Source organism: Tasmannia lanceolata, unplaced genomic scaffold, assembly GCF_043159265.1.
Source record: "Tasmannia lanceolata isolate RefF3 unplaced genomic scaffold, GAP_Taslan_0.1 ptg000018l, whole genome shotgun sequence".
Classification (NCBI taxonomy): Eukaryota; Viridiplantae; Streptophyta; class Magnoliopsida; order Canellales; family Winteraceae; genus Tasmannia; species Tasmannia lanceolata.
In genome coordinates this window covers 24,016,281-24,088,369 of record NW_027518695.1, presented here as the reverse complement: position 1 = coordinate 24,088,369, position 72,089 = coordinate 24,016,281, and the positions used below count along the sequence as shown (strand labels likewise).

Here is a 72,089-nt window from a genome sequence, read left to right as displayed (position 1 = left end):
GCTAAAACTAGGGTACTCGCCACCTGGAAACGCAGTTCACTAAAACTAGGGTACTCGCAACTTGGAAACCCAGTTCACTAGAACTAGGGTACTCGCTGTTTGGTTCGCCACGGCTCGTCTCCGCAAAGACCGGGAGCGCACTCTTAGTCAGGAACGGGCCCGGGCAGAAAACCAAACCTTTGCAAAAACTTGGTCATCCTAAGCTTTTCAGAACATCTCCAGCCAGACTGGATATAACGCGTGGGTAAAACTTAACCTGAAGAAGGTTCATCCGTGGCCCAAGCCGGACAGGATATAGCGCAACTCGCTACGCGACAAAAACCAGTCTAGCCCAAGCCGGACAGAATATGGCGTGTCTGCTACATGACAAAACCACTCCGGCCCAAGCCGGACAGGATATGGCGCGTCTGTCCGGCGGCTTGGCCGCACTGCTTTTCCAGGCCAAACTGATGGCTTGGCCGCACTGTTTTTCCAGGCCGAACTGATGGCTTGGCCGCACTGCTTTTCCAGGCCGAACTGACGGCTTGGCCGCACTGCTTTTCCAGGCCGGACTGACGGCTTGGCCGCACTGAATATGACGCGTCCACTAGATGACGAAAATTAGATTTTCCAGGCCGAACTGACGGCTTGGCCGCACTGCTTTTCCGGGCTGAACTGACGGCTTGGCCGCACTGCTTTTCCAAGCCGAACTGACGGCTTGGCCGCATTGATTTTCCACGCCGAACTGACGGCTTGGCCGCACTGATTTTTCAGGCCGGACTGACGACTTGGCCGCACTGAATATGACGCGTCCGCCAGATGACAAAAATTAGATTTTCCAAGCCGAACGGACGGCTTGGCCGCACTGCTTTTCCAGGCCGGACTGACGGCTTGGCTGCACTGCTTTTCCAGGCCGGACTGATGGCTTGGCCACACTAAATATGACGCGTCCGCTAGATGACAAAAATCAGATTTTCCAGGTCGAACTGACGGCTTGGCCGCACTGCTTTTCTAGGCCGGACTGATGGCTTGGCCGCATTGTATATGACGCGTCCGCTAGATGACAAAAATCAGATTTTCCAGGCCGAACTGACGGCTTGGCCGCACTGATTTTCCAAGCCGAACTGACGGCTTGGCCGCACTGATTTTCCAGGCCAGACTGACGGCTTGGCCGCACTGCTTTTCCAGGCCGAACTGACGGCTTGGCCGCACTGAATATGACGCGTCCGCTAGATGACAAAAATCAGATTTTCCAAGCCGAACTGACGGCTTGGCCGCACTGCTTTTCCAGGCCGAACTGACGGCTTGGCCGCACTGATTTTCCAGGCCGGACTGACGGCTTGGCCGCACTGATTTTCCAGACCGGACTGACGGCTTGGCCGCACTGAATATGACGCGTCCGCTAGATGACAAAAATTAGATTTTTCAGGCCGAACTGACGGCTTGGCTGTAATAACCGGTAATATATATATATATATATATATACAAATAAATAAAAATGGCCTCATAGGTGGGTAATCATCGGCCATTACTCATTTTTCCCCGAGTTAATCGGGCATAAGGACATCTGGCATAATGGGGCGTACGTGATTCGAACCCAACGTTGAGCGAGGATTGAATGGCTTCCTACCACTAAACCACCGCCCCAGATGTCAACTAAAAATGAGTAGATACTTATACATATTAAAAATTACCAATAGTCACTATTCATAATTACTATTCACAATAGTCACTATGCAAGATTACTATGCAGAAATACTACGTAAGATTACTATGCAGAAATACTACGTAAGATTACTATGGAGAAATACTATGCAAGTTCACTATTGAGATAAACTATTCAAAATTACTATTCACAGTAGGACCCACCGAGTACTATTCACAAGCGGGTCCCACATTAGCGAGCCCCACACAAGCGGGTCCTACCACCAGTGGGACCCACAACAAGCAGGACCCACAAATAGCGGGACCCAACGCCAGCGGGACCCATCACTAGTGGGAACCACTACCAGAAGGACACACCGCAACCACTTTCATTAACTCATTGGTTAAGCGGGTCACTCCACAACCACTATCATTAATGAGTAGTTGCGCTTCACCGACGAAAATAATAATTAAATAATATTAATCATCCTGTTACTATTCAAGCAGCCTTTACTATTCATTTATTTATACCTTTACTATTCCTATATTTTTGTAAAAGCATTTAAGAGAGTAGTTGTGAATTTAAGACTGTAGTTGAAAAAAAATACCTATAAATAGAGGAAGAGAAGAAGAAGAAAAATAATAAAAAAATAGAGAGAGAAAAGAGAACGAGAGAGAAGAAAGAGTAAGAGAGAGAGGGAAAAAGAGAGAAAGAAAAAGGAAAAGGAAATCCACTTCATCACTACCAAAGTAAGTCTTTCATATAGATAGTTAAAGTATTTATTATGGGTAATATGGTTGGTTCTACCACCTATGTAAATATTAGGATAAAGCATGCATAAGAGGCGATAACTCGCTATAGATTATGCAAGTTTTACCATCTTATTTGAACGGTGAAATGCTAGCATAGTAACTGTAAAGTAAACTTTAATCAAAGAAAGGCGAACTGCTGAGCATAGTAGCCCATCTTATTTGAACGGTGAAATGCTAGCATAGTAACCGTAAAGTAAACTTTAATCAAAGAAAGGCGAACTGCTGAGCATAGTAGCCAAGAAATAAACTAAATCAAAGAATGGTGAACTGCTGAGCATAGTAACCTGTGGGGTCCACATGAATAGTAACATGTGTGGTCCATATGAATAGTGCATGCTGGGCCCCATGATCTTAAAAATTTAATAGAAAGAACACTGAACACAGGGAACATTATTTTGGACATAGATGGACATTACCTGGACAGAAATGACACTGCCTTAAAACATGAATTTGATTAAATTAGAATATATTTACAGGTTATCCACTCCAAGGTGTAAGCTCAAACAAACTTGTGACCGGAAAATTATATGTAAGGGTTTTCTTCCATTGATTCTCTTTTGCTATATGTAAGGGTTTTCTTCCATTGATTCTCTTTTGCTATATGTAAGAGTTTTCTCCATTGATTCTCTTTTGATATACTGGATGTGAATATTTCATATTCTTTGATTCTCTTTATACGCAATTGCTATAAGAGTTTCTATCCTTCTAAGATCCACAACTGATGAGAATCCAAGGGGGATCCTTTCTTTCAGACCCCATTCCTTTCAGATAAATAATTTTACTGATAAAGCTATAATTCTATTTTGTATCCTCGAAACTTGTTTCCGTGAGATATGTTTATGTTTAGAGTTTATCTTGTGATACCCTAATTCTGAATATGTACTGAGTTATGATATGATGACGGGTGGACGCGTTATAGTCCTCCATGTGCACGTGGGTAAAGACGACTCTAGAGAGTGTAAATCTAGAGGATTATGAGCCGAAGTATGGCTATGAATGGGCCGAGATATGGCTATGAATGAAAGCATCTATGCTTAATGAAGTCTATATATATAATTCTTGATATCAAGTTCTGTAAGTTTTCTCTATACGTTTGGAAAGTATGTTGTGCTTATTCTTTCTTTCCATGTTTATAATGTGAGATATCATATCTGCAAAATATCATGTTCTTATGAGCTTGACAATTCTACATCACTTGTTGTTTATACCCTACTGGGCTATTTGAGCTCACCCCTTTTTTTTCTTGTTTTATTGTTCCAACCCCCAGGTGAAGTATAGATGAAAGATGAGGAATGCTAGAGTTAAATGTAGAACTGTTCTAAAGGACAAATATGTTTTAAATTTGTATCAACTATGTCTTGAATTAAGATGTAATAAGTTAGACCTAATTTCTGTAAACCCTCTAAACGTAGTTGTTGTATTTGAGATCTTAGGAATAATGAAAGTTTTTGAGAAAGATGATGTAATATTCTTCTATGCACCGAGTTGGTATTTCCAAAAATCCGGGGCGTTACATTGGCTGCCCTGCTTTTCCAGGCCGAACTGACGGCTTGGCCGCACTGCTTTTCCAGGCCGAACTGACGGCTTGGCCGCACTGATTTTCCAGGCCGAACTGACGGCTTGGCCGCACTGCTTTTCCAGGCCGAACTGACGGCTTGGCCGCACTAATTTTCCAGGCCGGACTGACGGCTTGGTCGCACTGATTTTCCAGGCCAAACTGACAAATTTCTGGACTGACAAATTTTCGGACTGATTCCCAGGCCGGACTGACAAAGGTCCGGGCTGATTCCCAGGCCAGACTGACGGCTTTACCGGACAGACTCCCACCGATCAGGAATGTAACTCACCACACTTCCCCAAATCACTACAATGACTTGGAGAACTGGGGGGCAACTGATGGGGTATAAAAACAGCAGCCTATTAGCTGTCGACACGTGGCCCAAGTGTGGCCCACCACAGATCCCACGTCAGCAGGGGTAGTTTGGTAATTACAGCTGAGTAGGTGAGCTTGAACCTATAGCTGGCTGACACCTGTCCTGGAGTAATAACTCCCCAACTACCCCAAGCTTCCTTCTATAAAATGGCTTCCAAAGCTCATAAACAAGGGTAATAACTTCTCACCCACCACTCTTAAACTCGCCCTGCACTCCTGCTCATACTGACTTGAGTGTCGAAGGGCCTGTCCGGAGTAACACTCCGGGTTGGTCTTCTGACCTCGTTTGCTCATTGTGCAGGACTCAGCTCCTTCACTTCAGTTTCACAGAACTTGACCTCTTCACTTCGGCTCCTCGGGTCCTCCAGCTCAGCTCTTACGTCACTGTCGTATCTGTTACCGATTTTAGGCCTAACATGCATGATCTGTAATTAAGAGGATAAGCTAAGACTAGAGAAATGAATGAAAAAAAAGGGAAATGTTATCAGCACTATTGTATTTTGATGAGGGCACTCCTCACTCTATTAAAAGAATGGTATGGTCCGCACCATAGGATGATCCAAACCGTCCATTAGATGGGCCACAGCCTAAATAGGTTGTGCACCAAAAATTATTTCCATAGGTTGATCCTAACCCTCCGATCTATAGAGGGTTAGGATCAACCTTCTAACATTCAAATCTGAGGGTTATGATGAACCTATAGAAATGATTTTTGGGACCCAACCTATTTAGGCTGTGGCCCATCTAATGGACGGTTTGGATCATCATATGGTGTGGACCATACCGTACTTCTAATACAGTGAGAAGTGCCCTCATCAAAATACATAACATTTCCCCAAAAAAATACTAAAAATAGGAATCATTCAAAAAGGCGAATGAGTTCCCCTCCTTTGACGGATAAAATTCCTCCCCCCCCCCCCGCCCCCGTGCCTCATAACATTTTCTGTGAGAATGGTTCACTACTTTGGATAAAATTCACCCCCTTTAACATTTTTTCCTTACCTTCTCCAACGTGGATCGTTGGTGAGGAACATTATGAAAATGTACAAAAGGGGGATTTTATTTCCCTTCAAAAATTGCATATGGTTATTTTTACTACATAACCCTTGAAATAATATTTAAAAGCTGTTAAAATTACTGGGTATTTTTCATAAATTAGTATATAAGGTCGGATTTAGGACAGTCCCACACGGCATTTTTTAGTTGTTTGGATTCGATTGGTAATAATTTCATATCTTATTATAGGATCCTGAAATGTGTCCATGGTAATAACGCGTCTAGACTAGTCCATTTAAGCTCGGATTCGGATGGTCCATCGGACTGTTTGGGTCCATTGACACCCTCTAGTTTAGGGGTGCAACTTGAGGCAGGTTCAACCAAAAAAAAAATCACGAGTTGGGTTATGTTTGAGTCGGGTCGGGCTTGGGCTAAGGAAGTTGAACCCGAGTCCTGTCAGACTCGAGTTGAGGTATAGGCTTGACCCGAACCGCATCAAAACCCGACATTTAAAAAAAAAAATTACCATTTTTTTGGTTTTTACCTATAGGGGAAGATATCTCCACAATCGGGCCAACCCAACTCAACCCGATTCAAATTGGGAAATCAAGTCGGGTTCGGGTTGAGATATTAATTTTTCAGGTTGGATTGGGTTAGCCTTCATCGGGTTGAGAGTTGGGTTTAGGTTCGAGTTGACGGTTTAGAGTGGGGGATTGGGTTCGGGTTGTCTCTAACCTGACCCAGCCTGACCCGAGTTGCACCCGTGGGCATTGGCTCATATGTATTCTTAATTCTTATATATCAACGGCCTTGATTTCAGATATATTTCCCTCTTTTACAACCCAAAGTGTCTCTCTGCTGCTGCTACGGCTTCTTGGCAGAACTCTCCTCCGGAGACCACATCAAGGTATGTATCATTAGGGTTTTTTTTTCATTTCTCTGCTGCTGCTACAACTTACAATTGTGCTTATTGATACTGGGTGAGTGATAGGTTTCTTTACTTTCTATTGCTTCTATGGGAGGGATATGATTTTTTTGGAACCCACTGATAATCTCAATTAGGTTATAGTTCCTTCTGCTTTTCCTTGAATGGCAGTCCATTAATAGGTTTTGGACTCACAATCGGTTGTCATAATCTAAAATGAACTGGCCTTAGTCATTTAGCAAGTAATAGGGGTGTTTTGTCTTTTGCATTGTAAGGGCTCTATAAATAGCCCATTTCCCACCAGATTTTGAAATTGAAAATTGGAATTTGAATTTGATAGCTAGATCTAAGCTCTACCCTATTTTCATTGTGGAGGAGGGAATCCTCTTCCAAAAGAGGTTTTTTTTTTTCGGAAATGAATTGCAAAAGAGGATTATCAAGCTAAATTCGTCCATGATAGGGGAAATTGAATCTTGACAAGGTTTTTTCCCTTTGATCTTCATCTCACCTTGTTGAATGCAAGGTCCTATGCAACTTACCCGATGCATGTGGTTTACGGGTGATTGCGCGCATTCATAGGGAATGGTCCCACCCTAAAAATTGCGGTGGGGATACCCTATGTCATAAAAAAAGGCCCTATACAATATCTCTGAACATCTTCCATCCCAATGCAAGAATCAAGATCAATTTCATGAAGAATGGTGAATGAAACCTCCAAGAAAGTGAATTAGCCTAGTTCTGTTGATTTCTCTAAGGTTTTCTGATCTTTTAAGCATTTGTAAAAGATAAGTGGCCTTTTCATCTTTCAGTCCTTAGAGCCTCATTGACCAAAATCATCATTTCCAGGCTTCACCATTTAAAGACATTTTGATATTAATTGGATGCTTGGTTAGCTCTAGTTACTGGAGTCTTTGAGCTTACTGTTGGTTAGCTGACAATTGGTGAATGCTCTTTATGATGCTGGAATTGGTTGCAAGAACCGACTAGACGTCTCCTGTAAAAGTTTTTTCAGAGATCTGGACGGGTAATGAATCGACTCGCATGGTCTGATTTCGTTCATTGCTAGGTGATAGTTTTCAGAATACTAGTTAAATTCTAAACCTAATGCTTACATGGTCTGGAACACTATTTCCAGATTCATTCTCTGTAACCATTGAGGCGAGGTTTGATAATTCCTTTTGATTACAAGTAGTAAAACAGAGCAGATTTACGATCAGAAGATTCAGAACCATGATTGAAATTAACAAGGATTGGTTTAATGACTTATTTGGGTGCTGATTCATAACCCTAGAAGGAAATTGATTTCCATTCTTTGTGGATGCTAATTACCAAAGTATTAACAGCTCTCAGACAGTTATTGGATGTGAAATTTCCCAACTGCTGACTTTGCAGGACTATATTTTTCAGTTGGCAGCACCAGTGTTAAAAAATGTGGATGTGGGTCAAAATACGGACCAAGAAAAATCCTTGTCGACTAGGCACGGATGCGGCCAAGAACGCAGTTGATGCAGCTGAGTACTCAGTTGACGCTGTCATAACTCGGGAGAGTCAAATGAGTTTTTATTGACTCTGTGGGGCAAAACGTGGAACACGGTGGAAAAACACGGAATGTGGACAGGGGAAAAGGGAGTCGACTCGGGGGAATCCATGACGATGCAAGAGAGTTTTAAAACTATAGGCGGCGCCATAGTTCTCACTACCTGTCAACCATAGTAGCCTGATTTGGTTGTTCAGAAGTTCAACTTCACTAAGCAATCCCATATTTTTTTTTTGAAAAATGACAAATATATTCATACTAGCAAACTTACAATGGGGACCAGTAGTCCCACCAGATTTACATAGTATGAGATGCCTAGGAACAATCTCCTTGGCTAAAACTAAAGTCCATTACCCCTTACAACGCCCAGAAATCAACTCCAGCAAAAGGTGCCACATCGAAACTATGCCTTTCTACTCCAATCTATGTGTAGATTATACGCCCCATTCTAGCGTAAGACTCAAGTCTTTCTCAAAACCCATAGAGTACTCTACTCCCTGCGTTAGCCCCTTGTAAAGCCTTTAGGATGCCTCACCAAAATCCTTTATTTCTTGAGGTCCCGTTCCCATTTCTACAAATCCTGAGGGAGGCAAAGCCTTCAAAAAACAGACTTGTCATCATCATCTAGATAGTCATTCAGTTTGTACTTTTAGACAAGTCACCTAAGCGGGACGCTTTACAACACCTCCATGATATGTTGGATTTGCAGATTCGGCAAATCAAGGAGAAGATCATCCGGGATCTGATCCAAGAATCCAGGATCTTTTCTGCTCGCGATCCTTTCTTCCACTATCCGGAAGCCCACCGTCTTAGAAGCTTCCCATATTTGTCTCCTTTCCACCCTTCCTTCTATTGCGAGTAACGGTAAATGGGTGATTTTGATCAGGGAAAACCCGCAGAGGCTATACCTAGTGAACGGCCTGACTCATTGTAGATCATCGATTTCAGCCTCTTAAGGAGGTTTTCTAAAACCATGATTTCCATGCATAACCGTCTACAACGCCCTCTAGAACAAGAAGATGATTCTCTTGAATCACCTGGATTTACCATTCCTCCTTTGTTAATGATAAAGACAGATAAAACCAGGAAAGTTCGAGGGATTCTTTCTTATTATTTTGTTTCTCTTCAAAATATTGAACTATGGTACCTTTTAATGCCAATTCCTGAGCCTTGAACCATCCGCCCCTAGAAAGAAACGCTGGAACAGAGAAGCGTTGAACAGATGCAAGCTGAATAAATAGAAGTTATAACCATTGCCCAACAACCGAGATGATAAGATGTAGAGACACCCGTATACACTTTTGATTCTATGGTCTCCGGACTAAAGTAAGTACTAAATAACCAGAACCCCCAATCTCAAGAAATCAGATCTATAACCGTCCAGGGGCCAAAATTATTGGATTATCCATAAGAGGAGCCACTCCTGGCAGATTTGGAATAAATTTTTAGGAACTTAGCCAATCTGTTGTATTTCTTCCTTGATCTGAATTTTATAACAACGAGATTCTCCAAAATATTCATAAGAAGATTTTCTTTTGATCTTGGCACCCTGGCCAAGGATTTTAAAACATTATCGCCAGGGGCTCGATAATCAAAGTCAATTGATTTGGAATTCTTGATGGGCAAGTCCATCCACGCAGCTTTTCGCCTAGGGACAGGGAATTTTGGCTTAGCTGTCTTTGTAGACGTATTTGTAGGTCCCACCACACCTTTTTCGAGGTGAAACTTAGACGCATCCTTGGGCGGCAAAGACAACTGGTTTGAATGAATAGATTTGAAATTTGAACTCAACCCGGAGTCCGAAGGTTCGCCAGAAAGCCACCCCTGAGCCATCGGGAGTAGATCTGTCGGCAAACAGATATCCGGACCAGGACAGATCAAGGGGGAAGTGGAATCCGGAGAACAAACACTAGTTTTATTTGCCTAGAGAACAACCTCAATGGTATATGTCTGGTCTAAAATCCTGATTTTAAGACAGGAACTAGGCAAGCGCCAATGGGGGGCTAGGATTTTGGCCGAGACAAAACTCATACAATTTTGATGATTGCCCTCCATCTTGATATCAACAACCTTACCAAAAAGGCCCCCTATGGCCTCCATCGTTGAAACAGCCCAAGCATGCAATGGGATTCTATAAAAGTGAACCCAGTGAGCTTCATCACCTTGAAGATACTCCCTTTTCCACGGTAAGAGGGAGAGTAAGAAACTACCCAAGGCCTCAGGTCCCTTAGCGAGGACCTGCGATGCCTGAGTTTCTTTTCAAACATAAAAAGAATTTCATTGTTAGTCAATATAGGACATTGAAGGGATGGGATATCCCAGGACTTTTGTGTCCATTTCCAAAGCTCCTGCAAAGTTGCATTGTGATTTTTTGTTTTCCCTATTAGGCAAGCTTTTAGAGTGTCCATTCGTACATTCACTTCCCTACCCGAAATGGATTAGGATGGGTCCCCTGAACTCTTATGATGATAAATTGTACCGGAATCAGGGGATATTGACAGGGAGATTCTTGTCCGATGACACCAGCGACATTTATCCCGCCAACTATAATTAAGATATTGACAGGGAGAGCAAGACCAACCTCCATATCTATTATCTTTACCTGTCTCAAATCTCCCTTTGGGCCTCCCCCCCTCACCCCCAAAACACGAAACAGGTGAAGGGATTGAGATCGCTCTAGCTTGTGAGCACCTTCTACATCGTTTCCGCCATCCAAAGTTAAGATAGAGGCAATAAGGGCATTGCCACTCACCCTTCTTCTCCCACCCTTACCTCATCTAATTTTTTTGAGCAATCCCATATTGGAAGTGTTGAATAACATGTATTAGGGGTAGTTTAGTCATTACTTGTTAGAGAGAGGGTATTGTAGTAATTGTACTTGGTTGACCTAGTTGGGCCTTATATGTACATCATTTTACATGGGAGCTCCCTAGTGGAGACTCTCCATCCTTCACTCCTCTTCTTCTTCCTCTCATCTAAGCCTAATCTCATTTCTAACATGGTATCAGAGCAAATATCCTTTGGGAAGGGGTAGAAAGAAAGAAGAAGAGTATCTCCACACCATTCTCTCTCTCTCTCTCTCTCTCTCATATCTCTCTTTGCCTCTCTCATATCTCTCTTTTCAATTATATGCAAGGTGTTTTTCGTCTTTTGTTTTCCGAAGATTTCTCCTCAAATCTCTCTAATCTTTCTCTCTCGATATTCTCTCTCTTTCTCGCAACTCTCTCTCATACATCTTTTTTTTTTTTTTCCATTTTCATGTTTTTGGAGTTGTCGTAAATCACAAAGAAAAAAATGTATTCTAAAATCTCTCCCCCAAATCTCTCAAAAATATCTCTTTCCCTTCTTTTTGGTTCTTTATCCCAAAATCCCATTCTTCTCTAAGTCCATACCCTTATTGGGTTCTTTCTAGTTTCTTTCACTCATCTTTATGTTTTAAATCCTTTCTTTCTTTCATGTTTTGAGTCTCTTCCCCCACCCTCTCCATCCTAATCTTTGTCCTTTCTCCTCTAGATTCATTATCTTTTATGTCTTTTGTGTTGTTCTTCAAGATGCCCACCAAGTGGTCGGTGAAATGTCTGAAAGAGATTTGGTGCCTTGGACGTCTTCCTTTCATTTCAAGTTGGAGGCCCTTAGCTTCAAGTTGAGGGGGAGTGTTGTCTAGTGTTGTCATCTCTTTCTTTCCATTGTTTTGTATGTCTTTTGTGTTGATGTCATCTCTTCCTTTACATTGTCTAGTGTTGTCTTCTATGTCTTCTTATGTCTTTTATGTTGTTCTTCAAAGGTGCACACCAAGTGTTTGATAAAATGTCTAAGAGAGGTGGAGTGCCTTGTTTGTCTTCGTTCCTTTGTCTTCTTCTTCAAGGCGCACACTAAGTGTTCGATGGAATGTCCGAGAGAGGTGTGGTGCCTTAGTTGTCTTCGTTTCGTTGCAAGTTGAAGGTATTAGATCTTCAACTTGAGGGGGAGTGTTCTCATGTAGTTCTTTGTGTCTTTTCTTTAGGGGGAGAGTTCTTTTTTTCCCCTTGCTTTTGTCTTCTTAGTCGTCTTTTCTTGAGGGATTGTTGTCATCTTTGTTGTCTTTTCTTTAGGGGGGTCTAAGTATCGTCTTCTTGTGGGAGTGTTGCCTTATCTCTTCATGTTGTCTTGATATTGTCCTCCTTGCCTTGTCATGTCCGGGCTCATGTAGTCTCTCCCAAGGGGAGTATTGCTGGTGATTATGTTCTTCGTTTCCTTCGTCGTCATGTGTCTTCTCTTTCATGTCTTACCTCTCTTTTCGGCTTTATGCCTTATCCTCTCCTTTCCGGGTGATGGTTTCCATTCCCATCGTTGGTCGGCTCTCTTACAGGTGATGGACTTTTCCCGTCGACCTCTCTTTTCCGGGCGATGGTGTCCTCATCGTTGGTCGGCTTTATTTCAAGCGATGATGTTCATGCCGTCGACTTTGTCTCCAGACGATGGTGTCCTCATCGTTGGTTGGTTATCTTTTCCTTCATTTTCTTCCTATCTTCAGGCGACGATGTTCATGCCGTCGGCCTTGTCATCAAACGATGATTTCCTCATCGTTGGTTGGTTATCCTCTTCCTTTCTTCTTCTTATCTTTTCAGGCGACGATGTTCATGCCGTCGACCTAGTCTACAGACTATGGTTTTCCCATCGTTGGTTGGTTATCCTTTTCTCTCTCTCTCTCTCTCTCTCACTTCCCTTCTCTCCAGGCGACGGTGTTCCCGTCGACCTTGTATCCGATGTTTTCCCCATCGGTTGTTTTCATCTTCACTTGGCATTGTGTTGCTTCGCCGATGTTCGTTGTGCCACCTTTAGTGTGCCCTCTTTTTTGCTCGATGGATCGTTGCTATTCCCCTGTCGAGGTGCCTTAGTTCAATCTTTCATGGTTCCAGACTTTTTGCCGGGTTCTCATTCAGGGGGAGACCCGGTTGTGACTGCTCTCGCCGTCATGCTACCTCAAGGGGAGCTGCTCTTTTTGATGGCCGAAGATCTCGATGCTGTTCATGGTGGCCTTTGTCTTTTGTTTATGCTTTTCATTATGTATGTACCACACCAGCTTAATGATGAGTGTTATACCAAGCTAGATGTGTATGAGCTTATTGTACTTTTTTAGTTCTTGATGTAGTTCTTTGTAGCCTGGTAGCAAGCTTGAGGTTCATAGTATATACACTCCAGCTTGAGGGGAGTGTTGAATAACATGTATTAGGGGCAGTTTAGTCATTACTTGTTAGAGAGAGGGTATTGTCGTCATTGTACTTGGTTGCCCTAGTTGGGCCTTATATATACATCATTTTACATGGGAGCTCCCTAGTGGAGACTCTTCATCCTTCACTCCTCTTCTTCTTCCTCTCATCTAAGCCTAATCTCATTTCTAACATGTTAACTAACCAACTTCTCCAAAAGCTTAAGCTGTTGGAGAAAGGCGTTATTTTTCTTTTATACTTTAACCGGAAGAAGGTTTTCAAGTGAAGTTGGACTTATCTACAATTGAAAAGGATCGGAACTTGCTGGAAACCAAACGTTCCTCCACTCAACATTCTCATTACAGTTCAGGTTTTTGCTCGTAGTGACAAACCTTCAGCTCTTCTTTCTTATTCAAACCCCTAATTAAATGAGGCTTGCACTTCCGCACCAGGTTACTCTTTACCCTGCATCACTCATAACAACAACGCTATACCTATGGCTACGATGTCAAGATTCTCAGGTTTTATTGTGTATTGGATTGACTTACTGATCAACCTTTGAATGGCAGCAGGCTTACCTAGCCGTGTAACCAACTTCGGCTGATCCTATGCTTGTCAAAGGTCGATTGTTTCTTGCTAGTATTGGAATGGGAGAGCTTTACTCCTAACCTATGATTTGGCGGGCACTTCGGATTTATTGCCGACACACATGTTGTGTCGTGTTCGACACGACACTCGTGTCCACATGTGTCGACACTCCTTTAGACACTTTTAGATGTACTGCTAGAAGTGTTAGCAACTTTATATGTATGTATGTGTATGAGTGTGACACTATTGCTAGTTTTTTAGGGGTTTTCATGTCAGATACCTCGTATCCGTGTCGAAACTTGGTCAAAACTCAGCACACGAATCCGTGTCCACAAATCATGAGTATATGTACTTTCTATTTTAGCTGTGTCCGCGTTTCTAAATTTTCGGAGTTTGCCGTGTCCGACATCCCTTGTCCGTGTTGAGACACGACACTTGTGTCCGTGTCCACAAATCATAGCTCCTAACTATTGTTAACCAATCTTCTTGTGACCTATGCCTGGTCATGATTTCATTCTGCCCACTACTTTTGATGGTATTAATCATAGTTGTAAAACTACGCCACGTCATCGTGGATTCCCCCGAGTCGACTCCCTTTTGGCCGCGTTCCGCATTTTGCCCGAGTCCATAAAAACTCCTTTGACTCTCCCGAGTTATGACTGCCTCAACCAAGTTCTTGGCCGCATCTGCACCGAGTTGCCAAGGATTTTTTCTTGGCTGAATTTTGACCCTCATCCATGTTTTTAAACATTGGTATTCATGGGCTCTCCTTTTGTTCTTCTAGCTGTTATAGTAAGTTACTATGATAAACCATCCTCAAGAGCAGTTCCCATTATTATTGGTTTCATGTCTCTTGTTATCTTACATCTTATTTTTCACTCAGCTTATTTAAATTCATGGGCTGAACTCATCTTTTTGTCTTTCTCGTTTCTAAAAAATCAGAATTTTCATGTCGATGAAGATGAACTGGAATTCCTTCGAATCTCAGTAAATTCGCAAACCCCATGCATGCTCAAGAAAAGTATTTTGAGAAATCATATGTTCTTTCACCATTAAAAAAAAAATTATCTGTTCTTTTGTCCTTGCTGCTCATCTGAAATGGAAGCTGTTAATCCTGCGACAAGGATGTTATAATCTGTGAGTTACCTTTATAATCTGTTACAAGGACTTTATAATTGAAAGCACACATGGATGATGCAACATCATTACACCCACTTGACATATATTTGTAATCCCACTATAAAGCTCACAATGACAGAAGATATAGTTAAAGATAAGTGTTATCGTATTCCCTACAACGCATCGTGCTAACTCAAACCTTCACCTGTCTTTAAATGCGAACATATGTATTTAACAACTCCAAAAAACCATTTAATATATGAGTGTTGTGTATGTTTCTTTGCATTCAATTCTTTGCTTAGTATAAGGATGCATATTTGCCTCCTGAGCAAGTTGCTCTAACCTAATTTTATTGGAAGGGTCATTTATTTCTTGGAGGAATTTAATAAAAAATTAGGAGCAGATCATTTGCTCATCTTTCAAACAGAACCCAATATAAGCACTTTTAATTTGCTTAGGCATGGCTTCTTTGATTAGATATGGCTTGACTTTTTTGTTTTGTTTTTGTCTTGATAGCTAGGATTAGGAACATAACAGAGAACATGACCTTGGATAGGATAGAATGGAAGAAAATGATCCACGTAGAAGAACCCAACTAGAGCCAGGATTAGAACTGGGTAGATTCCTTTCACCTCCTTCATGAAATTTTTCTAAAGGATTCATTTAGCCGACCCCAACTAGTTTGGGACAAAGGCTTTGTTGAGTTGTTGAGAGTTTATTTCTAATGGACTGTTCCCATGTTTCATCCGTTCTGAAAAATATGCTACAATCAATGGGTTATTTTTTTAAATGGCAGGTCATTTCATTGATGAAAAAGACTGAGTTGGTCTAAAAAATACAGAGAAAGAATAAAGATACAAATCCATTAATGACAACCCAAAGAACAAAAGAGGGACGAGATCAAGGCGGCAGGAAATCGTAAAAATCCAAGCCCACTTTGGATACCCCATCCCTAGCAAGCTTATCAGCTTCCCTATTTGTAGATCTTCTCACATGGTGAAAAGAAGTCTTGTGTTCACTAACTATGTCTTTTATCTCGTCAAAGGAGGGAGCAAATCTCCAAGGAACATTAGACAATCTGCCAAAGCCACTTGATTACATTTAGAGAGTCCCCTTCCACCACAACCTTACCCAAGATATCTCGGTCCAGGAGTTTGATCCCTTGAAGTACGACTATCACTTCCGTTTCACTAGTGCCTGCCACCCGAATGGGGCCTAAGAAAGCCCACCTCACCGATCCCGAACCGTCTCTAAGAAGGGCCTGATGCAGGAGCATCCCTTGGAATCTCTACATTGGCCCTTCCATGCTCATAGTGTAGTAGTTTTAGCATTTGATGCATTAGCATAGTGGTAGGTTGGTGAATTTGATCATTTTACATGTCTTTTGTGTCTTTTGGTTCAAGTAGGGGTAATTTGGTTATTTTAGCATCACTCATGGTATTTTGGTCATTTGATATTAATTAGGGGCATTAGTGTCATTTTACAATTGTAATTGGCTATTAATAGCCATTTCTCTCTCTTTGGTAAAACAGATTGCAGACTTTGGATTTGGAAATAAAATTTGGTGTTCTTTTTCTCCTTGTAGAAAATCTCTAGGGCACTAGGGTTTCTAAGTATTTTCAACAATTGAAGGAGTTTTTGAGCTTGAATCTCAAGCTCGTTCGTCTTCTTCATCACTATTTCATACCTTGAATTGCAAGGCTGTTTCAAATCTATATGTTTTGGTGTCTCCACGCCAAAAAACTAGCTGGATTAGTGAAAATTAGGAAGCTTTCGCTCGTTTACTCTGCATTAAATTGGTATCAGAGCTTCGGACGCAAGGATTTCTTAATCCTCGCAGATCTTGGAAGATAGGAACGCACAATTAGAAGAAGACCGAAGAATCTCAAGATCTGTTTTCGAAATGTGTAATTCTGCTACAACGATGGACTTCCATGGTAATTTCAGTTGATTTCATCCGGAAAACACAAGATTTGTAAGTGCTCTTGAACCAAACTCATTTTCATTTGAGATCTGCAAGAAATCTGCCACGAATTCCAAGGAAAAAGTTGATTTTAGCAAGATTCGAAGGTCTGTGACAGCAAGGTTCAAAATTATAAACATGTTGCAACCTTCTGCTTGGCCGAGTGATTGATCCTGCAAATCTTGTTCAGGTTCCATCTCAAGGTGAATTAAAACCCTATTAAAGTTGTTTTCTCCATCGGATCTGAAGACTGTCTGGAAACTTCAAGAAACCTAAAAAAGTCTGAGAATTTTTCGTTAGATCCGAATCTCTGCCTCATTACAAACTGGATTTGAACAGAAAAGCATGAGAATTTGGAGGTTGATCTGCATGCTTTAGATTCCTTTGTTTCTTTTGAAAATTCTCCTGGATTTGGAAACGTAGCCTTTGATTTTGCAAAATTCTCACGGATTTAGAGAGGTTACTTTGGCATCCACATAACCGTTTGTCCACATCTGGTTCTTAGTGTTTGATTCATTGCATGCGTGGTCATTTTCATGAAATTTTGTATAGAAGTGTGCTTTCCATCTGGAGTTTGAGCTACAGGAGGTTTATTTGGGCACTTTATTAGGTTACTTGTTATTTCTGAAGAACATGAAATCTGGTTGAATTAGTTCAAGGAATTAATTTCTACAGCTGTTTGAATTGGATGTTATTAACCTCACGCAAGCGTAGCTCATTTGGTCATGAGTCACTAGTTTTGAGCTACAGGTTTCTGATGTGAATATACTATAAGATCCGCGTGATGGTTGAAACCATGACTATGCTGATTTTTTTTAATCAACAGGCAGAAAATTGTTATAGCTGCTTCGTTTCCTTTGATTGCAAAGGAGCCCCAGTTCATTAGCTTCAGTGAAGAAAGTTGCTATTAAGTTGATATAAAACAAGCTCATTAGCAATTTACCATTGTGTGCAACTGAGTGCATGGTTCTTTGCAATGGCAGGCCTGTTTTTGCTCTTGAATTGAATCATATGAGATTGGAAGACATATGTTACTATTGTTCAGTTTTTCTCCTTAAGAAATGATCTAGAGCATGTTAACATTCGGGCACATCACTTTTCTTGTATTGGATCAGCTGCTTAGTGTCTGATTCTTGAGTCCCTGCTTGTGTTTGTAAGAAGTCTTCAAAAGGACTTGCCAATTGGCTATATAAACCAGTCCCAGGAGCCAACTGCTACATACTTCAATCTTGGCTCAAATGTTTTCTAACTAGGATTGTAGCAATTCAAGATAGAAACAGAGTCTGTGCCTTCTCAAGTCTTGCTATAGAAGTGGTTTTGGATTGCAAGGTCAATACAGTGGCTTTGAATATTCCCGCTAGTGTCACGGTTTTGAAGCTATTCCCAGCTAAGTCACAATTTGACCTTAGTTTAAGGTTCTCAAAGCTCCACGGTTTGAGTTGAATCGACTCTTATAAGAGTACTGGAACTGTGCATGTTTAGGGCTGAATTTCTGCTATAGCAATAATACATTTTATTTGATACCGAGTTCCATTTAATTTATGAGTGTTAGTTGGACTGCATACCTGTGAATTCTTCCAGAGAAAATCTTGCCTAGTTCAGAATTGAGTGCCAATTTCACCAGCACAGGTATCCTAAATGAGAAGAATAATGACATCTCTTTGAAATTTTCTGAACAACTGTGAACCTGAGACGCACTCCCAGAGTTTTCTGCTCCAAACGGCTTTGGTTTCCGGCACAGAAATTGCTTCAAGTTGCTGTCCCATACGCCCATTACAACGTCAATACAGTTGAAGTGTCTGCTCATGGTGAAAAAAAACCATAAGGATTTAATCTGATCTTTGACACTATTCAAGTTTCAGATATTGTTTGCTGCTCACAGGTTCATCTGGCAATAACTACACCAGTTCCGGTTTCTTGAGGTCAAAGGAATCACCAACAGTGGAATGTTATTGGAAGATTCCTGAACCATTAAAGCGCAGTTTTTGACATGGCTGCAAAACATTTTGCCCAGCTATTGGCAGGTCGGAAAAAGAAAGATGATGAAATACAATGTTTGAGGCGACAAGAAGAGTGGACAGATTCGAGGCAAAACCAGTCACTTCCCTTATGTAAGTCAGTTTTTCAAGAAGGGGAGTGGGATGACCACGAAGAAGATGATTTTGAGCAGGCTTCTACACGTAGATTAGTCCCTTGATATTCTTCACACTCATACGGTGACAGATGGTTGAAGATCCCTGAGCTTTATTGGGGAATGGAGGCCATGGAAATAGTAGAGTGGGTTCATGAAGTGGAGAAGAGTTTGATTCCAAGAGAGTACCTCCTAGGGATCAAGTGCCTAAGGTTGTGGCAAGATTTAGAGACCGGGTCAAGACTTGGTGGCAATCATTGAATTACCGGCAACGGGAACTAGATGAACTCCCAATTCAAACTTGGGAAGAATTGAAGAAGGAGGTGGCACGGCAATTTCTTCCTTATGGATATCACTATATGTTGAAATCAAGGCTGAGGGTTGATAGACCTTCCCCTCCACCTAAGTCACCGGCACCGGCACCGGCACCGGCACCTAGGATACTTTCTTACCCTTCGCCTTTGATTTTTTCATCTTCCACTTGCTATATAAATGATCATTACAGCCAAGGCCACCATGAGCTAATACATAAGCAAGATATTAAAGAGATTTGCGATGAAAATGAAGAGGAAAATGATCATAACAGTCATTCACAAATTGAAAGCCAAGAGGAGGCCGAAGAGGTCACTGTTTTGGAACCGGATGATGAAGGCATTGAATTAGATGATGTTGGGAGTGAGATAAATGAGCTAGAGGTGGATACTACTCATGAAAAAGCGGTCATTGATAAAGAGGACAGCATAGTGCAGCTACTTCACATGGAACAAAAGGAGGATGTACAAGTTGTTTCCCTGATTGACATTGATGATGGGTATAACAGTCATGATGAATTTGATGATGAGATTACTGTTAACATGGACAGTTATACTTTTTGTTATGAAGATGGGGATGCAAATGAAGAATATGAGGTTCATATGGCCATGTTTCTCTTTGCTGTAAACGAGTATGAGGTTAATTCTTTTATGTTCGACACTATCCAGACAGGTGGCATTGAGGTTAAACATGCGGATGACATTGAAAAGAACAGGAATATACAAAAGAATGCGTTCAGCTATGATGCAAAAGGGGTTAGAGCAGCTGTTGAAGCCTTTGAGATGCTGTCCTAGGTAGATGAAACACTTCAAGATGAATTTTATGAAGTGTATCCGGCAACCCTACTACATGGACTGATCTGTATGCATAACATCCGCCATCATGATGCCTTCTACCACTATTATTACAGCCATACTACTAAAGTGCAGAGAGATTTATGGATGTGCGACTACTATGAGTTGCATACCATGAAGAGAGCATGGGTCATATTCATCTTTGATCCGGGTGGAGTCTGACGACGATGAGGCCGGTGGGGAACTCGAGGACGAGTTCTTTCAAGAAGGGGAGTTTGATGCAGGAGCATCCCCTGGAATCTCTACATTGGCCCTTCCATGCTCATAGTGTAGTAGTTTTAGCATTTGATGCATTAGCCTAGTGGTAGGTTGGTGAATTTGATCATTTTACATGTCTTTTGGTTCAAGTAGGGGTAATTTGGTTATTTTACCATCACTCATGGTATTTTGGTCATTTGATTTTAGTTAGGGGCATTAGTGTCATTTTACAATTGTAATTGGCTATTAATAGCCATTTCTCTCTCTTTGGTAAAACAGATTGCAGGCTTTGGATTTGGAAATAAAATTTGGTGTTCTTTTTCTCCTTGTAGAAAATCTCTAGGGCACTAGGGTTTCTAAGTATTTTCAACCATTGGAGGAGTTTCTGAGCTTGAATCTCAAGCTCTTTCTTCTTCTTCATCTCACTATTTCATACCTTGAATTGCAAGGCTGTTTCAAATCTATATGTTTTGGTGTCTCCACGCCAAAACTAGCTGGATTAGTGAAAATTTTGAAGCTTTCGCTCGTTTACTCTGCATTAGGGCCCCTATACCTGAAGGGCCATGATTCCCCAAACTTAAGACGTCAAAGTTAAGCTTAAGGAAACCAGAAATAGGCGGCTCCCAATCTTGCACAATCTTAGGCCTGATGGGACTAGAAGCTCAAACATGGCATGGATTTTTCACTTCCTTCTCTAACTCCAAGCAAGGTCTTGTTTTTTAGCAAGGAATGCTAAGTAGCTGATGTGGCAAGTAAATAAGTAATCTCATCTTCTTTCATCCACTTGAGCACGCAAAGGAAGGAGCGCGCAGTAGTTGTCTTCCACGGATGCCATTATCCGAGCTAAAGCAAACCCCCTCCATCGGTGTCATAGATCGAAATCAGAAACAAATCTGAAGGAAAGAACTATCTTCACCCAAGAAATTGTAAGGGCTACTACTTTAGTAAAAAGATATTCACTGCTCTTAGCATGGTCTTTTAAGGACCCGGGCGTTGCAAGGAAGGATACCTTCCATAAAATCTTCCCCTTATTTCTCCAAGGAACCAGGGACCGACTTTCCAATAAATCAACTAGTTTAGCCGGAAACACCCATGGCATGCCAAACCTATCCAATAAGCGACCCCACACTGCTCTAGCTATTTTGCAATGCAATAGCAAGTGATTGGCGGTCTCACCGGCCTCAATACACATCGCACAATGATCAACATTTCTCGCTTACGCAAGAAATCCACTTTTTCGATTCTATCTAGAAGAGCGGCCCACCCATAAGCACAACCTCTAGGCAGAGCCTAGAAGGTCCAGACCTTGGCTACTCTGGAGGGCGAAGGGATTTTGATATTTGAAAAGTACCTTATAACTTTGATATTAGAAATTTTGATTAATATTGGGAGTTGGATACTTGGATTTGCATGTAATTTAATTTGATTATGTTGGTTAGAATTTGGAATTAGGATTTAATGTTGATTGGAATTGTGAATCGTTTATGATAGTTGGATTCAAATTGTGCATATGTTAGTTCGAAACTTGAATTTACTTTTTTTTTTTTTTTTAATTTTGTGATTTTTTCAAAAAAATTTCATGCTTCCCTTCAAGCTTCCCCGTTGCTTCCCTTCATGCTTCCACAACTATTCACGTCTCCTGCTTCCAGCCTTTGCGTCCCGCATTGGCAACCATGATTTTTACGGGCTGATTTTATTCCATGCCCAATGCATATATTAGAAGGCCCGTTTTCAATTTTGCTTGCTATAATGAATTAGAGTAGTTCCTTTTTTGTATGCAAAAGGATGTTTTTGTGTTAATGATTGAAGATGTTAATTATTTTTCTTCTTATTTGCAGGTAACCTAGCATTCAAGCGTACATAATTTACATAGGTTAACCAATCTTTAGTATGTCGAACTGATGAGAGAACATTGAGAACAGTAGCCTTCAAGTAAATGTGATTCTGCAATAGTTAGTTAAACAGTTACTTTTATCAAATATGTTCCTCTAATAAGACTTCCACTCCTACCTGTCAACAACACCTGAAACCCTTTGGACTTTTGAGAGCTCTCCGTGTTTCTGCCTTTTTCCCTGCGAAAACTAGCAAAACTCCTCTTCAATGTTGTTTGTTCCACAGTGACTTTGTACCTAGAGACCCCAAGACCAAGCCCAAGAGGTACAAATACCCCCCAGTCTACGACCCATATGGCCCCAGGCCCCCTCCCTCTGAAAAGATTGCTCAGCTTGCCGATCGCATCATCACCCTCACCCCCGAAGAACTCAACTGATCGGCCCTACTCTCAGAGATAGGCTAAGGCATCCCAAGATGTAATCAATTTCAACAGATGGTTTGGACTTGGGACCTCAGGGCGGGGCCTCTACTGGTTCAGAGAAGGCTGAGGAAAAGAAGTCAGAGAAAACAGCGTTTGATGTAAAGCTGGAGAAGTTTGATGCAGCAGCAAAGATTAAGGTGATCAAAGAGGTTAGGGCATTCACTAATCTTGGATTAAAGGAGGCTAAAGATCTGGTTGAGAAGGCACCAGTCTTGCTAAAACAATGGCTGACCAAGGAGATAGCCAATGATCTTATAGAGAAGATAAAAAGTGCCGGTGGTGTTGCAGTGATGGAGTGAAGAGCTTGACTGATGTGGGCATTTGCTGGTTTTCTTTCTGAGGCTCTTTCGAATTCTCAGGTTAGAAAATGGGAATTTATTTCCCATAAATATGATTTTCTTTTCCCTTTTTAATTTTCTTTGTTCTCTGTAGAAACTTGGAGTCAGATTTCGATGATGGATATTATCGGCCTAAAGGATCAATAATAGCTTTCACCTTTACTTTCAGTTTCATGTAATATTTAAGATTGACTCTGCTGATGTGTTTCTGTTGTAAACCATTTGGAACTACTTTATGATCTTATTTTCTTTCTTGAGCCTTTTAAAGGGCATGGTCCCATCATAGGATTTCCTCAGTAAAAACACTCTTGTTCATTTAGTAATGGATGATGTGCTTGGTTCATTTTTTTTTTGTAGGTTGACTGACAGTATGTGTATCAGACAGTTGCTCTTACATGTAATACAACCTATGATGCTATACTTCTAAGTTCCATACAATCTGCTGAAGATTTTGCATGCTTCAATTATCTTTAGGCCTGGAAAATTGATATATCTAGACCCTGTTTGGATTGCAGCAATTTTCTGGAAAAGTTTGGAGGTACTATTAATTTATGATAATATTCCTCTAAATTAGCCATAATTTTATCTTTTCCCTCTAAACCATGGAAAGAGAAACTAATCCAAGAAACAAATTTTTTTTGGTAAGGAATGCTTTTCTTGCGATCCAAACTTTGTATTAGTGATATGCTGAATCAAATGCAGTATTCCAACGGAAATCCTTGGACCAGTTCAATAGTCCAGAGCACTGCCAAGTAATTGATGCCATCTGCTTTAAATAACCACCTTTGCGAATTGAGACGAAGGAGCAGGTAATTTAAACATTCGCCATGAAAAAAGAAAAAGAGGATAATTTCATTTTTTTTATTCTGTGCTTTATGAAACAGTGCACTTAAGGGAGCAGATAATTTAATTTTCTGTTATGTGGGCATTAAGAAGCAGTTGTGAGCATTAGGGGCAGATAATTTCATTTTCTGCTGTGTGTAGTTTAGGAAGCAATCCTATAAAAGTTGCATGACCTGTGTCATACACTTTGATGGCTTTAACTGGAAACCAGATGAATAGCAATTTGAACTCTATTGCAGGTGGATTGAAGAGGACATTTTGAAGCAGGGCTGTTTGGTGAGAAGACATTAGGAAGAAAATTCTTGGTACCAAAGGATTAGTGCTTCTGTTGAAGGGTTTGATAAGACTACTGGACTGAGTCAGATGGAGGGTAGGGCCAGTGTTTACAACCGCGGATGCAGGGCAAAATGAGGCCAAGAAAAATCTTTGTTGACTTGTGTTACAACCCGCAAGCTGCTGCACATTTTCTTCCGAATTTGGCAGATTTACTCCAGGATTCTCTCTTCATCACTTGCTATTTTCTTTCCATTAGTTTCTCCAATAGTTTCTCTAGTTTCTTTTCTTAGGAGTCCTTTCTTAGAAAGATTACTTTCTTAATTGGTTGCAAGGAGAATAAGGGATATGTATCAGATTTCCTTGGAAGGAGAACAACAAAGTTTATTCTAAAAATTGTGCCTTTGCACCAGAGGAACCCCTTACCCTCTTAAAATCGTGGGCTGTTTTGCATGTCTAATCCCTTTTTTGCAGGTTTGATTTGGATAGGAGTTTTGATCCTATCATCTGGTATCAGAGCCTTGGTTCTGGCATGCCGAGACAGCCTAGCAAGATGGAAGAACGTGTGGGAAAGTTGGAACAAGAGGTTGCCCTAGTAGCGAATGCCCTAAATGAGCTCCGAGAATCCATGAATAATAAGATCTATAATGTTGTGACTTCGATAGAGCGGCTTACGATAGGAAGCCCAGCTTCTACTCATTCTGTTTCTGTGGGAGATAATCAAGAAGGTGTGGTCGCCGACGGCCGAATCCAAGCTCGCTTTGCACGAATCGATTTTCCCAAGTTTGATGGTCAAGATCCGACATAATGGATCTATAAGGCAGAGCACTTTTTTGCCTATCTGTAACGACCCGATTTCCATGACCGGATCGCTACAAGCGAACCTGCCAAAATACCCATAGTATTTTTTTTTTTTAACAAACCATCTATGAAACTTCAACAACTGCCATTCTTATTCCATAACTAAAATGTTCCTTACAATAACATCGACATTTCAATAACATGTTCTACTAAATAAAATCCAAACTAGAAATTTCTTAAATAAAACCGAGACGTCGACGAAGGTATCGTCATTTCAATTATTTCTCCCATCGCTCTATGCTCCTAAACGTCCTTGTGCGCAAACACACTCTCGTGGGCATCCTCTAATCCTGGGGAGAAAACAACGTCAAGCAGAGTGATAGTAACCTGGCAGGTATGATAGTTCAATCTAAACAACAGATCAAGATCCATATTTATTTATCAATTCAAATAAACTGAACAAATACTTTTCCAACATGATAATTTATAGAGATTTTCTAAACCAGAATAAGAGAATTCATTTTAAAGAAATACAACTACTTGCAAATTTAAATATAAGATCATTTTTAAAGTGAACAACTTACTTGAACGAGAATAATTAACTAACAACCAGAATAATTACAAATCCGTTACGTTCTCATTATAACGATTTAATTTAATTCCCAGGGCACTCCAGCTCCCACTAGCTTGTTGCCCTTGCCAACACGGTCGATTCCGCGGGGACTTATTACGATAGATCATACCGCCTAGGGACTCTTGGTCTCCGTAGGATTCCGACATCAACTTGGAAACGTTACTAACTTTCTAATTTAGGTAGACATTCTACCCCCAACGATCCCTTTTTCCCATAATCCAGGCTTTTAACGAAATTTCCAACTAAATATAGCTGTAAATTGTAACAGGGGTAATAATTTTAAGAAATCATATAAGTAAATTTCTGACCTTCAGTCGCTCCATCCTGTACCTCAGTGTCGTCGTTGACAAGGGCGAAGAAACGCCTCTCAGTTCCCGGCGGTGCGTTTTTATCTTGGGCCAGAGGACGGTACTGATTTCCTCTTCCCTGGTGTTGCTGCGCTGGCTGTTGTTGTGGCGGAGGTGGGCGGTTTTGATTATAAGTTGCTGCCTTAGGGCAGTCCCTCCTCCTGTGATTAGGGTCTCCGCAGTTAAAACATACTGTCATGGTCCTCCAGCATTGCCCAGCGTGGATCTTTTCACAGTGGGGGCACAAGTTCTTTGATGGTGGACCACTATCCGTTCTCGGCTTTTTGGGTGGAGGTTGCTGACTTCTGCTAGTAATCGACTGAGATCTATCTACTTGCATAGATTTTTCGCAGTCTTCTGCCACTTCTGCCTTCTCACATGCCTCGGCCAACGTTCGTGATCCAAGGTTAATAATACTCGCCCTGATGGAAGGGCGAAGGCCGTTAATAAATTTTCAGACTCTATCAGATTCAGTGGCTGCGTAGCCGGGTGCAAAGCGTGAAAGTTCTCTAAATTTGGCTCCATACTGAGCCACAGACAAGATTCCCTGTTTTAGATCAGCGAATTGTCCCGCCAAATGATCCCTGATGCGCGTAGAAAAGAATTGCTCGTTGAAACGGAATTTGAACTGTCCCCAAGTTCCCGACAAGACTGCGGGATAGTTCTGAACCACAGTCCGCCACCAGACACCCGCCTCTCCCTTTAATAGGAAGGAAGCAAGACGAATCCTTTGCACGTCGGTGCAGTCAATTACAGTAAAGATCCCTTCTATTTCTGTAAGCCAATGGTCTGCAGTTAAGGGGTCGCCTGTCCCATTGAATTCGGATGGTTGATAATCTCGGAACTGACGGTGCACCTGTGAAGCATTGTCACGGGGTCTCGGCTCCTGACGAGTCCCAAGGCTGGCTGCAATAGCCTGAAGGGCAGCTTGATTAGCCTCTTGATTTGTCTTGAGGATTTCAGCCAGTAATTGCAGACCATCTTGATTCTGAGTCTGAGTTGGGCTCAGAGTATTGTTGTTAGGCGCAGGAGCTTGATTAGCATTGCCAGTTCTCTTCCTCCTTTGATACATCTATAAATATAAAATAACATGGAATGAGGAGAAAACTATGGGTCAGAATGAAATCTCTTCATTTCTTAACTAAAATTTCGAGGTACCATGAAGTCTCTAATCGTGTGTTTACTTACTAAAGTTTTTAGAGTAGTTCTCCTATCTCGTTCAAATTCTCGGTTAACTTAAAGGTGTGACATATCATATGTCACCTATTAGCTATCTAACCCAAATTAACGACTCAACCCACAAGCATCAGGTTCTCCGTAAACCCGGGCTTTGATACCACAACTGTAACGACCCGATTTCCATGACCGGATCGCTACAAGCGAACCTGCCAAAATACCCATAGTATTTTTTTTTTTTAACAAACCATCTATGAAACTTAAACAACTGCCATTCTTATTCCATAACTAAAATGTTCCTTACAATAACATCGACATTTCAATAACATGTTCTACTAAATAAAATCCAAACTAGAAATTTCTTAAATAAAACCGAGACGTCGACGAAGGTATCGTCATTTCAATTATTTCTCCCATCGCTCTATGCTCCTAAACGTCCTTGTGCGCAAACACACTCTCGTGGGCATCCTCTAATCCTGGGGAGAAAACAACGTCAAGCAGAGTGATAGTAACCTGGCAGGTATGATAGTTCAATCTAAACAACAGATCAAGATCCATATTTATTTATCAATTCAAATAAACTGAACAAATACTTTTCCAACATGATAATTTATAGAGATTTTCTAAACCAGAATAAGAGAATTCATTTTAAAGAAATACAACTACTTGCAAATTTAAATATAAGATCATTTTTAAAGTGAACAACTTACTTGAACGAGAATAATTAACTAACAACCAGAATAATTACAAATCCGTTACGTTCTCATTATAACGATTTAATTTAATTCCCAGGGCACTCCAGCTCCCACTAGCTTGTTGCCCTTGCCAACACGGTCGATTCCGCGGGGACTTATTACGATAGATCATACCGCCTAGGAACTCTTGGTCTCCGTAGGATTCCGACATCAACTTGGAGTTGCACGGTTCTCCCAAGTTGTATACCTTTGTTTACGAGGATAGCTCAATGGCTTCCCATCACCCTTTCCCATTTCTTCTTTGGGTATTTCTTAAGTGTACATATGGCTCCCACGTTATTTCATATGATTAACAAGAAATACAATTTAAACTGAATATTTTTATCAGAATTCAGAATCCATTTCAACATATAATATAAAAGACATAATTTCATTTATTTATAGAATAACTTAGAATCAATATAAATCAAATACTTCACCATTCTTTGTTGGATAAATTAAAAGCCATACGAGCAAAGTTAGGTATCACCTGCCTTGTAAAGACCTCGGATGTATATATTGGGACGGCCTCTAAGTGAGAGTGTGAGGGGATTCAGCCTGAAGATAAAATCATATCCATGTTCTTTTAAGTCGATGTAAAGAATTGATAAGGGGTTGAAAAGTCTCAACGCACACAAGGGTTTTGAATTGATGAAATAATTTAACTTTGTGTGACGCTCCAAGATAAAACAGCCAAAGTTGGCTCCAGTCCACGTGCACTCGCTGACTGGTCCACCCAGAATTACCGTAGAACTGTGCTCAGATCAGAACGGAGGAAAGGAAGAAGACAAGCAGAAACTTTGATGTTTTCTGTAAAAACTATATCTCCAATGGTGCTGTTCTCTTCTTTTTATAGATGAGAATATGACTGTTGGAGGATAATTAATCACCATTAAAAGACTAAAACGTTTCTCTTTTAATCACCATTAAAAGATAAAAAACGTTTCTCTCTTAATCACCATTAAAAGACAAAAACGTTTCTCTCTTAATCACCATTAAAAGACAAAAACGTTTCTCTCTTAATTACCATTAAAAGACAAAAACGTTTTTCTCTTAATTACCATTAATCGCAGTCATTACAATCTACCCCCCTTAATTGAATTTCGTCCCCGAAATTCCGCTCTTTCTTATTCCAAGCAACATATTGAACTATCAGTTATGATGTAATTAAAATTAATTATCTACCTTTCAGTTACTGCCACTGTCGTAATCGTCATCATCGTATACGTCCAGTACATTACCGAAGACTGACAATCTGCGGTGTTTGCTGGTGACCTCGTCTTCAGAATATGGGGGTGTCTGATCACCGATTGAGTAAGATGATAAGTTGATGCTTTCTTGTTTGATAGTAACAGGTTCTTCCTCAGGATCCTCTTCCGGGTCCTCCTCTTCTGAATCCTCTTCTTCAGGTTCCTCTTCTGGATCCTCCTCTTCAGGTTCCTCTTCTGGATCCTCCTCTTCAGGTTCCTCTTCTTGTGGCTCTCCCTCTTCAAGTTCTTGTTCTTCAGGTTCTTCCTCGGAGTCAGAGGAAATTTCAATAGGTTCCATTTCATTTGCTGCAATCATTTCTCTCCTTCCAATTTATTCTAGCTCACGATCCCTCTGCATATCCCATAGTCTTGGTTTCAACATACATTTTCTAGCTGTCAGCTTTGTACGTGCCATCCTGAAATTTCAAAATTTTATGACAAGGTTGTCAGAGGTTGCAACATACCATCTAAAATATCACCATTCTTAAGGAAAATCTTCATAATTAAAAATATCTTTGTTGATAAGATCTCAATGTATTATGTTCTCATCATCTTCAATTTTCATAACATACTCATAAATCATCATCCAAAATTTTTATAGACACGTAGAAAGCAATCATCAAAATTTCTTTGTAGCATATCATGTAGAATTAAATCGTCAAAGTTTTCTTTATAGTACGATGATACTTCTAGGTACATTGTTAGTTATCATCCCAATTCATGACAGATTTATGATCATCCATTTTTACTTTGCGAGTCCTAATTATGATTAAAGTCGATTCCTCGTGCAATCCACCTGAACTTTTAACTCCCTCGAGTTATCCTCAAAATCTTCCTTTTCAGGTGATCCTAGGCGTAAAAGTTTTAACCCTTCCTTCCAATAGTGATCAACATCTTACCTCTAAGTTCCTTAGCTTCATAGATCGTACGCTCTTACTGATCCAAAATTCCGACGTATTATGCACTGCCTTGTAAACGTTACTAACTTTCTAATTTAGGTAGACATTCTACCCCCAACGATCCCTTTTTCCCATAATCCAGGCTTTTAACGAAATTTCCAACTAAATATAGCTGTAAATTGTAACAGGGGTAATAATTCTAAGAAATCATATAAGTAAATTTCTGACCTTCAGTCGCTCCATCCTGTACCTCAGTGTCGTCGTTGACAAGGGCGAAGAAACGCCTCTCAGTTCCCGGCGGTGCGTTTTTATCTTGGGCCAGAGGACGGTACTGATTTCCTCTTCCCTGGTGTTGCTGCGCTGGCTGTTGTTGTGGCGGAGGTGGGCGGTTTTGATTATAAGTTGCTGCCTTAGGGCAGTCCCTCCTCCTGTGATTAGGGTCTCCGCAGTTAAAACATACTGTCATGGTCCTCCAGCATTGCCCAGCGTGGATCTTTTCACAGTGGGGGCACAAGTTCTTTGATGGTGGACCACTATCCGTTCTCGGCTTTTTGGGTGGAGGTTGCTGACTTCTGCTAGTAATCGACTGAGATCTATCTACTTGCATAGATTTTTCGCAGTCTTCTGCCACTTCTGCCTTCTCACATGCCTCGGCCAACGTTCGTGATCCAAGGTTAATAATACTCGCCCTGATGGAAGGGCGAAGGCCGTTAATAAATTTTCAGACTCTATCAGATTCAGTGGCTGCGTAGCCGGGTGCAAAGCGTGAAAGTTCTCTAAATTTGGCTCCATACTGAGCCACAGACAAGATTCCCTGTTTTAGATCAGCGAATTGTCCCGCCAAATGATCCCTGATGCGCGTAGAAAAGAATTGCTCGTTGAAACGGAATTTGAACTGTCCCCAAGTTCCCGACAAGACTGCGGGATAGTTCTGAACCACAGTCCGCCACCAGACACCCGCCTCTCCCTTTAATAGGAAGGAAGCAAGACGAATCCTTTGCACGTCGGTGCAGTCAATTACAGTAAAGATCCCTTCTATTTCTGTAAGCCAATGGTCTGCAGTTAAGGGGTCGCCTGTCCCATTGAATTCGGATGGTTGATAATCTCGGAACTGACGGTGCACCTGTGAAGCATTGTCACGGGGTCTCGGCTCCTGACGAGTCCCAAGGCTGGCTGCAATAGCCTGAAGGGCAGCTTGATTAGCCTCTTGATTTGTCTTGAGGATTTCAGCCAGTAATTGCAGACCATCTTGATTCTGAGTCTGAGTTGGGCTCAGAGTATTGTTGTTAGGCGCAGGAGCTTGATTAGCATTGCCAGTTCTCTTCCTCCTTTGATACATCTATAAATATAAAATAACATGGAATGAGGAGAAAACTATGGGTCAGAATGAAATCTCTTCATTTCTTAACTAAAATTTTGAGGTACCATGAAGTCTCTAATCGTGTGTTTACTTACTAAAGTTTTTAGAGTAGTTCTCCTATCTCGTTCAAATTCTCGGTTAACTTAAAGGTGTGACATATCATATGTCACCTATTAGCTATCTAACCCAAATTAACGACTCAACCCACAAGCATCAGGTTCTCCGTAAACCCGGGCTTTGATACCACAACTGTAACGACCCGATTTCCATGACCGGATCGCTACAAGCGAACCTGCCAAAATACCCATAGTATTTTTTTTTTTTAACAAACCATCTATGAAACTTAAACAACTGCCATTCTTATTCCATAACTAAAATGTTCCTTACAATAACATCGACATTTCAATAACATGTTCTACTAAATAAAATCCAAACTAGAAATTTCTTAAATAAAACCGAGACGTCGACGAAGGTATCGTCATTTCAATTATTTCTCCCATCGCTCTATGCTCCTAAACGTCCTTGTGCGCAAACACACTCTCGTGGGCATCCTCTAATCCTGGGGAGAAAACAACGTCAAGCAGAGTGATAGTAACCTGGCAGGTATGATAGTTCAATCTAAACAACAGATCAAGATCCATATTTATTTATCAATTCAAATAAACTGAACAAATACTTTTCTAACATGATAATTTATAGAGATTTTCTAAACCAGAATAAGAGAATTCATTTTAAAGAAATACAACTACTTGCAAATTTAAATATAAGATCATTTTTAAAGTGAACAACTTACTTGAACGAGAATAATTAACTAACAACCAGAATAATTACAAATCCGTTACGTTCTCATTATAACGATTTAATTTAATTCCCAGGGCACTCCAGCTCCCACTAGCTTGTTGCCCTTGCCAACACGGTCGATTCCGCGGGGACTTATTACGATAGATCATACCGCCTAGGGACTCTTGGTCTCCGTAGGATTCCGACATCAACTTGGAGTTGCACGGTTCTCCCAAGTTGTATACCTTTGTTTACGAGGATAGCTCAATGGCTTCCCATCACCCTTTCCCATTTCTTCTTTGGGTATTTCTTAAGTGTACATATGGCTCCCACGTTATTTCATATGATTAACAAGAAATACAATTTAAACTGAATATTTTTATCAGAATTCAGAATCCATTTCAACATATAATATAAAAGACATAATTTCATTTATTTATAGAATAACTTAGAATCAATATAAATCAAATACTTCACCATTCTTTGTTGGATAAATTAAAAGCCATACGAGCAAAGTTAGGTATCACCTGCCTTGTAAAGACCTCGGATGTATATATTGGGACGGCCTCTAAGTGAGAGTGTGAGGGGATTCAGCCTGAAGATAAAATCATATCCATGTTCTTTTAAGTCGATGTAAAGAATTGATAAGGGGTTGAAAAGTCTCAACGCACACAAGGGTTTTGAATTGATGAAATAATTTAACTTTGTGTGACGCTCCAAGATAAAACAGCCAAAGTTGGCTCCAGTCCACGTGCACTCGCTGACTGGTCCACCCAGAATCACCGTAGAACTGTGCTCAGATCAGAACGGAGGAAAGGAAGAAGACAAGCAGAAACTTTGATGTTTTCTGTAAAAACTATATCTCCAATGGTGCTGTTCTCTTCTTTTTATAGATGAGAATATGACTGTTGGAGGATAATTAATCACCATTAAAAGACTAAAACGTTTCTCTTTTAATCACCATTAAAAGATAAAAAACGTTTCTCTCTTAATCACCATTAAAAGACAAAAACGTTTCTCTTTTAATCACCATTAAAAGACAAAAACGTTTCTCTCTTAATTACCATTAAAAGACAAAAACGTTTCTCTCTTAATTACCATTAAAAGACATAAACGTTTCTCTCTTAATTACCATTAAAAGACAAAAACGTTTTTCTCTTAATAACCATTAATCGCAGTCATTACACTATCATAAGACACCTGAAGATCAAAAGGTATTATTGGCCTCTTTTCACTTAGACGGAACTGCGTCCCAGTGGTTCCAATGGTATCACAGGGTGCAGCCGAGCCTCACCTGGAAGGAGATGATTGATGCCATGTGTGTTCGTTTTGGCCCGACAGATTATGATAGTTTTCATGGAGCTTTATCAAAGATTCAACAAAAGGGGACCTTGCAAGCCTACCCAAAAGAATTTGAAAGACTTGCTAACCGGGTAACTGGTTGGACAGAAGAAGCACTAATTGGCAGTTTTGTAGAAGGTCTACGTGAGGAGATTGGAATGGAGGTTATGATGTTCAAACCATCTTCATTGAAGGAAGCAATGGGATTGGCACGCCGACAAGATGCTAAGTTGCAACGCCTACGTCGGGTGGATCGGATCACTCCGAGCCGTTACAACCGGACAAACATAGAAGTAGCACATGCTAGTCGATTTTCACAATCTAAGGCCCCACCAGGAACAGTGATGGCTCCTATTAAACGCCTAACCTTGGCTGAGATGAAGGCTCGACGTGATCAGGGCCTATGTTTTAACTGCGATGAAAAATTTGTTCCGGGGCATCGCTGCAAGACAATGCAAGTGTTCATCCTTGTAGGAGAAGATGATGAAGTAGCTCTCAATGATGAGACGACTATGGAAGATGAAAATAATACCCCAAAAGTCTCTGTATATGCGTTGGCCGGCGTTACAAAAGCACAAACTATGAGGGTAAAGGCCTTCATTAAGAAACAAGTAGTGAGTGTGCTAATTGATAGTGGTAGAACACATAACTTTGTGGCGGAGGATTTGGTTCAAAGGTTGGGTTATTCAGTGAAATCGGGTGCAAGCTTCGAAGTTTTAGTAGCTGATGGTAACAAGTTAAGGTGTCGCGGAATGTGTGAGTGTGTGCGCATCAACTTGGGAGGTTTGGAAATTACAACAAATTTGTACGCGTTGCCATTTCCTGGATCAGATATTGTTCTGGGAGTTCAATGGCTGAAGTCACTAGGTAATATTATTTGGAATTTTGAAAACCTTACAATGACCTTTGATTATCAAGGAAAACAATACCCACTACACGGGGTTCAAAATTCGAAAGTGCGAACAGTGGAAGGCAAGGAGTTGGCTCAGTTATTGAAGCAAAAGTCGTGGGGCTTCTTGGCTCAACTAGATGTAAATACTCAACTTGAAGAAGACAGGAGTGTTCATGAGGATCTTGCAAAGTTACTAGAAGATTACGATGATATATTTCAAAAACCAAAGGGGCTGCCACCTCATCGTTCTCATGATCATCATATCCCATTAATGTCTGGAGCACAACCTGTCAATGTCAGACCATACCGTTATCCACACTTGCAGAAGAACGAGATTGAAAAATTAGTTCGAGAAATGCTCAAGACTGGTGTTGTTCGCCCCAGCAAGAGCCCATTTTCTTCACCAGTATTATTGGTGCAGAAGAAGGACGGATCGTGGAGGATGTGTATCGACTACAGGTCGCTGAATCGAGTCACCGTAAAAGATAAGTTCCCTATACCTACTATTGATGAATTATTAGATGAACTATATGGAGCTAAGTTTTTCTCAAAGTTGGATTTGAGGTCTGGGTACCATCAAATACGTGTGCATGAATCTGATATTCCTAAAACTGCTTTTCGCACTCATGAAGGGCATTATGAATTTTTAGTTATGCCCTTCGGCTTGACTAATGCCCCGTCCACTTTTCAAAGCCTTATGAATGAGGTTTTTCATGATCACTTACACCAATTTGTCCTTGTATTCTTTGATGATATATTGATATACAGTAAGTGTTGGACTGATCATCTCAGCCATGTGAAAATAGTTATGGACATGTTGCGGCATCATCAGCTGGCGGTTAAACGTTCAAAATGCTCCTTCGGGCAAATATGTGTTGAATATTTAGGCCACATAATTTCAGGAGAAGGAGTTGCAGCTGACCCTGAGAAAATCCGTGCCATGGTAGAGTGGCCACATCCTACCAGTCTGAAATCATTGCGCGGCTTCTTGGGGCTAACAGGATATTACAGGAAATTTGTGAAGGGATATGGTCAAATTAGTAAGCCACTTACAGCACTCTTATGCAAGGATGGGTTCCATTGGAATGAGGAAGCGGAAAGCGCGTTTGTGGAGCTTAAGGCCGCTATGTCATCCACCCCTGTGATGGCTTTACTAGATTTTTCTAGGCCATTCATTATAGAATGTGATGCTTCTGGAACAGGAATTGGAGGTGTGTTGATGCAAGTGGGTGGCCCATTGCATTTTGTAGTAAGGCCTTATCCATCCGACATTCATCGCTATCTACATATGAACGTGAGATGCTCGCCATTGTTCATATGGTGATAAAATGGCATATTGATGGGCAGGAAATTTCAAATAAAGACCGATCATCAAAGTTTAAAGTATCTCTTAGAGCAGCGTGTTGGCTCAACTGCTCAGCAAAAATGGGCAGCCAAGCTCATGGGTTATGATTATGAAATCTTATATCAAAAGGGAAAGGAGAACCTTGCAGCTGATGGGCTATCACGACAGTTTGAGAATGGGCCAGTTGAAGCATCAGTGTCGGCATTATATATTCCATATAATACATTGGTGGACGAGATATGTAAGGAGTTAGAGCAGCACCATGATACAAAAGAATTGATTGACAAGCTTTGAACCCACCCACAAGGGTCAGATGGTTATACCTGGGAGGGTCTGGTATTGCGTTACAAGGGAAGAATTGTAATTGCCAAAACATCCAATATCATTGACAAATTGCTACAAGAATTTCACTCACCTGCCGAAGCCGGACATTCAGGTTCGTTACGCACTTACAAAAGGCTTTCAAGATATTTTTATTGGCGGGGAATGAAGAGGCAGATTAGGGAACATGTGGCCGCTTGTGACATTTGCCAGAGGAACAAATCTGAGAATCTTTCGCCACCAGGATTGTTGCATCCATTGCCCATTCCAGATTTGATTTGGTCAGACATCTCTATGGATTTTATTGACGGGTTACCAAGATCTCTTGGAAAAACGACTATCATGGTAGTGGTGGACCGTTTGTCTAAATATGCACATTTTATATCTCTCGCACACCCTTACACAGCAGCTTCTGTGGTACATGCCTTTGTTCGAGAGGTGGCACGTCTACATGGTACACCTACATTGATTGTTAGCGACAGAAATAAGGTATTCATGAGCAATTTTTGGCAAGAGTATTTCCGTTTTCAAGGAACTAAACTGTGCATGAGTTCGGCCTATCATCCACAAACAGATGGGCAGACTGAAGTGGTAAATCGTTGCCTCGAAACATATCTACGTTGTTTTGTTGGGACCTAGCCTAAGCAATGGGCGCATTGGTTGTCATGGGCAGAGTGGTGGTATAACACCACATACCACAAATCAATAAAGATGTCACCATTTGAAGCTGTTTACGGACGACCACCTTCGACCCATGTGACTTATACATCTGGAAACACCATGGTGGGACAATTAGACAAGGAGCTATATGACTGTGACCAAGTCTTATGTAGCCTCAAGGAGCAATTGGAAATGGCTCAAGCTCGAATGAAATCACAGGGTGACAAGCATCGCACGAAGAGAGAGTTTGTTGTGGGAGACTGTGTATATTTGAGACTACAACCCTATCGGCAATCTACAATAGCTGTGCGCTCTAACCTCAAGTTAGCCCCAAAATTTTATAGACCATTCCAGATAATCCAACGAATTGGGCCAGTTGCATACAAACTACTCTTACCGGCCTCCGCCAAGATCCACCCCGTCTTCCATGTATCGTGTCTTAAGAAGAAACTTGGTTCAGGGGTTCCATCCCAAGTAGACTTGCCTCCACTTACTGAAGAAGGGTTGTTACAGCCTGAGCCAGAAGCAATTTTGGAACGGCGTATGATTAACCGCAAGAATCAGGCTGTTACTGAAGTTCTGATTAAGTGGACTAATATGCCTAAGGAAGAAGCTACCTGGGAGCTTTGGTACAACATACAACAGCGTTTTCCGAACTTTACACCTTGAGGACAAGGTGTATTTTCAGGGGAGGGTGATGTTACAACCCGCAAGCTGCTGCAGATTTTCTTCCGAATTTGGCAGATTTACTCCAGGATTCTCTCTTCATCACTTGCTATTTTCTCTCCATTAGTTTCTCTAATAGTTTCTCTAGTTTCTTTTCTTAGGAGTCCTTTCTTAGAAAGATTACTTTCTTAATTGGTTGTAAGGAGAATAAGGGATATGTATCAGATTTCCTTGAAAGGAGAACAACGAAGTTTATTCTAAAAATTGTGCCCTTGCACCAGAGGAACCCCTTACCCTCTTAAAATCGTGGGCTGTTTTTGCATGTCTAATCCCTTTTTTGCAGGTTTGATCTAGATAAGAGTTTCGATCCTATCAACTCGTCGCGGATGTGGCCAAGAAATCGGTTGATGCGGTTGAGTACTCGGTTGATGCGGTCATAACATGGGAGAGTCAAAGGAGTATTTATTGACTCTGTAGGGCAAAACGTGGAACACGATGGCAAAACGCAGAAAGACGGCCTAGGGAAAAGGGAGTCGACTCAGGGGAGTTGTAAAACTATGGCTAGGGGAAAGGGGTAAGAGGGGACTTTTTCCTCCTATCCTTAGGCAAACCCAAGGTTAGAGGAGAGGAGAGGGAGAAGGTGGTGGTGGTGGCCACTGTGACTTTTGAGACCTTCCTGGAAACCAGTAAGGCCCAAGAAGAGCTTCAATGTTCTATGAATGAGTTGAAGGCTACCCAAGAATAACCCATTATTAGGTTAGGTTACCAACTCAACTGCTAAATTTTAGAATACTAGTTACAGTATATAGCTAGCTTGTCATCCATGTAAAGATAGAATTATAGAAACTAATCCTCACAATCAAGGGATTTAAACGTGTAATTTATTTTTTATATTTACCACTTCTAAGCAAGAAATATACAGCCATTACTTCATTTTGTCATGGTATCAGAGCAGGTTTTACACCTCTTTCAAAATACCTCTTTCCCAAAATAAATGTTTTTTATTTTCAAAAAGCTATTTTCCAAAAATAATTTATTTTGCCAGGAATAACAAGAGAAAGTGGTTCTCAAAATCCAAAATAAGCCAGGCCTTAGAATTGCCCTCCCTGTTTGGATTGCAAGAATTTTCATGGAAAAGTTTGGAAAGAAATATGTCTTGAAAGTTCCTAATTTTTTGTGCATGAATAAAGATAAGTTGAACCAACCCGATTCAATTTCTACCTGGAGGGACCTTCAATTTATGATAATATTCCTCCAAATTAACCATAATCAAATCATTTCCCTCTAAATTGTGGAAAGAAAAAAAATCCCAAGAGAAATTTTCCATCAGAAATATTTTTCTTGCAATCCAAACTGGGCCATAATCAGATCAAGGAGGAATCAAGGGGCTATGATGATCCAATCAAGGTGGGGCCAAATGGTGATGGACTGAATTTTTGGCGTACATGCCACACGAGGGGCCCAAGAAGTAGTTGTTAGGAACTAACATAGGAGCCAATTGATAGAATGTGTCCATTGTGGTCCATAGGAGCCAATAGTATCCATTGTGGTACCCTAATCACTAATCTTTATCATTAGGTTGCCTGTACATCCAATAAGGGGCTGGAATTCCCACCTTCAAACTTCCACCCATTCCAGTCACTGGGTTGAGTCGACCAGGTGACATGGTTGACTCGGTGACCCGGTACGTCAACTAGTGGGTTAGGCAAATAAATTATAACGTAGATGTTATCATACAAGATACTACAAAAAACAGTAGAACACTGATCTTTGACGTCCACTCCACAAGGGGAATGAAATTATGAACCAAATGAGAAATTTGATCTGGGTCCACTTTCAGAACATCAGCATGTGAATTCTTCGTTTGGTGGGTCCCATCAAGAATATAAATGACATTATCTTGTAAATCATACTCATTGAAAGATCTCAACTGTCCATTATCAAGTTCGATCTCTGATCAAACGGTTACGAATGTTTTTGGGAGTGATCGTCACATTATGTTATCTATCTATGGAAATGTCTGAATCACGGTGACATGTGAGTAGACCATGAAGTAAGAAGAAAGAAAGGAACTTCCATTTTTCCCATTTCTTCTTTCTGGAGGGGGAGAATCATAACTTTATCCGCAATAACCGCAACGATTGTAGAGTGATAGTAAGGAAAGAGCCAAAGAAGAATATTATCATCCCCAGCCTCATAAATTCATTAATAAAAATAAAAGTAGAAATCTATGGCTAGACACGTTTGTAATGTGTAATTTTTCAGCTGAACTTCTGTAGGGTTTTTTTTTTTTTTTTTTTCCACGTCTATTGCGACTAAATGCATCACCCAATATCAGCCTACAGAGGTCTGACATTAATTTTGCTAAAAGACTCGGTTTTTTAATCTCAGCCTGTGAAACAGCCGGTTACTCCAGGCGTTATTTATTCTTTTATACTTTTAACACTCCCCCTCACGTGTGGCTCCTCTCTCTTTGAGTTGGCCTACACGTGGCACATGTGGCTCCACTTTTGGGTTGACTATTGCATGTGGATTTTTGACATCAAGGAGGTTTGAACAACTCAGGACCTTTGCTCTGATACTATGTGAAACATCCAGTTACTCCAAAAGCTTTAAGCTGTTGGAGAAGGCGTTATTTATTCTTTTATACTTTAACACAGACATTCAAGAAAAACTAAAAGCTGATTTTATTAGATGACGAAAAATAAAGATAAAGAGTAGAATATAAAGCCTTGCCTGAAAACCAAAGAAGAAACGAAACAAGAAGACCAAAGAAAATCACTACTCTCTAGAATTAGGAAGACACATATAAGATCACATTTACTACCACCAAACTTTTGTAAGCCTTTATCTTATAGATGGAATGACCCTAAGACTGTGGGTCACCTACATAATTAACAGTCTAGATTGAATTGATCATTAGTCATGCTCTTTTTTTTTTGAAGAGGGGAATGATCTATTCTAGAGTGTTAGCACTTAGCACCCACATCCAAAACATGAGATCTTATCATCTTGTGATCAAGACAGGATGTGATGTGAAGGGAAGTGGGCACCACTTGCTTTGACTTCTTGAGAGGTGGGTGTCATTACAAACTTTGATTTTAATTTATATTTAGATGACTTAATATATTTTTTCCTATGTTACTGGTGATGCCAAATAAACGGTGCAATATTTCCCGCCACATGTCACTCACCCCGTACTTTAGGTTTTTTTTTAAAAATTTTTTTACAGGATCTCATCTTGGAGCCTACATAAAAGACTCAATTAGCCCCATTAATGATTCTTTAGGAACAGACCTACCAAAGTAAAATATAAATAAAAAAATGAAATTATAAAATGAGGGATGGGGATGTAGGGGACCTCAAATCCACATTCATGACACATCCCAACATGGCAACATGTCCACAAACATGTTCTTTTAAAAATTAATAAATTAAAAAAAAATAATACACAATGTATTTCAAAAAAACAAAATAAAATAACAAGTTGCCATCTCCCATCTTAATCCCAAAGAAATTTGTATTATTGTTGATGTATTGACGTTTCATCTACATAATGATAATCCTTCTTATCAATTTAGTAACAAAGCAAGTGGGACCCACATCACCCATCTTATCAATTTAGTAACAGGGTGGGACCCACATCACATCTACACATGTCCTTTACTCTAACACTAAAGTTAAGCTGTATGACCTAAAATTGTATTTTATAATCCAAGTAGAGATAGGTCACATAAGGAATATTTCCACACAATTCATAGGAGATGTATTGTCATAGAGTTCGAAATAGTCAACACAAAGACAAAACCTTCCAAAACTTTCATGGTGACCTAAAATGCCCTTGACCCACACCATTGATTTTGTGTATGTACTTGAGCTTCCTTGGATTGAAAGGTAGGTAAAGCCCCTCTCAGAATACAGACATGATATAGCATCCAAAGAACAAGGGACAAGAAGCCAAAGCATGAATTCCTTCTAATGATTTAAGGAACACAATAATATGAAAAACATAAGCATATACAGACATACAGTCTCCTTCCATGTTTTATCTAGCTATTTATTACATTAAATAAATAAACAAAAATACTCCAACTCGTATATGATCAGCTGATAAAATTATAGACTACAGTAAATGTTTCAATATACTTGGAAATAGTTCTTAGATTAGGAAGTCCTAATTACTTAGAGAGGAAGCAGAATTTGAGATTGGTATTAGGGTGTGATTTTTAGATAGATAGAGTAATTTGAGATTGGGATTAGGATGTGATTCTTAGATGGATAGAGTAATTTGAGATTGGGATGGGGGTGTGATTCTTAGATGGATAGAGTAATTTGAGATTGGGATTAGGGTGTGATTCTTAGATGGATGAGAGTAATTTGAGATTGGGATTAGGTGATTCTTAGATGGATTGTGGAGAAGTAATGTATATATTCATGGATCTCTAGATGACCTAATTAGTTGAGTAAAGTGTAGTTTTAGGGTTTTGAGATGGGGAGAGAAGAAGCTAGAGCTTAGATGGGTAGCTTAGGCTATTAGGTTTTAAAGCACTTGAATGGTGTTTATAAATAACTGCTATAAAGTTGGGTAAAAGAGAGACATAACATGACTTAGGCGAAAAAGAAAACAAGAGAGAGAGAGAGAGAGAGAAAAGAACTAGATTTTGGAGATAGATATTGTCATAGAAATCAATATTCAAAAGCCAAAAGTGGTAGATCGTATAACTGTGCTTACACATGTATGGGCTGAAATGGTATAGAAAATAAAAAAGGAAGGGAATTTTGACAGAGTTTGGAGAGTGATTAGGGGGCAAGGAATTTGAAGGGTGGAGTGGTTGTGGGTTTGATGATGAGATGCACGCCTGCAGCTTTTCTGACTCTCCCCCAAGCCCTTTGGCACGCCTCTCTCTCTCTCTCTCTCTCTCTCTCTCTCTCTCAAAAACAGCCCACTAAACACTCGACTTTGATATCTTTTCATGCTCTTTTGTCAGAGAAAATTCCTTTTCTAAAAACCAGGTAGTCTCTCTACCATCCCATCTAAGTTTGAAGAGAAGACCCATACCAGTCAATCCACCTTAAAATAATAACAAGAGTGACAGAGAAAGAAAAAAAAACAGAAAAGAGAGTCTCAAGGCTAAACCTTTTATCATACACAAAATAATCCCACTCATCGCTCATAAAAAAAACCAACTCTCCTTCTCACTTAGTTGTTAAAAAACCCCTTAGAATCCAACCCCGAGATCCTCCTTTTCTCTCTCCCTTCTTCCCTTTCCACTCCACTCATAAAAGCACCAAACACCCATATCCCCAATCCAAAAGTCCCCTTTCTATGTAGTCCTTGATGTGGGCTTGCTTAGATGGATACCTTGTTTAGGTTAGTTAGTCTCCAACCAGACCAATCTTTCAATTCAAGTATAACCTCAAGTAGTTCAAGATCCTCACAACAAAACCACCACTACGTATACCCACAAGAATGCATCCACCTTTTCATGGATGAAGACGATTTATCTTCTTCTTCTTCAAGACGCTTCAACCCTTACCACAACCAACCCTCCGCATCTCAAACCCCCACTTCCACTACCCCCACTCCTCCCTTCGAATCCTCGCAATTCAACTTAGAATTCCCAACTTCTAACAATTGGGCTTCAAATCTCCTCCTCGAATGTGCCAATGCAATCGCCGAAAATAACACCAACCGCGTCAAACAACTAGTTTGGATGCTCAATGAACTCAGTTCTCAGTATGGTGACATCGATCAAAAACTCGCCGCCTATTTTCTTCAAGCGATCTTCTGCCGGATAACAGACTCCGGCGAGCGGACCCACAGGACTCTGATGTCGGCCTCCGATAAGAATTGTTCCTTCGAATCGACCCGAAAAACGATTCTGAAATTCCAAGAAGTTAGCCCATGGACCACTTTCGGCCATGTCGCTTCTAATGGTGCAATTTTGGAAGCCTTTGAAGGGGAGAACAAGCTTCATATTATCGATATAAGCAATACGTACTGCACCCAGTGGCCCACTTTGCTAGAATCATTGGCGACTCGAAACGATGACACACCCCACCTCCGACTAACAGTGCTTGTTGGTGATGGCACCGGAGTGCAGAAGGTAATGTGAAACAACCAATTTCTCCAAAATTTTAAGCTATTAGCGTTGATATTAATTAATCATTCATACTTCAACATTCCTCCCATGTGTAGACGATCTCTTTTTTGAACTCGCCATACACGTGAATTTTTAATATCATGTAATTGTTGGGTTTTGAACCTTGACCCGTCGTGTAACTGAAAGGAAATACATATGAATTTATAATATCAATGAGTTGTTTGGTTTTGAACACAGGACCTATCCTGTAGCAATAACTCTATACCATGTGAAACAACCAATTGATGTTAATTAATCATTTATACTTCAACAGGTAATGAAAGAAATCGGAAACCGAATGGAGAAGTTTGCACGATTAATGGGTGTTCCGTTTAATTTCAACGTCGTCCATTACTCCGGCGACTTGTCAGAGGTGAATTTCGGGGAGTTAGAGATTAACGAAGATGAAGCATTAGCGATAAATTGTGTAGGGACATTGCACTCTATTGCACCGGTGGGGTCCCGCCGGGATGGGGTGGTTTCAATTTTCCGGCGACTTCAGCCGAAGATTGTGACGGTGGTGGAGGAAGAGGCTGATTTTTATGAGGGTGGTGATGCTGGTGATTTTGTTAGGGGATTTGAGGAGTGTTTGAGGTGGTTTAGGGTTTATTTTGAGTGTTTGGAGAAGAGTTTCCCACGTGTGAGCAATGAACAGTTGATGCTCGAGCGTGCGGCAGGGAGAGGGATTGTTGATCTGATTGCGTGTCCTCCGGTGGAGTCTGGAGAGAGGAGAGAGGTGGCGGGGAGGTGGTCGAGGCGGCTCCGGGCGGGCGGGTTTGTTCCGGCGGCTTTTAGTGATGACGTGGCGGATGATGTGAGAGCGTTGCTGAGGCGGTATAGAGAGGGGTGGAGTATGACACCTGGTGGTGATGGTGGTGGAATATTCTTGAGTTGGATGGAACAGCCTGTGGTGTGGGCTTCTGCGTGGAAGGTCTGAGTAGAATTTGGTATGGGTTTGAGAGAGAGAGAGAGAGAGAGAGAGAGAGAGAGAGAGAGAGATTGTTTTGCTTGAATAGAATACAAGGGAAAGATTGTTTTGCTTGAATAGAATACACTCATACATTGAGAAAAAAATGTTAAATGGTTTTGTTTTTTCGGGAGAATATGATAATCTACTACTCCTTTGTGTTGACAATGGCACTAATCTTTTCATTTTGCACACATAATCAGTGTTTCAAAACGCAAATGCTGGTTAAAATGCGGCCAATGGAAATCCTAGTCGACTCGGTAAGATTCGGTCGAGTACTCAGTTGATACGGTTAAGTACTTGGTTGACGCGATCATAACTCAAAGTACTTGGTTGATGCGATCATAACTCAGGAGAGTCAAAGGAGTTTTGATTTACTTAATTTATAAGGCAAAATGCGGACTTGCACAGGAAGGGTGGAGAAGTTAAAAGGGATTCAACTCAGGGGAGTCCACCAAAGTTTTGAAACTATGTTTATAATTGTCAAAAAACTAGGGGAACCTGATCAGGAAGGCCTTTAATAAACTAGGGAGTGCCATTATCTAATTGCCTTTGCATTAGAAAATATAGAAGGAAACAATCTGTTGTTTTCTGATGAAAATGAAGAGAGAGAGAGAGAGAGAGAGAGAGAGAGATGGGTTTTAGTGGGGTGCACGTTGTGTGTATGGGTTTTGCCTTTGTTGCTGTCTAAGTGGATTTGAGAGGGTTGAAAGGGTCCCTCTCCCTCAAAAGACTCCATTACTACCCACTACTATCATTGGCATGTTTTGAGGAGGGGAGACCTTTCTGGCCCACACGGCTAATAGTGGGAGCTGCTTTTTAGGGTTTTTACAGCCTGCCTTCTGATGAAGACACATGCCTCTGTTTTCTTCACCTCCCACTCTCTCCACTCAAAAGATTGACTCTCTTTACAGCTTAGTCTCTCCCCACAGATTAGTCTTTTCATGAGGACACATACCTCCACACACTCTCTCTCCCTCTCTCAGTCTTTTGATGAAGACATGCTTCCATTCTCTTCACCTCTCTCTCTCTCTCTATGTATGTTTTTCTCTATCTTTTGATGAAAACACTTGCCTCCATTCTCTTCACCCCACCTTTATATTTTTTCTCTAAGTCCTTTGATGAATACCGCCTTGCTCTTTGCTTAGTTAGTTTTTGTTGGAACTTATTGTTCTAGTCATTTCTTGAAATAAAGTCATGAAAATGATGGTGGAGCTGGTCTTTTAACTTTCAAGGTGGCAAATTATAAGAAATCCAGTAGAAGCTACAATTGCGGAATTCACACCTAACAAACTTTGAATTGTTCTAATTCCTCATGCATGTTGCAATCTAACTGTCTTGCTTGCTCTTTGGATGCCACCAAAATTTGTTTTGAATCTAATAATTAGTTTTGACTCAAAATCAATTCTCAAAATCCAGAAGGAACAGCGCTTTTGCGTCATCTAATCATCTCAATGCTTGGGCTATGATCCATGTTCCCAATTATCTAATGATCCCAATATGTATACATGTGTACCATATATGTGGTACTATTTCTCCCAAAATAGTTGTAAGAATAAAAAAATTGAGTAATGCTACAGAGACGAGAGTCGCACCGAACACGGGACCGAACAAATGGGTTCTCGCCAAAAAAATCACAAGTGACGTGAGTATACCTTAGTTTTAGGAAAATCAACAAAAAAAAGTAATTTTTTTTCCACACATGGCACATTCTCATTGTTGGTCTCTCAGTCTCCGTATCATTTTCCAAAAAGATAATGACAACCACAACAAGGTACCCTAAATTGGGGTAGTTTTCTTTGTCATCAAAATTGACTTAAGATTAGGTTAGGGATGGAGATTTGAGTTAGGTTTAAGAAGTATATTTATGAAAAGGTCTTCTCTCTCGTATGAGTATATGTATAGAACTTCATTAAAATAAGTTTGGTTAGGTATGGTGGAGAACGTCAGGATTGTTGTGTAGGTCTAAACTTACGTAAGGGATTTAAGGAATATGGGGATAAACAACAAGATTAGAAAATGGTGGACCTTCTTCATTGGTGTCTAAAATTATATGGACACCCTACCATGGGTCCCATCAACCCTCTAATCTTAAAGAATCCCAACAATCTTTGGATTTGAAATCTCTCTCACTTGACTTGATGACGGAAAGAATTGGGTGTTGATTTATAATGGGATGTATGGCTGTTTACATGGGAGAGTTTCACTCAAAGTAAACAAGCCACATGCGATGTATATCTTTGAATCCTAGGTCGCTAAGTTAGGTGGCATGTCACGCTTCCAAGCCACAAACATACATACATGTTCACAACACGAGGCTCAAGGGTGCGACAACGCCGTACACCTGTAATGCAAGCTTCACAAGCATATAAGAATAGCAAAGCAATAATCAAAACCATCTGCAATAATCTAAATAACTAAAATTAAATGTCTTACATTAATCCAATAATCAAATTTCAATTCCTTTCCAAATCTCTCATCTGACCCGTAATCCCATAAAAATCAAAATACGTAATCAAATGACATAGTCTCAATCAATCCTAAACAATACTCACTATCTAACAAATGTAAAAGTGCTGGAAAGTAATAATAATAAAAAATCAAAAATCACGCCTGCTTCTCCTCGTTGGCTCCACGATGATCAAACTCTGAAAAATAAAGAACCACAGTCAGCTGAAAAGCTCAGTACATAATAACACACTACAAAAGTGGGGTCATGCATGCTACAAAGGAAAGGTTCACAACTGAATGAAAATTATTTAAGTCACAAGTGAAGTAATTAACACAAGTTCAATGTTGAGGAGTAAGGTTCATAAAAGATGTCTCATAATGTCACAACGAAGGGAGTCACAGGTTTTGATGGTCATAGAAGGGAAACTCATATAGGTACGATACCACCCCGAGACCATCGGCTTAGTCCAAAAAGAAAGTTATTTTCACCCTGACTGTCCACGAGTCAACAAAGCGAGTTATTGCTTTCACCTCCCACGGTGTCAAAACTAGTTCCTAAGTTCACACACCTGTCGACAGGGCCAACGTTTATCCCCCATTGGCGGGGCCATAGTTCTTATGTTCACATATAGGCTAATGCCCATGGCCCACTAACGGGGGTCTTTTCTGAGTTCACATAACCTAAGCCTCTCAATAGGTGTTCAAAGTTCGCATAGTTCGAAAGAAGGTGTTCAAAGTTCAAAGTGAGTATTTCACATCAGTTCTGCATTAGATTCATATAGCAAAGGATGTCAGTCTAAAGGTTCATAGTTCCGAGAAGATTGTGAAGGTTTTTCACAAAAGTTTTAAGTTAGGAGAGATACATCCAATGAGTATATCAATTAACAAGGCTCTATAGAGTCTAATTAATGAAAGTGATTAAGCATGCAAGACCCAATAAAGATCTAAATTTTTGTTCAAAAGTTTATATATTCAAAGAAGTTAGGTTGTGGTCAAAAGTTATGATATCGAATGGTAAATCGCAACACTAAAGTAGTAAGAAATTACGTACCTCGAATGACGAATATATATCCCTTAAGCAATTTTTAGGGCACGATACATACCCAAACAATGGCATTCATATCAATAAATAGACCTAGGATAGTGGCCAAAGCAGTGATTAAAACCTCCCAAAATTAAGAAAAATACTTCAAAATTTTCACTGGGGTCGGAAGTCTGACACTATTCATCAGACGCCTGACACTATTCATTCAGGCGTCTCTGAGACTTCTGAAATAAAATCACACTCTCGGGTTCTCGACTCACTATTCATCGGACGCCTGACACTATTCATTGACTGGTTTTCTGTGAAAATTCCAAATTCGTCCCGATTTTTCTCAAACTTCAACGGGTCATAACGTTTTTTTTTAGCTCCGATTCGCGCATGGTGAAGATTCCTAAAACTAAAATTCTATGACATAACGGCCAGATCTTGGGTTCGTTGGGGATCGAAGGGCGATACCAAACCCAAGGAATCCAAGATCAGTCAAAGAGTTCTTATTCTAAGTCATATCGATCACTAATCATACCTTTTAAATACTTTAATCCTTGTTTTAGTGTTCTTAATATGCTATGTCTTATACAGAACATAGATCTTACCTCGATTTGCGTTCTCTCTTTCCAAATTGTGCTCTTCCTCTCTTTCTCCACGTCGATCTTCTCTCAGGGCTGCAAAAACGGTTTAGGGTTTCTTAATCTCTCTTAAAGTTGTATTTATAGGCTTTTCTAAAGAAGCCCTAATTCTAATTCTAACTCTAATGACAAAATTGCCCTTAATTCACAAGGGGACGAATTTTTAAGGGAGGGCAATTTCGGGTATTTACATGGCAACACCAAGTTCCAAAGAGTCCTACTACGGAGACCGGCTGCCTAACCAAGAGGGTAACTGGTCAAATCCCTACATGCCACATCACACAGGGATCCGTATTTTTGCCATTTTGAGAAAAAAACAAAGCAAAAGAAACATGGGGAAGTTGTTTTCAACATGTGAAGAGGCTATTCTCACTTCCAACTGTTTGGTTCCATTCTCACTTCCAACTGTGTTACAATCATGGTTTTAAAATTTAGCAGGACCAAAATTTTAAAAGGAAACTGAAATTTAAAAATTTCTGCCGAAATTATAAGATTCACACTGAAACGGAAATTGCCGCCAAAATTTTGTTTTCGGCTGAGACCGAAACTGAAATCTCAAACCTGGGTTACCATATCATTATTCAATTTCAAATAATTGTTGAATTTTCGTGAAAACCCGAAAATTTTAGGATGAGGATCCGTTCAGTGGGACCTACGGTTGATCATCAGAATTAATGCTTACAGGGTATGTCCACATAGACAGTGTACATATATAAGGCCTTTATTAGGATTTTACAAATGGAAAATGGCTCTCTTTATATTTTACACTTTTTTAATTAACTGTTGGGGGTCTATTACAGTTTTGAAGTCTCCATCTTTTGTGCCAGTAAATAGATACTCTAAACCACAATGGAATCACAAAATTGTAGTGCATGAACAAACAATCCATAGAAATCTATTGGCTTGATTATTAAATTATCTTTAATCACATGGGTGGTCCCTCACACAAAAGTTACTTAAGGGAAAGATTACAGGCCCACAACCTATAATGCAATGAAATCAATACTGATGATATGATACATAGTAATCAGTAAACAGATGCTTTGTATCAGATATAACTCTATAGATAGTACTCAACCTTGGGCTCTTCTCAACCAGTCTGGAAGTCTCCATCTTTTGTGCCAGTAAATAGACACTCTAGACCACAATGGGAACCCAAAATTGTACTCTAGAGGCTCATCGGCCGCTCCCCCTACAGTCAAAGGCAACCACACGTACCTTGAGTCTCTTAACTCCGCCGGATTCCACCTATCGGCCATGAATATAAAAGAATCCGGCAGCCCTGGCAGCGGCAAAACGAAAGTGCTTTGCGAGAAAAAGGTTGTTGCTCTGAAGACCTTGTTCCCCCCTACACAAGGGTTCCCCATTGTTTCCCATGGACCCATCATAGACTCCGCCGCATGAACATATGCTCTGTTAGGAGCCCACCCTGAGCAACCTGTGTTGAAGTAAAAATGATTAAATAACACCAACTCTAAGTTTTTGGAGTAATTGGTTATCTCACATGGTATCAGAGTTATTGCCTCGCAGCAGGTCTGGGTTCAAAACCCACAACTCCATGATATTAAAAAAACCCACGTGTATGGCCGACCCAAAAGAGGGGCCACATGTGCCAAGAGGGGCCACACGTGAGGGAAGTGTTTAAGGCCCTGTTCATATAAGATTATGACAGCCGATTGTGAGACTCGAGACTCTGACAATATATTGGACTCAAAATTACGTTTAATTTTGAGTCCAATAATCAGTTTGGGGCTCACAATTGGTTGTCACAATCTCAAACGAACAGGGCCTAACTATAAATGATTAAATAACACTAATTCTAACAGCTTAAGCTTTTGGAGTAATGTTTTGTTTCAAACCTGAAGTGATCATGTAATAAGTCCCTTCGTGCTTGAAAACTGCGGGGGCTTCTCTATGTCTCCCAACTAAAACCCTTCTCATCACCCTAGTAACATCGAGATAATCGTCTGTGAGAGGGCCTATGTGAAGCTCACTGTTATCTTCAGAAGAGTAGATAAGGTAGGCCTTGCCATCTTCATCTTTGAAGAGGGTCATGTCTCTACTGTCAAACCCGTGTGGGCGTTGGCTTTTGAGATACTTGAAAGGTCCTGTAGGGGAGTCACCAACAGCCACGCCCACGGAGGCTTTCGTATAGTTAACATCATCAATATGCATCCACATTACATACTTTTCTGTCTGGTCATTGTAGATTACCTTCGGTCTTTCGAGCACGTTGGACTTGTGCAGGTCATGGGTGATATTTTCTTCTTCTCCTGGAAGCACAATGCGCTCATGCGTCCACGTCCACAAGTCCTTTGAAGAGTAGCAGCTGACTCCAATAATATCAACCTGGACAAACCAACAACAATTGCTAATAAGCTTAAGTTTATAAGGAATAGAAACTAACCCATATAGTTAGTTGTCGATGCACATTTCTAACCAGAATTATGCAATGCGAATAGAACAAGTTTCCAAATGTACCAAGAGTGGTAAGCAAAATATTAGTTTGGGAAAAATACAGATACACCCCCTCAACTTTCTGACATTTTCAACTTTAACCCTGACTTTTAAAAGTCACCAACTACACCCCTTGAGGTTTCAATTTGTATAAGGTAGACCCCTCAGTTGACGGTTCATCCACAGATCGAAGGCTTAGGATGATCCTATGGAGCTGATTTTTTGGGCACACCCTATCTATGTTAGGGTCCATCAAATGAACGCTTTGGATCATCCAAACAATGTAGGCCCACTGTGTTTTTGGTAGTGTTTGACTTCGGTTATGGGGTTTGGAGGGTGGTATGGCGTCTTCATTAGCATTGATAGTGTTTCAAAAGAGGAGGTCTACCTTATACAAATTGAAACCTCAGGGGGTGTAGTTGGTGACTTTTAAAAGTCAGGGTTAGAGTTGAAAATGGCAAAAAGTTGAGGGGGTGTGAGTGTATTTTCCCCTATTAGTTTATATCTTCATAGTTCAAGTATCAAAGTGGGTAAAGATGACAGTTTTCCACTTTTGATATTGCTGGTAATAATAGAATGTTTTTTCCACTGTTTACATTGCTAGCAAAAAAATAAATATAGAGAAAATTAATGCAAAAAGGATTGAAATCCTCTTTACAAACAAATAAGATCCGCAATCAATATTCAAGCTAGGAGTTTAAACGGTTAAGACCAAAACTATTGTTTCCTCTGAATATATATAGTTAGGGTTTCTACTCTAAAATTGCCCTCGTAAAAAGAAGGGAAAAATAGAGACACGATAGAAGATGTTTGATTGAAGGGAATGAGGGATTGGACAATGGCTTCTCTAGGTAAGTATATAGTACAGAATTGTGGTGTATTTCAGCGTGCATGTAACTCGATGTATCCCGAAAAAACCAACATAACCTCATACTTCTGTTGAACTACTTCACAAATCCCTCACACGTGTATGTTTTCACATGTTGTAAATGACTGCGACCTACGGGACAAGCTTCTACACATATACATGTGTTTTCTCAATCACATAGGGTTAATAGTGTTCCGAACCCAATCAGACAGTGGAAAATTAAGGAGATAAAATATTACATCAGCATGTCTCATAGTCCTATCACCACTACACAATGTTTCATGGACTAGTCTCGGCTTAATTATTTCATTATGTATTCTAACACCTCACTCATTTTGGAGATATAGGTTCCATCCGACTTAGAGAATTTTAAACAATTCAATCATCAACATGTATGTACATAAGAGAGAACAAAGACGAACAAAGATCAATGACAATAAAAAATTTACTTCCCAAGGCCAGATTCGTAAAATCGTAACAAATGGGATCTTGAAGACGACAACAATAGAGCTGGATCTCAACAAGATGCTTCAATTAATGCTTGCTAGAGCAAAGACGCACATAATATTGCTTAGTGGAGGCCTCTAAGTGTGAATCATGAAGGACCATTAGCACATTCATTTCGCCTCATTATTCTAAGCCCAATGGATATGACTTTATTATGTACGAAGCTCATTATGGTCTCTCTCAACTACTATATGAACAAAGGTTGAGATTTCAAAAGAAAAAATCAGGAACAACCAACACAACACAAATGGATTTAACAAAAAAAAGCCTTTAAATGCCTAACTGCATCAATTTTGGAAGCTCATTATTTTTTTTTGAAAGATGACAAATCTCATTAATATTTAGAAAGCATTCGGGAACAAAGGAGTCCCATCCTGCAGTACAAAATATTAGGTTGAATTGGCAAGGGCATACCTAAAACCAGTATAAAGGTAGCAAACTCTAAAAGACTATTCCTTTCCTCAATTGTACTACGCATGATTCTTGAACTACTCCTGATTTTAATCTGCACATAGATCTTTCATATATTCCTTTGTCCATTCCTTTCTTGACTAAAACAATAAGAAAGACTCCCAGCCCAAAAAGCCTCGGCTAGCGAAAGACCACGGTCTCTCAAGCTATGGAGGAATTAAATCATTTCTCAACACATCTAGGATCTGGAATTACCTACCGCATAAATAAACCCTGCAACACATTCATCACAACAAGTCACCTTACCCACAGCCGAAAGGATTGATACCAACATCACAAATTCCACCACCCCCGTACTAAGTTCCATGCTTCCTGCGGCCTTCCTCTTCCCACCCATGATCTATGACTTATATGAAACAGAATCTTCATGACTAGATAGGGTTCCATCAGAAAAACAAATCCGCAATTAACGGATTCACCTTACATAAGCTCTTTAGTAGACAATGCGGGCTCCCTGGAGCAACCAGTCATAACATCTACTCGAGATAAGTTCTCTTATTCTCACAATTCAAGTTCTGATTCGCCCGCTTTGCCTTTCTCTAATTTTTCACCTGCCACTCTGGATTGCATTGCAAGGAACATTTCTCTGGTCTTGCCTATATCCTCCTGATAAGAGATCCCAAAAACATCTCCCATTGCTAAGAAATCGTTAAAACCCTCCAGTTCTGGGTGCCCAGGTTCATCGGGAGTCGGGGGTAACAAGACACCCTTTCCTTTATCCTTTCTACTGGATTCACTAAACTGCACTAGTCGCCGATCCTCTTCCACCACTGGGAACCCTTGCCCCTGTTCCGAGACAGCGCCCAGGCCCTCACGCCTTCACGCCTAATTCCCAAATTTGAGATCGCCATTTGCTTCTCCTCCTCCCACAGACGCCTTCGGGTTCGCCTTTCCTTTTCCAAAATCTTATTGAAGATGGGCAAATTATGAAGGGGCGTGTGATGTTCTTCCTCGCTATTCATGGTGGTCCGTGAAGGAGACGGTCCTGGGATTCAACCACTTGCTGCCCTTTCCTTCATCCATTGTTTCTTAAGAGGGGAGAGTAACACCTCACCAGGTGTAGGTGATTCCTTTCTTGCTAGCTTTTCATTATACTTAAGATTTTTGAAGAGATCCAGGTCTTCATCCACCAGGGTAATTTCACCCTTGACTACACTGCTTTTGTCCTCAAATCGATCAGTGCCAGACATACTTGAGCTAGGCAAATTTTTCAGGGTTCGAAAGTAATATTTTGGAAGCTCGTTGTGGTCTCTCTCTCAACGACTATATGAACAAAGGTTGAGATTTCAAAAGTAAAAATCAGTAACAACCAACACAACACAAATGGATTTAACAGAAAAAAAGCCTTTAAATGCCTAATTGCATCAAGTTTGGACTAGCTGAATCATTGTGGCCCACAGCATGCCACGATCCCACTCACCTGACTTGATCGCGACATTAAACTCTTTTTATCTCATTGTTTGTCCCAGCTTTAGTAACCTTCTTATAAAATGAGTTTAATTTCCAGTAAATCTTTACCATTCAAAAAATAAATAAATCAAGCACCTCCTTATCAACTTCGAAACTGCATTTTATGTAACTTCAGGTCATGCATACATTCATATTGAAATAAAAACTAATTGCAATGCACATTAAAAACTATGCCACTCTTTCACTTTTCCTTCGCTTTTCCTAGCAAAACCCTAAAGATGCCTAATAGATCAAGAGGTTATCATCACCTGATTGATGTGGAACCAATGGTGATTGTCTTGGACTTCTGTTATCCGGTCAGATCAACAGACTGTATCATGTCCATGTGGCACATGTGGGGCCCAAAAATGATAATTAGGGAAGTGCCTAATTATGATTGTCATTTTAGCATTTTCTAGCAACAATTTTGTTATCTATGAGACTAGCATGATCAACAAGGTCTGTCTCCTTATCTTTCTCTCTCTCTTTATAGAGGTAGATATCCTTATATTTAGCACAGATCGTTCAAATTTGATCTTTGTCAACCAGAGGCTCAGGCTCCGGCTCCGGCTCGGGCGCCTGTTCCTAAATCATAGGCTATAGAACCAAATCCCACGTATAAAGAAGCCTAGGCAGACGCCGAAGCCTAAACTGATGCATCCGAGTCCGCAGAGTCTCCTCGGGGTTTCCTGGGATCCGTAGTCAATTTTCAGAATATGCCCGGGGGAGCTCGGGATTATGTCATACAGAATAGTTGTAGTAAAATCGAATGTTTCCTTGTGCAACAACAATACCTAAATACTTGAGGTATCTAAAATTCATCAGTGGAAGTGGGACTGCAATTGATTGTCTAAAGTAATAATGCCAACTGACTCATCACCATTGATGAGAGCATCGTCAGAATATATTGGCAAATCAGTCACCTTCGTCAAAAATGAACATTTTTGACATAATCATACTGAGAATAAACAGTTGATGGAGAGTCTAGCATTTACTGCACTCAACTGGGTATCTTACAAGTTGTTCACACCTAGGCCAATCATTTAACTGATGTGGTCTGGAGAATCTGCTACTGAGATGTTGAACCTATTAAGGGTTATTAGGAATTTGCTTAGTGTGTGTTGGTTACTTTGATAGTAAAAAAACCATGACTAGAGTCGCCGTATTTTTCCAACCTCATTATAGCATGGAGGAACTACAACAAAATATTTTCAATAAGTTGAAGCAGATTATTATAAATGAGACACTGTTGATTCCTCTTTTATGATGATAACTTCAACATGTCAGTGCAATTAAGATTGATTTGGCTCCAATTTTCATGAATGTACAAAGCATGGGCTGATTGTCACTTCGGTATGAATGGGTCACCATTTCACCCCTGTTTCATGTTGGTGGAGGAATTCAGATGGAGAAGACTGGGAATGCAGATCACAACACTATCTTGTCAGCGTGCTGTTGTTCATTAGTTCAAAAGCACCAATTTAAAGGGGCGTTAGTAAATATATGGAAAAAGGAGTGCAATTGAAAATAGATTAATTAGCCTCTTTGCATTGCGCGCGCGCGCGCACACACACACACACAGAGAGAGAGAGAGAGAGAGAGAGAGAGAGAGAGAGAGAGAGAGAGAGAGAGAGAGAGAGACTGTCCATGGGGGCATCATTGCTGATATATCACTGATAAATTGATCATTTCGCTCCCGTCGTTCTTCAGTTACAGGCCGGCCCCAAGTATAATGTTCCATGCTTACATGAAAAATAATAATGTGCCATTTCTTATGAGAGAATGACATTGTTAGAAGTGGAAAATTTTATAATGGATACAGGAAGATGAGCAAGTGACCAAAATCTTTTTCGTTCAATAGTATATTAATCCAACTTGAAGGGGTGTAAAATGAGCCATTAGATTAAATCCAGGTCCAATTACAGCAGTTTTGCTTAGATTTCATTCGAGTAGGTTTTTTTCAATGTCTTCATTAACTTGGATCTAGGATTTATAGCTCAAGGTGAAACGGTTCTTTACTTGGATGGATCAAAGAACATATTATTTCCATATCTCGTTATCATTTCAAATAAGATTATATAGATCAGTATAACTCTGTCAAAACCTGTGAGACATTCTACTCAGAATTCAATGGCCTGTTCACGAGTTAGAAGAAGAGGACTGGAACTGGTTTGGTGTCAAGCAAGACAGGGTCAAATCAGATATAGGCACACAGTTAGATCCATCCATCCAGCTAATCAGAAAATCGTCATATTAACCACATCCAGGGTTTTAGGTTTCGGTTTTGGTATACGTTTCAGTCGTGATGGAAACGGAAACGTGTCGATTTCTGATGTAGAACGATTCTATTGCTTTTAATCTTTCTTGGTTAGTTAGCATTAGATAGGATGTTAGAGATCATGTTTATCTTGATTGGTTACTTAAAGATAATGTTTATCCTTAGACCTGGCAAAACTGACCTGTGCCCGCGGGTCGACCCGGCCCACCCGCAAATTTGCGGGCAAGGGTTGGAATTTTCATGACCCGTGAAGGTCGACCCGCAGGTCACCCAACCCGCCAAAACATGGGTCGGGTCGGGTCGGGTTAACCCGCGGGTTTTGTGGATTTTGATTTTTGTTTAATTTTTTTTATTTAAAAAGATGAAAAACCAAAGGTCAAGATCAAAAGCCAAAACAAAGGGAGTTAGGGTTTTCACTTTTATGCCTTTTTAGGCCAAAACAAAGGGAGTTAGGGTTTTCTCTTTTATGCCTTTTCAGACTTAGGGAGTTAGGGTTTCTCATTTCTGTAACAGAAGAGAAGTGAAGAAGAGAAACTGAAGAAGACACCTTCGATCCAGCAACCATCCGAGCCGCCGGCTATTATATCTACCTCCGACCAACCTCCTTGCCGCTGGCCAACACCATTACCGCCAGCCCCCACCTCACCACTAGATCCAAACCATTTATTTACTTATTACAGTCATTTTTTATTTGTCTTACAGCCATGATTCTTTATTAGCACCAGTCCCTGCCCCCTTGAAGCTTTTCAGAAGAATCAGAACTTCACCTTGAGATTGCCTTCTCTGTAAAAAAATAAAATTAACCTCACCTTGAGATTGACATTACCTCAATCTATCAAGTTCTTTTTTTTTTAATGGTACTTTGCAAGTTCAGTTCTCCAGGTTTATCCGTTCTCAATCTATCAAGATCTTTACTCACCAAAAAAAAAAGTTCTTTACTTATCAAAGTAAATGATTTTTGGAAAAAATTGCGGGTGACCCGCGGGTCGACCCGACCCACCCGCACTGGGTACGGGTCACCTGGTTGTTGACCCGTAGGAATGCGGGTCATCTTGACCCGCGGGTCGACCCGACCTGACCCACCCGTTTGCCAGGTCTATTTATCCTAGCTAGTAATAGAGTTTAGAAATAGGATTTCTATAAATAGGGAATGATTGGTCTTGTGTAGACGAGATTACATTTTGAATGCAAATTCCAGTTTTACTGGTTTTTTGTGTAGAGGAGATTAAATTTTGAATGCAAATTCCAGTTTTACTGGTTTTTTTGTGTAGAGGAGATTACATTTTGAATGAAAATTCCAGTTTTACTGATTTTATCTTCTTCCTAGTGGATTCTAGGATTATTTTTATCAAAGAAGACGGTGCTCTTCCTCACCGGGTTGAAGACGGGGATCTCCGCCTATTCTGCACGCTTCTGCCTACATCAGTTTCGGATGCGAATTTCAGTGAAAATCATGTAAAATTATGGAATTTTATGGAAAGATATGCAAACGATAGTTATTTAAGATGAAAATTCGTTAAGTGTTAGAATAAGCACAAATACACACTCAAAAATCATCACACAAGAAAAAAAAAACACTTATAATGATTTAACAATAGAGATCATTTCACCTACAATGCGACGCAGCTCAAATAGGTTCGTTGCCCATCAAATAACCATTGGATCGCTTTGACATACGAGATTAAATGACATTGGAGTTTATTGCAAAAGGTATCTCCGGTAGCCCTTCTCCCCTAATTTTCTTAATCTTTAGGGCGAGAATATCGACCTCGCAATCCCGATCCAAATCCCAACAATCCCGATCCAAATCCCAATCATGGTGAAAAATGAAGGTTTCCATTTTTAACGGAGATTCTTTCTCTCGTTCCTTCCACTCATCGATTTTGATATTTTATTAGAAGAAAAGCGATCGAGAAAGGGAGAAAAGCAAGGTACAAGCCATTGGGATTGAACCTTCGTTTCAATTTTCTCTAATCGATCTCAATAACATAGCAGATTGAGGTAAGTTGTTCTTATATCCGTTTTGTCTCAAAAACCATCTCAGATCAGTTCTCTTCATGAAAACATCTTCCTTTCCTTGGCTTCTCTTTGTGAAAATATTTGTTCTCTTCTAAAATTGTTCTCGACTTGTCGGATTTGATGCATGTTTGATGGCCGGCAACTATGAAATTTTTTCATGGTAAATTAGTTTCTCCAAGTGGAGTGAGAGGAGTAGTGTGGGTGGGAGCATGGTTTTAAATTTCGGTGGAGACTGAAACCGAAATTTGGCGAAATCCCTTTTTCGTCCGAAATTTCGGAATTTTGGTCCGAAATTCTGATTTAATGTAATTTAAAAAAAAAAAAAAAAACTGTTACAAAATTTCGGCCTAAATTTCGAAATTTATTAAATAATCTTTTTTGTTTATACCAAATTTCGGCCCAAAATTTTGGATTTCGGTGGGGTCCAAAATAGGTACCGAAACCAAAATTTAAAACCTTGGGTGGGAGAGGGAGAAATTTGAGAGGCACGAATGAGTAGAGGGCTGTGGTTTTGTTATTTCGATTCTCCAATCACAACCATGCTGGCTGCTCTCTATACCTCACGCGATGCCTGTCAACCATGATTTATTTTTTTTCCATGTTAAATTAGCTTTTCCAGGGCCATGTTTAGCAACCATGTTTTCATGAGAAATTAGTTTCTCCAAGTGGTGTGAGAGGAGTGGCTTAAAAACGAGGAAAAATTCAATCAATCATATTTTGGGTTGAGTTTTTTGTTTCCTTGTTTTGCATACTTTTCTTACCCTCTCCTCACTCAGTCCCTTTCAGTACCTATCACTCCCACCCTTCCTCGCCAATGGGTAAGCTAATATTCCAAGGAAAAAAATTCACAGTAGCCAAACCTGCCCTTAGAGTCAAGAAAAAAATGATTTTTACTCTTTGGTCTATGTTCAAAGATTGCATGTAGCTGGATTGGGGTTGTAGTTTTAAAATTGAATAGTAATTTCGTGTTGATATAATATCTTTGATCGATCCATTTCTACAAGAAGTTCATGTAAGGTCTCTCAGTTGTGCTTGTTCTTCTTTCTGGATTACCCTTTTATTCATGTAAGACTTTTACTCTCTTGGTTTCGCTGCATATGAGCCTGACACTTGTACCCAGGTAAAATGTTCTACATAAAATTTAGCCTAAATGCAGTTTTAAAGGACTACTTTATATAGTACTATGTTATTTAACATATGATTTGGTTTTGCAGGTTTCTCTAACTTTCAAGATAACAATGTTTTAATATATGATTTGAGAGGCTAGCGAGATGACAAATGATATTCTCCTTGATGGGTCACCAATATTATGCTTTTCGTACGGAAGACATTATATTTGATGGTCAACGATGTAGGGCTTTTGTAACAGATGGTATTATCTTTACTGAATGAAATTTATCCAATTCTCTCGCAAAGAGAAGTCTCCAAAGATAACTTACTAATGTCTTTGATAACTTAAGAAATGTCAGGCACACAAGCCAGGCAACAGAGCCGGAGGTACTCTATTGGTCTGATCATTGCCATAAAGCTTGGGGTGCCCACTGTTATAATGTAGGCATAAATGATAGTCTCAACAAAAAGTCCAGGCCACATTGCCTCCCAGCATTAAGTTGTCTTTTGAAAGCTGGATGCATGCGAAGAGTCACATTATACTCAAGCAAGCACCCCTCATCTCCTTAATGAAGCTACAGGGGTTTGAACAGTAAAAGGTGCAATTGGACTGAACAAACATACATGATGAAAGCCAATGCATTTTTTATACTTAGTCAAATCTCTTATTGGCTGCCCCTGTTAATGCCAATTCTCAAACAGGGGGTGCTCATCCATGCCACTCACAAGACTTATCATGATAGATAACTCTCACTCATTAGAAAACTTACTGAACAGGAGAAGGATTAGAAATATAATAGAGGTGAAAAGCTAATGACTCAGAAAGCTTGGTAGATAGTCCGTAATGTTGAAACTCTCCTTGGCTGCAGTTGATATACCAGTCATGCAAGTCACTGTGGACTAAATCCACATTGTTTACTACTTCAAATTATTTACTACTTCAAATTACTAACTCGATGCACTTGCACCTGTCACTTAGTAGGAAACATGAGGAACTACCTTAACTGACATAACATCTAACTGAAATCGTTCATTTGATAGTAGCAAGAGGTTAATTAACTGCCTAAAACAATTGGCCTGGAAAGTTTTGCGCTTCTCTCATGGCGGAGTTGGAATGTCAGTCTGACACAATCTGTCATGGAGCTGCTGGATGTTGTGGCTCGAACACACCCACCACAGCTAAGGGAGCATGGCTCCTGCGAAATGTTGGTGTGATTTAGTCCTAAATGTGGCTACTATTAAAAATACTAAGAAAGAGAAGTACCTATTGTGTAACAGAAGGGAAAATGTGCCTCCATTGTTGGTTACTTGTCTGCAATGGTGATCTTTCGATTTCCTTTCTACCCATCCTTTCTCTGTGGATTGCGCAAGAAGCTAACTACAGAATGTAGACAGAAACCATATATATTAGAAACTTTTCTCAGGTGACCCTTTCTATTGCTTCATTTTTTTCGCATTTAGAAAGCTTCTGCAGTTTCTTGAGCATTTCCTGTTTTTAGGCTCAGTTAATACTTTGAAACATACATTGATATGTTCTCGATGCAAAAATTCACATTGACCTGAGCGACCCTAACACATCTGAACTACAGAATGTACACACACAAACACAAAGTACAACAACGTAGGAAAGCTGCCGCAACATGTGATGGGGATCGTAGACGTCCATTGCAGACTTATTCTAGGCGGGGCCGCACTCAGGGGACCCATAGGGATATTCTTGATATTTTTATTGTTCAGTAGCCATATTTTTGGGATTTGTTGGATTTATTACAATTATTTTGATCTTTTATTGATTTTAGGGGTATTTTAGTCTTTTATGATTGTTGGTCGCCAATATATACGCCAGATTATGACTTTTTGATTACTTTTGATGATTATTTGATTGATTACAGATTTGAGTTCTCCTTTCTCCTCCCAACTTCTTCTTCTTCTCCTCCGAACTTCTTTTCTCTCCCTAGCCTACATCAACATGGTGGGGAGAAGATCTGACTTTTCAATTGTCACACTGGTTAGGCTTGTCTGAAACAGGGATTACGCTATCCATGCCCGGTATCCATTAGTTTGATGCAGGGTTTCCCTTGTAAGAATCGTGGCAGCCAGAATCAAAAGAATCCGATGCCAAAAAGAAGCAATTTCCATTTACATTCTCCATCTCGATGAACCCTTCCTGTCGTATGGGATTTGCTTGTCTGAGAAGAGTAACTGCTCCTCTGCGGATTCGTCCGTGTACTGGGAAGAGTAATGGCTCCTCTGCGTCTTCATGTGTTGTTTCTGAGTGACTCCATCATAATACACACTCCCGTGTTTCTTCTTATCTCTTAGCCTCTTCTTATAGGGAGATATGAACATAGCTTTAATTCGGCCTCCACGTTCTGATCGGCCGATGAAAAAATGAAGAATCAATATCGAAAAGTTAAGGAAAAGAAGACATTTTCATGAAGAATAGATCAAAGATGGTTCTCTGGACAAAACGGATCTGAGACCAACTTACCTTGATCTGCTATGTTATTTAGATTGATTAGAGAAAATTGAAATGAAGGTTTGATCACAATGTCTTGTATCTTGCTTTTGTCCCTCTTTCAACCGCTTTTCTTCCCATACAATATCAAAATCGATGACAGGAAGAAACTAGAGAAAAAATCTCTGTTCAAAATGGGAACCTTCATTTTTTACTGTGATTGGGATTTGGAACGGGGTCGCGAGGACGATATTCTTGCCCTAAAGAATAGAAAAAGTGGGGGAGAATGGCTACCAAATACCTTTTGCATTAGGTTCCAAAGTCATTTAATCTCGTCCCTCAAAGCGATCTAACAGTTATTTGATGGCTAACGAACCCATTTGCATTGTATCGCGATGTAGGTGAAACGATCTCTTAACAATATCGAACACCTAATGACATGCACTCTTGCACGTCTGATAATGTAATTCATATAAATATTTATACATAACACACACATCACATTCCATACGCAATGCAGATCAATAAAATAATTCAATACATACTGCTATAGTATACCACTAATATAGTTACGGTTTTGATTTCAGTATATGTTTCGGTTTTAGTATACATTTTGGTAGGGATGAAAACGAGAATATTTCATGATTTTGTGTCGATTTCGATGGAAACTTAAAAACCACGAGCACATAATTTCATGCTTTAATCAAACATGCATATGCACCTTTCTACAAATAAAAAGACCACCTTCAATATGACTTTCTTTTATTTTCTTTCCCCTACACGTAAAAGTTCAAGCACACTTACTACTACCAACATCAATTAGCATTAAAAAAGATTCAATAAAAAAGAGTGCGAACCAAATGACACAAAAAAGACCGTAGGAATAAAGATGGTTCATAATAAGAGATTATAAACATGTATAACTGGATAAGGCAAGCAAAGTAAGTCATACACTTAAGCAGCAAAATTACCAATACAATCGAAAATTCTAAAAAGCAGAACCAACAGAACCTCAAATCAACATACACAAGGAAAAGTAATACAAGTTTAGACAAAACATAGGTTGCATCAGACCATGGTTTTAAATTTCGACCAAAATCCGAAATTTTGGAGTTCGGTGTGGACCGAAATGAAATGGTACGGAAACCGAAATTCCCGAAATTTACCAAATTTCATTGGAAATTTCGTCGAAATCTATAATAAAATAATAACTTTTAATTCCGTTAAAGAATTTTGATCGAAATTTCGTCCTAAAAATCCGGCTTTTAGTTAGCGAATACCAAATTTCGCTCGAAATTTGGGGATTTCGGCTAAAATTTCGGTTTTGGATAAGTCCGAAATTTTAGCCGAAACCGAAATTTAAAACCATGAATCAGACTGTTCATAAGAGTAAACTAAAAAAGAATAAAAAAATGATATCGTTTAAACGAAGTTAATTTTTATTCTCGGACTAGATGTTATAACATATTGCTTCAAGATTTTTGAAAAGGAAATGGCACGTAAGATTCAGATAAGTAATTCCAACTGACCCGTGCAGCTCCTTTTTTGTGTGCATGGTAGGTTGGACCATCTTTGTTTTCTCCATACCAATAGTACATCCCTGAATTTTCAACATACAAGATTCCTCCTCCATGTGCTTGAATAGGATTTCCATCTGTGTCCAGCCACTGCCTACCTGGATAGAAATACATACTATCATTCCTTGCCTTCGTCGGGTTTATAGCAGTTCTATGATCGGGAAAGAACAAAAGCCTGATTTGAGATGAATCATCAAGGAACTCGTCAATCAGGGAATGCCGCTTTCCTCCCATTCGTTTTGCGGCATGTGGAGACCGCTTGACTCTGGGTTGGATCGTAAAGTTCTCCTCCTCAACCTCTTCAAGTTCTCTTGTCAGTGGACGGTGGTTCAAGTGCACCTGGATCTCTCCCCTCTCCTTGTGACTTACAAGGGAATAAAAATGGATCATAAGAACACATCCTACCATGCTCCAAACAACAGTAGATAGCGTGCATCTGCTTCCTGCATTGCAACAGAAAGCAGATGATTTCCTTTGTTTGTTTCTCACCCTCATTTTCTCCTTTTCATCTCCAAGTCAAATGCTGAAGTACAGAAAATTCAACTTATATAGATCGAATTCAATCCAATTGAAGTTATATCCATGCTATCTATATTTTCAACAAAGTGTGAAACAGGAAGGCACAAGATTCATATCAAAACACAAAATTTTATGAAAAGAAGAAGCCTGCTAGTACTCACTGTAAGAGAATTGTTGAATATAATCTTATATGTCTGCATAAAACTATCACAGCATACTAACATTGACCAGAAATTCATTACCTACGGTAACACAATTATAATAGTCCCACATTAGAAGCGGAGAGAGAAAGTTCTTGGGTTATATGTGTAGACCGATGCGTTTTCCGCGGGAAAAACAAAACCAGGGAGGGCTGCGGCCTAGAACCGGACAATATCTACATGGATGGGCGGGGTGTTACAAATATGGTATCAGAGCCGTACCTCCTCTAGTACGATGTGCCAGCGAGGACGTTGGGCCCTTTAAGGGGGGTGGATTATAATAGTCCCACATCAGAAGCAGAGAGAAAGTTCCTGGGTTATATGTGTAGACCCTCATTCCCTGTGTAGACGCATTTTCCACGAGAAAAACAAAACTGGGGAGGGCTGCGGCCTAGAACCGGACAATATCTACATGGATGGTCGGGGTGTTAAAACAAATGACACGAAATTGACTTGTGTTGACATGAGAAGAAACACTCGCATTAACCCAAGAAAAGCTAAGGCCCCGTCCGTTTAAGATTATCTCAACCGATTGTGAGTGCCAAACTGATAATTGGACTCAAAATTACGTTTAATTTGAGTCCAATAATCGGTTTAGCACTCACAAACAGTTTTCATAATCTTAAATGAAAAGAGCCTAAATAAAAAGGAATTTACGGCCTTGGGTAAAAACACTCGGAACACTAACCCCCATAAATTAAAAACAGAAAAAAAAATTCAACAATTATTTTCCATTGAGGAATGCGATCATATTCATTCATCAATTTTTTTCTCATTAAAATAACATGGAGCGAATATTAAAATTAAAGCACCAATCCAAGCAATAAAACATAAATACACAGATAATTAATCCATTCACTGGAGAAAAATGATATTACCATGAACTATGATAGAAAAAAAAAAGCCATTTGAGGAAGAAACCATACATAAACTTAAAATAAAATGAAAATAAACATTTTTTACTTACATAAGTTGCAACCTTTGAATCAAAACAACAACAAATCATGCCAACCCATATGAAAGAAAATCCTTAAAATTCAAACCTAGATCACAGATCCAAGAAAAAAACAAATTCCCACATAAATCTTTTTAATGAAAGGACAGAGTAGATAAGCAAAAAAAAAAAAAAAACATATGCTTTCAATAAAAACACAGGATCATCTCTATAACTGAAAGGAAGAAGCTGAATACTTTAGACAACCTACCTGACAAGATCCTGATCATGAATGGTGTTCTTGCCACCATTAGCCAGAGAAAGAGCTCAAACTAATCCAAGTTCAGCTGCCCCTTCTCTTTCTTGAAAAATACAGTTGCAAAGGAAAAAATAAATGATTTGGATCACTTATTTGCTGTAAGATTGTGAAATCTCAAGAACCCAGTTCACCTTTTTTGGTAGCAACCAGTTTTACCTACAAAAAAACAGATACTTTTTTGGAATCAGGGTTTTAAAGATACAAAGGTGGCATGTATGGATGCTACATGTTAAGGAAAGATTAAGCTTTCTGTTCATTGGTGGATCTGGGCAAAACTGAAAACCAAAGGTCTCTCTCTTTTTGGTCTCATGTCTCACTTTTTTTAGCAGTGGAGGTGGGATTCCTCTTTCTTCTTCCTTTTTTCCATTTTTCATTCATTTTTTATGTTTTTAAATGATAGTTTATTGTAGGTACATCTGGAAGATTAGAATAAGATCTCTGGTCTTAATAATAGGGCTGCAACTCGAGCCGGGTAAAACCCGACCCGCATCGACCCGACCCGAAAATAGCCTGGGTCGGGTTCAGGTTTCATGGGTTTCGGGTCGAGCCGGGTTCAGCATTCAAAAGCCCGCATGAATCTCGGGTCGAGCCGGGTTTGAAGGGGCCCGACCCGCCCGACCCGAGTTACATAAGTTATAGTATGTACATTTTTTTCTATTGTTAGTTAAAAGTTAAAGGGATAATTACATTTACACCCCCTCTAGTTTCTAACACATCCACTTCCACCCCTATAGTTTAAAACGTGACAAATACACCCTTGTAGTTTCAATTTGTTTAAGGCAGGCCCCCTCAGCTGAAGGTTCGTCCATAGATTGAAGGGTTAGGATGATCCGATGGAGCTGATTTTTTGGGCACACCCTAACTATGTCAGGACCCATCAAATGAACGCTTTGGATCATCCAAACAATGTGGGCCCACATTATTTGGATGATTTTTTGGTAGTGTTTGGATTCGGGTAGGGGCCCACATTATTTGGATGATCCAAAGCGTTCATTTGATGGGTCCTGATATAGATATGGTGTGCCCAAAAAATCAGCTCCATCGGATCATCCTAACCCTTCAATCTATGGACGAACCTTCAGCTGAGGGGGCAAACCTTAAACAAATTGAAACTACATGGGTGTATTTGTCACGTTTTAAACTATAGGGGTGGAAGTGGATGTGTGAGAAACTAGAGGGGGTGTAAATGTAACTATCCCAAAGTTAAAAGTGAAAACCCACGCACTCACTGTTACTGTATGTGAGTGTAATTTCTGCTTCTATGAGTTGAGTTGATTCAAGTGTTTGATTCAACATTGTTTGATTGTAATTACAACATTGTTTGATTACAGCATTGTTTGATTCAAGTGTGATGTGAGTGTAATTACATCATTGTTTGATTCAAGTGTAATGTGAGTGTAATTTCTGCTTCTATGAGTTGAGTTGCCTTGCCAAACAAGAATTCTCCTTAAAAATTTGCGTCAACGTGAAAAAACCCGACCCGAACCGACCTGAGATTTATCATGGGTAGGGCCGGGTTTGGGAATCGTGGGTTTTCCGAAAAAAAACCCGACCCGACCCAACCCGAGATATTTCTCGGGTAGGGTTGGGTTCTCCAAAACCCGACCCGCCCGACCCGAGTTGCAGCCCTACTTAATAATAGACATAAAGACAAATTTATTCACAGATTTTTTTCTAATAAGAGTATCTAATCCATAGACTTTATATGGTGTGTGGCCCTAAATTCCAGCAATTTTTAAAAAGGTATTGTGGGGTCCACTTCATAGGATGATCCAAACCATTCATTTGTTGGGCCATAATGTAAATAGGTTGTTCCCCAAAATCAGTTCCATAGGGTGATCAAAACCGTTCATTATGGAAATCTCTACAGATAGGAGGGTTAGGATCACCCTGTGGAACTGATTTTGGGGTACAACCTATTTACATTATGGCCCAACAAATGAACGGTTTGGATCATCCTATGAATTGGTCCCCTTTGTACTTTTTGAAAAATAGTGGATTTTATTGCCACACAACGTATAAAATCTCCTAAATCCCTAATGTTCAAGATTATTTATGAGGAATTAGTACTGAAAACCCAATATCTCTAGACATTTCCAACCAAGTCATCAGTTTATCTTATTTGATTTTCTTTTAGGTGTCATGACTAATTTTGAGTGTTTTTATGAATATTTTCGCCTACTGGGTCTCACCTTTGATTGATCCGAACCGTTCATTTGATAAGTTTTGCTTTGAATTTCTTATGACCCAAAAATCACACTTAAAATCCAAACCTATGATCAAATAATATATAATTTTTTTTACTGAACATGGACCGTCGAAAACTACTGGTTAGCTTAATCAACGATTTATATTCAACGACAAACAATACACATTAGTAGATCTTATGATTGCCTAATTAAATTAATATTGGGCAATTGGAGATGAAAAGCAAGACATATCAAGTGGAAGGTTCGGATCAATCAAAATTGAAATCCAATATGTTGTAGTGGAGTGCTGCACTGTATTACAATAAGGTCGCACCTTTCTGAAGCATCAATCAGCCACTGTAAAGGGTGGGGGCTCTGCCAAATAAATGGGCGAGTTTATCATTTCACTTATAAGGAAAATGGGGAATGAAGTTTCTGATAAATTCTGATATTTCACTAAATCTTGGATTCATTACAAAGAGCTCAAAGAGTGTTTATATAGAACACTCATGAGATAAACATTGAAAGAGATACTCATAAGAACGGAAAGAGATAAACATAATCTAATCTAATTACCTATTCAAATCAGTATGCCTAAACTATGCCTAATCAATCTAAGATCTTGAGAGATCTGATTTTATTCTCTAACATGATCCCTCAAACGTATATGGATTGAAAATTGATATACGTTTGATTACAATAAAATTCTCCGAATAAGATATCCCAAATTAAGAAATGTAGTTTGAATCCTCCAGTTGATTCACCCGATTGAAAGTGGATGAAGAATGTCCGCCAATGGTGATAATTGATATTTGTTGCCAATTGTAATTACAATGATTGATGGCGTAGATGTGTCGCTTGAAAGATGAGTCACAATGGACTGGATGGGCCTCAAGCCTCGATGGGCGAGTTCTTCATGGGTCGATTTTAGAACACCGATCCTCGTAGGAATGGGTTACTATGGACTAATGCTCAATGACAAAAGGAAGCCTCAATGGGCAAGAACATGGGTCGGCTTTAGATATCGATCCTCATGGAAGAGAATCACACTCTCGGGCACGCACTTCAATGGAGCACCTCAACCGAAAGGATTGGATATTTCAGGCACGCGCCTTAAGAAAGGCACCTCAACTGAAATAGGAAAAGAAGAATTGAAAAAATCAGAATATGCGAGAAAAGGGATGCGAGATGAGCGACAACGAAGGACTCACGATAAACTTTAGTGACATCAGGAAAGACATGACAACAAGCAACTCTTGTGCAAGACAAATGAAGGGGGTGCAGTTATCAACATGGGGATATGTTCTTCACATAGGATAGAGGAAGGGGAGAAAAAAAAGATACTTGGGTAAAGATGGAAGGATGTGCCATTATCAAAATCAAAAGATGGGTTTGGAATAAAACTATAGGAAACTTTTCTCCGATGGCAATATTTTCAAACATTAGGTTATGTATTGGATACGCAACCCAAAAAAAGAGGGAAAAGGGAAGTTCTTTTATGCGAAATGGAGAAAGTAAAAATTGCCATTTTTGCAGCCCAAAGGAGTAGCAAGTTGAGGATAGGTGGCTGGTTCGGCTGTGCTTGCACAAGCGAAAACTTTCAGCCTGGTGCCATGGTGCTTGTTTGTGAAGGAGAAGAGATTGCATATGCCCATTATGATAACTAGAAACCCGGAAGGGCTGGGATTCACTGTGTTAATGGATATTTAGAAATGACAACAAAATTTGCAATTTGTATTAACCTCAAAGAGAACAAGGAGAGAGCGGCTTTGGGCTACGGTTTGGAGGCCGAACAAGAAAGGCAAAGGCACATTGAAACGAACAATCCAGTGGGGATGGTGGACAGCTGTGATCTCTAATTGTTCGAGAAGAGATTGGAAGAGAGCAAGGAAATAGAAGAGAGAGAAAAAACTAAGGGCTTATTGTGGCTGGGTGGACAGCCGGCGGCTTGATCGGCCGTCCGCCGGAGAACGAAGCTTGATGGATTGTGCTAGGTCCGATCGACCTACTTTGATACCATGATAAATTCTGATATTTCACTAAATCTTGGATTCATTAAAGAGCCCAAAGAGTGTTTATGTAGAACACTCATGGGATAAACATAGAAAGAGATACTGATAAGAACGGAAAGAGATAAACATAATCTAATCTAATTACCTATTCAAATCAGTATGCCTAAAACTATGCCTAATCAATCTAAGATCTTGAGAGATCTGATTTTATTCTCTAACAGTTTGCACGATGCACTCCCTTGTTTTGATTGTGGTACTCATCAATTTGTAAACACTTTTTTAATTGTTGTAAATGGCTTTCTCTGATTTCTAATAGTCTTTTAACTACTAATTAGTAATATGGGTACCTTATTCTTCTTGTTTGATATGCTCTAGTATTCAAATGAAAAATGTGTACGGGTTAGTGTTGGAATTAGGGCGAGTCTCCCACTGTAATCCTGGCAAGGAAAAGGGAGGAAACTCAGGGATGTGACTTGGAGTCCAAGTGAAGTGGAGTGGAGTGTGAAGGGGGTGAAAGTGAGTGAGGAGTGTCATTAACTAAATAAGGGTATAGGTATAATTATCCTTGGGCTTCTTTTGGCCCATTTTTCCCTAATGTTTTTTTTATGCCATAGGGTATCCCCACCCCATTTTTCACTATTGTTGGCCCCATGAAAACCCATTTTCTGCTTCTTCTTTTTGCAACTATTCTTAGAATGAATTTTTTAAAGAATTTGGAAAGAAACATTGTTGGAAAGAATGACATGGAGTAGATTGCAAACACAAGGTCATCACATCTTTGAGCAGGTTTGGTTTTCTAGCCTTTAGAGAGTGGTACTTTTCTCTTGGTAGCTAATTCCTCATGGAGGTAGATGAACATACCGGAGTCTAACACACAAGGATTCCATTCGGCAACTCAATATGGCAGCTTCGGAGAAAATAAGGATATCATTAGCAAAAAGCAAATGGGGAAATGTTGGCCGATTTGAGAAACGGAAATAAGTTAGATTTTATTGTTATGAATCTCCATCTATGAGGCCTTTGGTTAATGATGTTAAATTTTAAAGTGTATTTTTTGGGTAGCTTTATTTTATTTTTATTTTGAGTGTTGTAGTGAGGGCAAATATGTACTTTTGTGTCCATGGGCATGTTGGTCTTTTTGCCTAGCTTGCACATGTGCCAGCCACACATGTTTGCTCCATCTTTTCCCACTATGTACCTATTTCAAATTCAAACCTTTACTTGGACTCCAAACCCACTACACTTCCCTAAGCATTTAAGACACCACTTTCCCATACCCACTACCACTTATCTAAGTTATCTTCTCTTTACTTTCCTTGACTAAGCCTATTCTAATTAACTTCACTTTTGTAGAGATTCTCCACAACCTAGACCTCCATTGAAGCTCTCTTGTGTGCAAGCTTTCCTCTTGAAGCTTTCTTCTTTTTATTGTTGTTTATCTTGTAGTTTTGTTCTTTCTATCATATATTGAAGCACATCTCTTTTGGGCATTGTTCTTCTTCTACTTGGTTGTTCATCTTGGGCTAGTGTAAACTTTGGTTTCACTATTTGAGAAGAGGATTTTCCGGTGTTGTGAAATCCGTCTCTCTCTATAAATGATGTGGCAACACGGACGCCGGGGGGGGGGGGGCTGCGGCTGTGAATTGGGTTTATAAAACTTTTGCCCTTGTTAAAATTAATTAACAATTACAATCAAAAGAAAATCCAATTAATGAAAATACAACTCAAGATGCAATACAGAGACGAGAGTGAACCATGGTTTTTATAGTAGATCGGTCAAAATCTTGGAACTACATCCACTCACCAAAATCCTTTGTTGCTTCACTAATCGGACTCCTTAGGCATATTCTAAGCCGTTACAATTCACCTTTGAGTTGGCTCCGTGCCTCGTCACTTAGCCCAAGGATGTTGTGGGAGCCCTCAACCGTATCAATCCAAGGAAGCTCCACACCTTGTCACTCACCAAGAATAAGGGACTTTCGGGCGCCCTCCACCATGTACGATCAAACAAAGAATAAGAAAGCAAGTCTTACAAAGGCTAATACAAGAATGATAAACGAATTTGATCATGTATCCAATTCTTCACAAGATCTTCAAATGAGGTTTAAGGGAGGTATTTTACTCAAAATATTGATTCAAGATGGTTTAGGAGTGTTGTTTTTTATTTTCAAAGGGGTTGGGAAACCCTTATATAGGCAAAGAACTAGCCGTTTGAGAGTCCCCCCAACGGCTCTGTAGTGGCTAGTTAAAACTAGCCGTTGGGCTATTTGAAAAAGATGTTCTAGCACTCGCAGTCGATCGCCGTTCCCCAATCGATTGGCCCGGTCAACCGAGA

At 40.0% G+C, this 72,089-nt stretch overlaps 2 protein-coding genes across 4 annotated transcripts; one reads left to right on the top strand and one right to left on the bottom strand.

Moving 5' to 3' along the window:
* The first annotated feature begins 41,691 nt into the window (after nucleotides 1-41,691).
* On the top strand, nucleotides 41,692-44,433 carry LOC143851370 (protein SHORT-ROOT-like). Its single transcript, XM_077360772.1, has 2 exons — nucleotides 41,692-43,262; nucleotides 43,573-44,433. The coding sequence occupies exons 1-2, from the start codon at nucleotides 42,510-42,512 to the stop codon at nucleotides 44,233-44,235; spliced, it is 1,416 nt and encodes a 471-aa protein (XP_077216887.1). The 5' UTR covers nucleotides 41,692-42,509; the 3' UTR covers nucleotides 44,236-44,433.
* Nucleotides 44,434-49,273: 4,840 nt separating this feature from the next.
* On the bottom strand, nucleotides 49,274-66,001 carry LOC143851298 (uncharacterized). Of its 3 annotated transcripts, XM_077360676.1 has the most exons (5): nucleotides 65,871-66,001; nucleotides 65,506-65,709; nucleotides 63,534-64,104; nucleotides 50,247-50,736; nucleotides 49,274-49,825 (listed from the first exon to the last, which is right to left on the bottom strand). In XM_077360676.1, the coding sequence occupies exons 3-5, from the start codon at nucleotides 64,074-64,076 to the stop codon at nucleotides 49,461-49,463; spliced, it is 1,398 nt and encodes a 465-aa protein (XP_077216791.1). In that variant the 5' UTR covers nucleotides 64,077-64,104; nucleotides 65,506-65,709; nucleotides 65,871-66,001; the 3' UTR covers nucleotides 49,274-49,460. The 3 variants fall into 3 exon arrangements, with proteins under 3 accessions (XP_077216791.1, XP_077216790.1, XP_077216792.1); XM_077360675.1 differs by having other exon boundaries at nucleotides 65,506-65,970; XM_077360677.1 differs by having other exon boundaries at nucleotides 63,534-64,024; nucleotides 65,506-65,969.
* Nucleotides 66,002-72,089: the final 6,088 nt, after the last annotated feature.

Coding starts and splice junctions, on each gene's coding strand:
- LOC143851370 (XM_077360772.1), top strand. CDS start 42,510: ATGGATACCTTGTTTAGGTTAGTTAGTCTCCAACCAGACCAATCTTTC. Junction 43,263..43,572: donor ATGGCACCGGAGTGCAGAAG/GTAATGTGAAAC, acceptor ATACTTCAACAG/GTAATGAAAGAAATCGGAAA.
- LOC143851298 (XM_077360676.1), bottom strand. CDS start 64,076: ATGAGGGTGAGAAACAAACAAAGGAAATCATCTGCTTTCTGTTGCAAT. Junction 50,737..63,533: donor ACAAAAAAGGAGCTGCACGG/GTCAGTTGGAAT, acceptor TGGTTTGTCCAG/GTTGATATTATTGGAGTCAG. Junction 49,826..50,246: donor TTATTACATGATCACTTCAG/GTTTGAAACAAA, acceptor ACTTCAACACAG/GTTGCTCAGGGTGGGCTCCT.